This window comes from Leiobunum rupestre, chromosome 8 (genome assembly GCF_980474605.1).
Source record: "Leiobunum rupestre chromosome 8, qqLeiRupe1.1.hap1, whole genome shotgun sequence".
Classification (NCBI taxonomy): Eukaryota; Metazoa; Arthropoda; class Arachnida; order Opiliones; family Sclerosomatidae; genus Leiobunum; species Leiobunum rupestre.
The window spans coordinates 23,157,224-23,227,078 of NC_143391.1; the positions used below are offsets into that span (position 1 = coordinate 23,157,224).

The following is a 69,855-nucleotide window of genomic DNA, read 5'->3' on the forward strand; positions in this document are numbered from 1 at the left end:
ATGTGTCCTTTCCGTCTGTTTTAAATATTGTGACTACTATGGATATCCTTAATATTTTCTTTAATATTATTTTTTTAAATATTTATATTTGCCTCTTTTATAAAGGCTGTAATTTTGTTTAAAGTTATTTCTTTACAATTCATAGTATCATTATTTTTTTTTCATTTTTTAGGCTTTTTAAGTCTTTTAATAATAGTTGTGATTATTCAAAACCTGAAAATTTATTAGTTAATGGTTGTATATGTTATTTATATATTTATATTATTTTTAACTCTCCGAGGGGACTATGTCCATTTTGTGTTGTCAAAAACATTTTTGGTTCCCATGGCAAAACGATTGCCTATGGAGACATGTCGCTTTAGGGTTTTACAAGGTACATGAAGGTCTGCCAAACCCGCGAGTTTGAATAAAATCGGTGTGTTACACATCGGGTCGTCTCCTTGTCAGTTCCAGGTTAAGAAAGGCCAAATATATCGTATATTTGGCGGAAAGATACTATCACGAATTTACAGTAAATTGGCGGCTAGAATTTCGAATTTCGCCTGTTTACGGTTGAATTTCTAAGTATACCAGCACTCGTTATATAATTTTGGAAAGTACGTCTATTGCGTTATATTTGAAAGCGGTAGTTATTTAATTAACATAGATAAGATTTAAAAACAGTTGTAATATTTTATTTTTAATATTACAAGTGAGGCATACCTAAAACAATTTGATGATTGTTTAGCATAATAGTAAAATACGTTATAGCTTAAAAATAATAATATATTTTAAATACTTATTGATCACTTTGAAATTTAAGAAAAAGACATTTCTAAAATGGAATAATATAACACGCGTAGAAACCTTTATGAATTCCAGAGGGAATAGGCGAAATTTGAAACTCCAGCCGACGAATTACCAAAATTTCTAGTTAGTATCTTTCCATTAAATGACTAAATATTTTGCCTTTCCTAACCTGCAACTCAGTATAATATACGCTACCTCTTTAGTTATGAATAAATATTGGTTTTGCAAAAAAAAATATGTATTAATTATCGCCTTAAATACATTTAAAAAAATCCAATGGGAACCATTTACTAAATTTTGACCGTCCCTATTTCCAATTTTTCAAACGGTCATATGCGTTCCTGAAGTAATCCATGGTTTGAATTTGAAATATTTATGCAATAACTTAATTTTAAACTTTTGGTGCATAACTCGATATATATTTTGGAAATATCATAAGTCTATAATATTGTTCCATAAGTTTGTCACTGTGGGGAATATTTTACTGAGAGCTAGTTACGGAGTGACGTCTTCACAAGAAGAAAATCTCCGCCTAGAGAGGCGCTGTCAAAGTCATGTGACGCGTTAGAAAGCGCACGCAAAACGGCGACGAAGCCCGTATTGCAGCCTGTCTTGTGAATAGCTCTCCATAAGAATTTTGCATGTTAAGAATAGGAAGTGTCACACTTATGTAACAATATTATACACTTATGAAAATAGGTATTAATTCTACACCTGCTTTATTAGTATCGTTTACTCGTATAACCGAGTATCAATTTACTTTTTAATAATATCAGAAGTGTATAATATTTATACTATGAGTGAAGTATTAACTTCCCTATTCTGCTAAAGTTACTAGCTTGAAACATATAATTTCAAAGGCTCCCGTTGAGTTCTCAAAATGCTTTTGGGAAGAAAAAATTGTCAGGAATTTCTCTGATTGGGCATTGAGAGTTGCGAAATAATTTAAAAAATGCTTTTGTTTAAAACAAAATTAGCCATTTAAGACATTTAAATAATCAAAAACAAAAAAACTATTGCCTCCTATGAAGAGCTTGTTTTTTTCATCACCTCGTATTTCAGTAAAAAATTGGTCTTTTTCAATGAAATTCACTTAATTGTACTGTTTCGATAATTATCTAAAACCTTATTATTGCTGGTTTTCTTTTAGCATTTTACCGCCAAATTTCTTTAAAATTGAAAACGTTAATTGTTTTTTCGATTTTTCTGAAAATTTTAATGGAAAGCGTTTCTATATTAAAAATAATACCAAAATAAATTTCGCAAATCTTGTAGTTTTTGAGAAAAATGCCCAGTCAGAGCATTCCAGACACGTATAGTGCTGGAAGGGTATTCTGTAAAAATAAAAAATGACCAAAATATCTCGATTCGTCAAAAATGGCATAGCGGATGTGGAGAAGGGGCGGATATCGAAATATCAAACTATCGATTGTGTAAGTTCAACTTTAAGTAGTGGGAGTATATATCCGCTATTTTAGTCAAATCATAAACTAAATGCTTAAGCGGACGTAGAATACCGGTGTTTTTTTGGTTCCCAAGACTTAAAAGCATTTCATTAAAATCACTTACGTCAGTATTGCAGACCACTACGATTTTGAATTTGACCAATACTATCGATAGTGTGATATTTCGATAGCAACCTCTTCTGCACACGCGCATTGTCATTTTTTATTGATCATGATTTTTTTGTCATTTTTGATTTTTCCAGAATAGCGGAATTCACCATATAGCGAGTTTGTTAAACTATTACATGGATAGATTATTTATTAATAGTCTTTGTCGATAATTCAAAATAACGGTAAAAAATGCCGCCGTTCAGTTTAGTAAAATATTTTCGGCGGCGTAATCTTCGGCCATTTTCGGTATGGAGATACAGGCCGGGAGGCAGGCAAGGCTGCCAGATTTCGATAGACCGAAAACGGCCAACTCTCTCAAATGTTTTCGTTTTCAAAACGAATATTTTGCGGCGTAGCTATCGACTAAGACTATTACTACATATTGCTATGCAGTCTAATTTTAATATTTTACTTGGTTAGTAATAGTAAAACGTGCGGTAAATTTTGATCCGTGAAATAGTGTACACATACTAATAATAATCAAGGCAAAACCTTAGGCCCAAGTCCTCTAGCGACTGTTAATGCCTTTAAACTGGTGGCCGGGTTAAATTGCGCAGGATGGTGGTGGAAAGCCCTTCATGACACGCGAGCCAACAGCTCCCTACAGGCTACACTTACTATTACCGTCAATTTCAACAAGTTTTGATGGAAGGAGAAACCGAAGAAATTGAGGGAAAACCCCTTTTAAGAAAGTATAGGTTTAATTTTTCTAGCCTGGATGTATATATATTTTCCTGGTTATAAACTTTGGATAGTATCTAATAATATTTCATAGCCTAAGCGCACAATTTAGAGTGACACTATTAATATGGTCATTAATGTTATTATTTTAGGTACTTGGTTAAACGGTGGAGTTATATCTACACATCAAATAAAAAACAAATAAATAACTACACCATCATTTCGGTTTCAATATTTATACACGCATAAAACCTAATATCCATCTAAGATATATTTATGGTCATTTTGAAAGGTTTTGTTAAGTGCAATTACTTTACGAGTTTTTCTTGGAAATAACTAATTCATTAATGTTTGTTTTAAATTAAATATTGTTAAATTATTAGCATTTTTTTAGGTCTTCTGTATTACATAAATAAATAAATAAAAAATTTAATAAAGCTGTAGCTTTTATGTATTTTGTTTGGTTTTATTGTTGTTGTTGATAAAAACTATTATCACAGCTGCCAAGAATGAATTCAAGTACCTGAATTCATTTTAGCTGCTGCGTTTTTTTTTGCTTATATTTTACTGTCATGAACCTAAACGAATTTATAATTAATTGTTTCCGCTAGTATTTCCTTTTTGCTTCGTAAAGTATTTTCTTGTATAAGAGAGTTAATAAATATTCTAAAGTTATTTCGGGTCTTGTTTAGATATTGATTATCTTGCTTTTAGAAAATAATAAAAAGAACAACATGAATGTTGATTTTCTGAATTAACTTCAATTTACTCGGTTACCCAAATTTTGTTAAAATTTAACCACAATTGATAAATTTTACCCAAAATCCTTGATCAATTTTACCCTAATAGGCCAATTCATCTTTTTGGGTAAGTTTTGAAAATTTAATTTTTAAAATTTTTTAAAGTAAGTAATTACCCTGTGGAACCGAGAAAATCCCATGCTTTTTTAAATGGAGGTTTTTTGTTTGTTTTGAGAGATCAAAAACATTTTCGGTTGCCATAGAAAAACAAAAGGCCATTGCAACTTTTCCCTTTGCGAATTTTTATATTACTATAAGGTCTACCTAACCCCTGAATTTTAAAAAAAATCGGTGATAACCACATCGAGTAGTCTCCTTGTCAGTCGTTCATGGTTTTTAATGGTTACTTTACAAACATTTTATAACTTTTCTTCTGAACAATCGGTCATTTCTACAAAGTCATCTGACTGCTTCTAAAAGACGACTTATAATATTTTTGTGAATATGTTTAAATACACGTAAGTAATGTTTAAATTATATTAGTTTCAGTTGGTTCTAAGTTTCAAAATGAGTCATGGGATTTCAAACATGATCCTTAAGAATTTCCGCAAATGGAAAAATTTGAAATAATTCATAAGAAATTCTTTTAACTTACTTCTCATATATTATATATCTCGAATCGACTCAGAATAGATCTTAAAATATGCTTGAATTTCTCTTCAAAATAATATTTTGAACACGAACTCATTTAGTTTACTAAGAACGTACAAGCCTACTTTCCAGGTTCACTAGCATGATCTACTATCTACGCTCCTGTCTCAAACGGATATCCTCATTTCTAGAATTTCTATTTAAGAACGTCTAAACTTTCGAGAAAATGTGTATAGTTAAAGAAGAGTTTGCATTATCTTGTAATTTACTGAATTTAATTAATTTAGTTAATTATATGAATTATTTAAATATAGTTATGAGTTATTGCGTCAAGAAAAAATAATTTAAAACAAGTCCCTGACAGGTGGCGTTTCGTACGTTCTCAGTAACGTAAATAAGTTCTTATTTTAAAATAATTTGGATTGGAAACACCATGGGGGAAATAATTCTTCAAATTGTAACGTAAACTATAGTTAGTTAAAGAAAATTAGTATTGAGATATACTGACAGCCTGACACACTTTTCTTTACCTCAGTTGTAAAAAGAGCGTGATTTAATTCAAGTAAACTGTTGCAATGGGTAGATTCATTAAGTTTTCTTTTTGTTGTTTTTTTTTGTTTTGAACCCGCGAATCCAGATCGAGGGGTCCGACATTCGTACAAATCCCATAGAGAAAAATTATTTTAGAAATCTTGAAATCAACTTAAAAATCTTAGCCAAAATTAGTTCCGAAATATCGAAATCAGCCTAAAAAATCCGAAATCAATACAAAAATTATCTTCTGAAATCTCGAAGTCAACCTAACACCCAGAAATTGATACAAAAATCAGGCTCTGAAATCTCGAAATCAATTTAAAAATAAAATGCTCTGAAATCAGCTTAAAATATCAGACATCAATCTAATAATATGCTCTTAAATCTTGAAATCAGCTTAAAACAGAAATCAACTGGAAAATTGTGCCCTGATATCTCTAAATCAGCCTAAAAATCAGAAATAAATCCAAAAAATATGCTCTGCAATCGCGAAATCAGCCTAAAAACCAGAAATCAACACGAAATTCGTGCTCAGAAATCTTGTAATCAGCCTGCAAAATCAGAAATCAATACAAAAAATATGCTCTGAAATCTCGTAATCAGATTAAAAACCAGAAATCAGCACGAAAATCATGCTCTGAAATCTCGAAATAATAAAAATTTATTGGAATTTTCAAGATGTGTGGTACAGGACTAGAAGGCCAAGTTGCTACGCAACTTTTAGGCCGAGTTTTTGATGTACATTAGTTATAGAAAAAATAACAAAAAATAAATAGAACAAAATAAATAAAATAATAAATTGAATTATACAAACATTAATTGAAAATTTAGATAAAACACAGAGGAATTTAAAAACTATTGTATATAATTTACATTCGTATTATTTCAAAACATAGGCTTTAGCCTCTTTTTTAAAAAATGAGAGTTCATTACTGGTGGATATATTTAATTTGCAAATTTTTTCTGTCGCATTGCAGAATACTGATTTAAGTTTCGCAGTGGTTTGGGCAAATGGTACTTCGACTACATAATTGGTGCGTGAATATTGGTTCTTTGTGTTCTCGGGAGCTTTGATTTTCAATAGCTCTAACGCTACGTTTTTGAAGCCTAAATAACCAGAAATCATCACGAACATCATGCTTTGAAATCTCAAAATCAGTTTTTGAGTAAATATAGATCTAATGGGATTTTCACTTAAAAATAGATATTTTGGGACTATTTTCCAAAGCGAATTTATATAATTTTATTTGCTATGTTCAAATTAAATTAAAAAAATGAATCCCCCACTCTGGAATTTTCAATTCAAAATATTCATCATGAGGAAGAACATGATACTTCCGTATCAATCTGGCGAAAAAATCTGTTTCACTATTTGCTAAGCCCCTTTTAATTAAGGCGCTAATTAGTGGATTGTTTATCATCCATCGGCCCAATCAAGCAAGTTCATTGCTATTCTCACGCGGACGTATATGACGTCATATCGCCTTCGCTAAATCCATTTGATTTTATACTTGACTTAACTTTTAATTGGCAATTTTACAATCGGCGTTTATCTTTTTTAAGGCGGTTACGGCTCAACGTTGTACCTTTTTTCTCTCATTTAGAATGTACTTAACGCTTGTATTTCTGTATTTTTAATTGAACCAATTCTCACGTTGGGAAAGAGTCAAGAGAGAATGTCCACGTACAGCTATCGCTCTGGTATTGTTAAGCGCGTACTGCTGGTGTCAAGGCGACACCGTTCCGGTTCATCGAAGTCCTTCCCCCTCGAAAACATTCTCCATCTCTCGTTTTTCCTAAAAATAAAATCTTATTTTAATCCGTCTCGGTTCCAAATATAAAACCGCCTTAATCTAAAGATATGTATATTACAAAAAACAAAACAGCGTGACGTTTCGCCCTATTTCTATCAACCCCGGGAATCGACGACAGCTATTTATAATTTTTCATTATCAAAGATGATGTATAATTTGGGAGAATCCGTGATCCGTTGATACTCCCATTTTTAGAAGTGGAAGCTCGCGACTGCAGCGATAGCGAACTGCGAACTCTAGGAGCTGTTTTCTCCCCTTCAGAGGTCCGTGTGAAAATGGACCTTCCGCTCTTCGTTCATCCTGTCAAGAGCATCAGACTTATTGCTTATAGATAATAGCTTTCCATAATTCTTCCCGCGCGTCGATAGCCGCCTTTTTGTTGCCTTTTTCTCGCATTTCGAACGAGACTGTCCCGAACGGACCACCGACGTCTTATTCTCGTAGAACCAGAAGAAAACCTCTTATCAGGCTATTGAAAGAAATACAAATATTTTTGTAGTAGTCACGTAGGTCATACCGAGCCAAAGACTAAAAAGAATAAAAACAAAATTTAAGTAGTTTTCACGTGACGTTATTCGTATGTATGGTAAAATGCGAGTGTCATTCACGCTCTGTCCGCGAGCCACGGCTGACGGCCATCTTGATCAACGTTTCCACTATTAATAAAGTTTAGTCTTCAGATAGGTTTTATGGGAGGAAAGGATAATTTTTGTCTGCAATACTTCGGTGATGAGTACTTATTGAATTTCCTTAAAACGAATTTTAACAAAAATGAGCTAAACATAATTGAATTGAATCTCTCTTACCTATTGTGAAGTAATTAATTCACCTTGTGGCCAAATCTAATCGCAACTTTCTAACGGGCATCAATTGTTATTTGTTGCTTTTATTTCCAAAGCAGAAACTCGGTGGTCTCATGGCAAAACCTAGTAAACGCCAATTTTTAAAATTGCGGTGGCTAAGTAGTAAATTCAAATACATATATGAATTGTACTCCTACTGTAAAAATTTCAAACCACCAAAAATATTATAGCAATAAATTCCACCATAAGTGTATAATATTGTAAGATAAGTGTGACACTTCCTATTCTTAACACGCTAAACTTTTGCAGAGAGCTATTCACAAGACAGACTACATTACGGGCTTCGTCGCCGTTTTGCATCCGCTTGCTAACGTGTCACACGTAGCCTTTGATAGCGCCTCGCTAGGGGGAGATTTTCTTCTTGCGAAGTAATTTTACATTGCTATCTCTCAGAAAAATATTCCCCAAAGTGACAAACTTATGGAACAATATTACAGACTTATGATTCCACTTATTCTTACATAGGAAATAATGTTAATCAGAATAATGAAAGTGATAATATGTGAAATTTCAAAAATGGCGTTTACTAGGTTAAATAGGGCAGCCCAGCTAACCCTCTAACCCGATTACTTATTACAATTCAACGACATAATGTTACTTCGTATAAAGGATAAATCGGCATATGTGTAATGGGACGTCGCAATAAGCGGGTTGAGGTGCGGCGCAACTTCTTGTTTCTAGTTATTATCAGCCTTCCACGAGCCATAGCTTAACACGATACGGAATTTCGGTAGTCGGCGTCTAGTCGCGTGTCGCCCAAAAACCACCTGTGCTCGGAAATGGCAAAATTATGACGGGCTTCTCACTCCCGAGTAATATTAAACGCTGTTGGCGGCAATGGCTCTAGAAGCGAGTGGATGGAGATTGGCTCGTAGCAGGTGTCAGGCGGGCCGAAGAAAGCTAACGCGGCGTTCTTTTTCTGGCCCGGGACACTCCGCTTTTAAAACGGGACGTTTTATTAGGATAGCGGGACAATTTATATCATTCTGGCTGCAGGGATACAAGGCCAAGGATACATCCGCTTAAAAAAATAGGCAATTAACCGCGATTTAACATATGCGTGATCCCACGTCCAACCACTTTGATTTCGCCTCATTTCGAAATTGTACTTATAAACATAAAAGGGGGAGATATTTTGCCAACGCAGATGTTTAGTTTTAATGGACTCCTCGCTTGGCAAATGTCGCCTTTTCAACCGAGGGTAGTTTGGGCCGAGAGAGATCGACCAGCGTTCGGAAAATCAATAAGATGGAAAATGGGTTCTTTTCTTCGTATAGATTTTCGATTATACGTACCATAATAAATTGTTCAACTACGTCAATTTAGGTGAATTTTCGCGGTAAGAATGGGAAATTTTATCAGGTATTAAGAACAAAATGCGGTTGTTCCCATACTTTCCAATATCAACTCTCGCGTGTGAAACTCCAGGTCAACCCTGTAAATTGACTTTACCCCGAACACCAGAGCGTTGCGGGTTGGACTCCAACAGGAGCAACGTAACATTAGAAGAATAAAACTAGTTACAGTATTATTTAGCTTTTCTATTATTAAAATTTCAATTATTTTGAGGGAATTTTTCGATATTGGTTGGGTAGGTAGTCAACTCGCGTATATGTATATCTTCCATCCCTTACCAGGTTTTAAGTTGAGATAACATCTACCCGAAGAAGATTTCAAAATAATTTTCAACGTTTTTATTACCTTCCGCGTTTCATTTTTTTCTAGAAAATTGATTAATTTTTTAGTATTCGCAGAATCTTATATCTCGAAAGAGATAAACTTATTAGATTTAGCCCACAGCATTACGAATAGACATATAATGTAATATATAATCTCGATATAAAGATATTTAGTGGTTCGAATTTAAGAATCGCACGATTTGGCGGGCAAGGTCTCGACTCGACGAAAGAACATTTTTCTTCCCAGAAAGAAATCAAAAGGAACAAGGAGACCTTTTTTCCTTCTCGCCCCAAGTCATAACGGAGCCACTCTACAAAACTGGATTTTTCAAGGAACGGATCCCAGGGAGGACACCATGTACCAGTCCCGTAAAAATCGCGTCGGCTCGGATAAATTCGCTACTTTCTACCAGTTCATTTTGACCTTTGAAGGGGTCGTTTTTAGTCAGAAAAAGACGCTTAACATCTCATTATCTTTATTATAAACATTTCTCGGAACAAATTACGCTTGAATTCGAAAAAGAAAGAGAGAAGGAGAGTAAACAAGACGCTCAAATCAAATGTTCACGCGCTGCTGATCGCGTGGCCCCGCCTGATCATTGTATTCCATTGAAGTTGTTCTGGTTGCTTAGCTACCGTTTTAATCCCCCCTCAAGTCTTCCTTCCCCCCACGGCGCTTTGAGTCCTCCCTCTTTCCTTATTAATCCATGTGGGGCGCGAGCGGGGGGGATTCGAATGGGGGGGTCACGATAGATAGCATTAATATGCAAAAGTGACGTTGCCTGGTACAAAGGCGCGGGCGTGTTATCGTCGTGGCGTCATGCATGCGTGGTCGCGGCCAATAACGTTTCGAGTTTGAAGGCCCCCGTCGAAAGCGCCTCGAAGCGAACAAACTACGAAGCGAAAGACGGCGCGAACCGATCGCCAATAACCAGACGCCAAACGCGACATTTAACAATGGAATGGGGGTCGCCAGTCTGACGCCCCCCTCGATAGTAATCAGATCGGGCGGAGTTAAACAGCGCTACCTGCTATATTGATAGGAACGCGGGGGGAGGCAGTTCGATAGTCGCGTTGAAACGTATGGGATCCTTATTAGGGGATCTCTGGCAGGGGAGAAACACTTAACGAGTTGCCAAAAAGGCGAACAAGGCGGCATGAACTGGCCAGAAGCACCGTAGGGTCAGAGCGAGGTAGTCTCATTCGGTTTCGCCGCTCTCCTTAAGCATTTTTGTAGCCCGGATCGCTTTTTGAGGGGGGATCACGCCACCCCCTTTACCACCCCCGTTTTCAGACACTGTTTCATCAACTTCGGTTGTTTCACTCCCCCCATTTATTGATGACCCCAGATCCGTCTTTAGCCGCGCGTTCAATTTCGAGACTTCGATAGAGACGAAATAGTTCCTCTCATAGCCGAAAGAAGGCGACACTGCGCAGTTCGAAAGCCGCGATCTTCAACAGTGAACGATAAACGCTTTGACTTTGATATTTATCCAGTTCGGTTTTTGGGAACTGTGATTTTATTAAGACTTGTTTGTAAAAGATTTTGGAATCATTCCGATTAATATTGGTGAGTTGATATTTTATTAACGTTTAATGATTTTATTGATTTAAATACACCATTTTATCAGTATATTTTGAGTATATAGATACCAACAAATCCTCTAATTTAACCAAATAATAATAAGGATTGAAATCTCCTAATTTAACCAAATGATAAGGATTGAAATTCCATAAGTTACAGAATCATAAAGATTAAAATTATCTAATTTGCCTCAATCATTAATGTTAAAATTATCTAATTTACCCCAATTATTAATGTTAAAATTATCTAATTTACACCAATCATTAATGTTAAATTTCCACTAATTTACCCAAATCTTAAGCATTTAAATGACCTAACTTAAAAGGATTTAAATTTCCCAATTTAACTAAATAATAAGAATTTAAATTCCCTATTTTAACCAAATCATACGGATTAAAATTCCCTAATTTACAAAATCATTATGACTAAAATCCCCTAATTTACAAAATCATTATGACTAAAATCCCCTAATTTACAAAATCATACGGAATAAATTTCCAAAATTTACCAAATCATAATGTTTAAAATCCCCTAATTTACAAAATCATACGGATTAAAATCCCAAAATTTACAAAATTATATTGATCAAAATCCCCTAATTTACAAAATCATACAGATTAAAATCCCCTAATTTACAAAATCATACGGATTAAAATCCCCTAATTTACAAAATCATACTGATTAAAATCCCCTAATTTACAAAATCATACGGAATAAATTTCCAAAATTTACCAAATCATAATGTTTAAAATCCCCTAATTTAGAAAATCATACGGATTAAAATCCCAAAATTTACAAAATTATATTGATCAAAATCCCCTAATTTACAAAATCATACGGATTAAAATCCCCTAATTTACAAAATCATACGGATTAAAATCCCCTAATTTACAAAATCATACGGATTAAAATCCCATAATTTACAAAATCATACGGATTAAAATCCCATAATTTACAAAATCATACGGATTAAAATCCCCTAATTTACAAAATCATAAGGATTATAATCCCAGAATAAATAAATCATTATGATGGAAATCACCTAATTTACAATATCATAAGGATTAAAATTATATTTTAAAATAGCTTACGTCTAAGAAAAGAGTACCGATATTCAGTTTAATATATATAGTACCTACATGTATTTGAAAAATATCATTATTTAAATTAAGGCGATTAAACAAATAGCTTAGAACACGGTTAAACACTTTCTTGGTATGGTAATTACCACTTGAAAAGCGACTTCTTTGTAATAGTTCCTCCTCTCCTCTCCAGTTCATCTCGGCCACTTCCGAATTACCGATTAATCAAAGGCTTCGGACGTACGTAGTAGTGAAATTTGTCCCGAATCATGTATTTCTGTTCTTGGCTAAATCGATCATTCATCGGGCGGCGGTTTAAGCGCCTATAAATGTAAAGTAGCCGTTGAACGTCAGCTACGGGCATCTTTGGAAGCCAGTAATCGAGACGACGCCAACCGAAGCCTCAAATTATCGATAAAAATTATAATGAAAATCGTCAGCCTCCAGACGAGATACGTACCTAATATATTTAATGGCCGTTGTCATTGATAGATGAATATTAAATAGGGGTCCTATACCGCTACTTAAATTACCCACTCGAGAGGACACTCCGTACTCTTTACTCTGTACGCCTACTTTACCCGTATTATCTCTTTGGGCAGTAGTATCAGTTAACCGTCTATTCCGGTATTTATTACGAACTAACCGCGAGCTGTCGTGAACTCGTACGCGGATTTGACAGTTCAGTCGGTGAGTTTCAAAGATGAAAAAAAATGGATGGGGTCATTAATAATGCATTCGCCCTTAGGTTTCTCAGGCTAGCGTAAAAAAAACCTTATTAATAAACTAATTCTGACCCGATTTGATAAATTTCATTTTATAATTTCGCATTTAAGATTAAATATAGATATTACGAATACAAAATACGCGGAAACGAATACGGTGTCGCGTTACTTTGTTCCAATAATTGACGGTTTCCGACGCGTCTTAGTGATAGATTTCGCGCCTTTCCAATAATTTAGCGACAACTAATAATTAGTTTCGAATTCGCGACGCCTTTTAGAAACGTATTAACACCCAAACTGGCTAATTAAATTCGATAATTCATTCATTTATTTCAATTTATACATCGAACAATATTCGAGCATACGGTGAGCGTTGGGAATTTACGGAAAACGCCGAACTCGAACGAAGGAGAATTTCGAAAGCCGTTTACAATATAGAGTACAAAGGCAGTTTCGCGGTGGTTTTCCGAAACTCAAACGCTTTAAGAAATCGCTTTTCAAAATTTACCGCTCGCCTATTATACAAATAATGAAAAAAGAGAGACAAAATATTCTCGTAGGCCTCGGTTTCTATGGAGAAAAAAGTTAAAGAAAAAGCGTATTTAAAAGCTGATTACCTCCCGCCACTGAAGGAGGCAACTGCTACAATAATGAATGGTCGAAGATCCCCGCGGTTTATTTTATCAAAATTCGCGCGGTGTGTTCCCAAGAAGAAGCTCTTTCCATCGTGGCCGAAACAATCACCCGGGATTCTAAATTAAGGGGCCGGTGCCGCCGCCGAGTGGAAATCTGCTGCCTCTATCATTAAGCTTTAATTTTTCCTCTCTCATCACGCGCTATAAAAACTGCCTTCATCAAAATGACTGAATGAGCCCCTGTTTCATTTTTTTTAAGCTTTTAATTTTTTTTTGCATTGTTATAGCGGCTAGGGCTATTTTATTAAAAGCCCACTAACCTTGGTTTAGGTTGTACACTATGCCTAATAATTGTCCCACGCTAAACAAATGAACAAAGTAGAACATTTTAGTCGTTGAGAAGGTTGGGAAAATAGGGAGGGTACATTCTACGCGCCGACGATGGACGCGGTGTCGTCTGCTATTTCTATAATAGCCGTAGACTTCTGGCGCGGCGGTGTAGTCCAAACATTGTAAGCGTTGAAAGTCGGACACGGTGGAGGCAACAAAAGAATTTCCGCAACCGGTCTCCCTCGAACCCAAAATAGCGAATTTGGACCTTTTCAGAGCGACATTAGCCACCCGCTGCTTCCATAATTATATCAACTACTTTCGGGAGCTTTGTACAGATCCCTACCGTTTTTATTATTATTAGATTAAACATTTGATTGTTTATCAATTGAACGGACCTTTTTTCTCTCGTTTTGAGGCGACTAAAACTCATTTATGGGCTTTTATGGGCGATATTGAAATTGGCCGTATTATACAATTGATTGCGCTATCGCTTAAAAATCCTGTTTTCACGCTTTTGCTACTCGTACAAAGAATTTTTTCTCTTTTAAATTTAATAAGCGACTAAACGACAGTTAATGACCAGATCTATAATTTTTTATTAGTAAATTATACTTTTGTATTACAAATTTTAATTAATAGGATATTTAAAGGATAATGGCATGTTTTTTTCTAGTTTTAACTTTTTCCGTGGTCAAAATCCTCATTTGACCTTTGCTGGTATACGGGGTATTCGTCTGTCCCTACGGCCCTCGCTTCCCCGCGATGATTGCCGCCGTTGAATCAAGCTCGCCTTGTAGCACTTCCAAACGTGTAGTTATTAACTTTTCTTAGCCCAGTTCTTACACTTATCGAAAAATATATTGTTTTTGGCACGCTTAAGAAATGTACTATTTTTAATGCTAAAACTATACGATAATAGAGTTTAAGCCATCTACGTTATGAACGGAATAAAATTTATTAATCGTACAGTTTCATAAATATTTTAATCTGAAAATTGAAAAAAAAAAATGGTTCGATAATTTTTACAAAACCCTCGATTCTGGTAATTTTCCCAAAATTTTAAAGTCTGGCAATTTTAGAAAATCCTCTGATCTTATACTTTTTCCAAACTTTTAAAGTCTGAGAATTTTACAAAACGCTCGATTCTGGTAATTTTCCCAAAATTTTTGAGTTTGATAATTTTACAATACCTACGATTAAAAAAAAATTATAATTTTTAAATCCGATTATTTTAGAAAACCTTACTTTAGGTCTAGTAATTTAATAATTTACTAATCTAAACCTTTAACAAATTTTCGAGCTCTATAATTTCTAAAACTATCCATTAGCTGATAGATTTCAACGCACAGACACGCCAAGAAAGAGGTACGAACTGCTCTGAAATTTTAACGTTTGTATGGAACCCACTTAGATATGAAAATAGGCTTATTTATAAGTGATAATTTTAATACAACTTTAAGGAAATAGCGTGAAGGTCGTAGTCTTTAATTTCATTTAATAATACTCGGGATTACACAATAATCGTTGTGCCAATAAAATTGTTAGCTATTTACGTGAGCCCGGGGTTATAAAATGGATTTTAATTGCAGCGTATCGTCAAGAAGAAATCATTAAATGGAAACATTAGTTTTGGTGAGTCTCCAAACGTAAAATATTCCCAATTTCGAACCTGGAAAATCCGCGTTAAACCACCTCTCGAGTGACACTTTCAATATTTAATATAATATTTATATAACAAAACTATAACCATATTTGCTCGCCTAAAATATTAATGAATTATCAAACGAGGAAAAATAAGCTTACCCCGCGGGCTCGGGCGCTTTTCCTCGAGCAGAGACTGCCATCTATGGGTGGAAATTGAAGGTAGGAAAGTTTCGTTCCCACTAAGCTTCAACTTGGCTAAGTTTGTACCGCGCCAAATTTGAACTTTAAGGGTTCCGTTTAATATTTTCCAAATATTTTTAGTTTTTTTTATACATCATTTAGAGTAGTCCAACATAAATTAATTTCAATTTACCCAATTTAAGTATGCAATCGGAATAATTTTACCGCTAACCAGTTCGAAATTGAATATTTGAATCACAACACGTACAATTTTGTACGTAAGGTGTAATTAATTTTAACGGGGCCATTTTGTAGATAAATCAAAAAGCGAGTTTGAACACTCTTTAACTTAAATATCAGTCTTTATACCTTCATTTTATTTTCCCGAAATTTCAAAGCGAATAGGAAATGAGGACCGTCGTTTGGGTAATGAAATAGTGACGAATTTTGACCCCGCATCAGCGCGGTGACGGCGGACACTGGAACAAAGGTTTCGTGTCAATCACCGGTAGAAAATAACCGCGAAACCTATCCACTTTTCCGTATATACAAAAAAAACGTTACGAACCCCGGAATCGAGTAAAAATATATGGTATATCAGCAGCTGCCACTAGAGGCGCCTATCTAAAGCAAGTAGTCAATGAAAGATGAATTTAGGAGGATGACGGTCCGGGAAAGAACGAAAAAAGAGGAACGAATATAGTGGAAAATGATTGCAGTCTTTGGTCGTTCCTGATGTGGGCGGTTTTCCGCTTGCTCATGAGTAGTTTGCGCACTCCCGCACCATCAAAAAAACAGAGTGCAGACGCGCTGATGGGCATTTTCACCAAATCCATACTCAGCTCGCAAAGCACTCTTGTTAAGCTGTTATATTTTGACTCTCGGGTTTTTCTCAAGAACGGTTCAGATAATGTATTTATCTCATATTAACTCATTTCGAAGGTGTTTACTCATAGTTTACTCATATCTTAAATTGAGTGATCTCAAATTCGATCAACATCGAATTGATTACGGCTAAAGATCTCTCACGCTCAGCACAAAATAATTATTATAGGTTTCGCTCGACTCAACAAACAGCTCATTAAATATGGCAAATTAATTATAGTTCTTTAAAAATGAACTTATTTTATCATATTATCTATTTCAACAAAAAAGTAATCGTAGAACCTCCAAAATAATATAAAATTCTGGAAAATCAAGGTTCGCTCACTTTCAGAAAAACGGATACACTGAAAAAAGATTAAGGGGGAAGACTACAGTGACCATTGTCTACTTTCGCGCTATTTCAAGCTGAACTCTTTTAATTTTGAATTTTAAATTATAAAATAATATTTAAGTGTAGAACAGCCTCTTGTTTAGTGCTTAAAATAATTTTGACAATTTTAAATTTAAAAGTAATTAAGTTATTACGTTTTAATTCGGACCCCCGGAGCTAAACAAGCTGGGCAAGCGCTCAAACTACCCTTTAGTTAGGATCTTATATCTCGTTAACTATTAATATAAGAAGTATCAAAATTATTTTAAGCACTGGAGGAAGGTTCAGCCTAATAAGACAAATATAATTCAATTATGTAATTGTTAAAACAGAAACGTTCAGCTTGAACGAAAAAGAGGCTTTTACTGTATTCTGCCCCCTTAAGGCCCATCTTTGACCCCATTTTTTCGGAAAATTTACGATATCTGCTCATTTAACCAACTAAAATTTGGATTATCAAGCTCATTAATAGATTAATGCAACTCCGCTCTTATCCTCTCAAATGTTTGGAATTTCTCGCTCATTCCGACCAGCTCTAAATTGAGCGGAACGAGCGCATCACCGAGCAGACGTCTGCCAAATAACAATCCTACTGTATCGCGTAACAAACCAGGTTGATACTCCAGACCGGACTATCGCTAAAGTCGATTTGTCTCGCGGTATAGTTGTAGTTGAAAAAAAAGATTAAACCAGTCAGGTGAATGTTGTTATTTCATATCGTCGGCTCTTTACAACCCCCGCCGAAACTTGAAACAGATATTATTAGGGTTTCTGTTGAGCGACGCTATATACCTAAATTTACCAGGTGCGTTTACCAAAGGGCAAAGAAGCTAAAAAAAATAATACCTCAAACATGTACGGATGCGCTTTGCAACTTGATTTAAAATTTGTTGATTATACGCGATAAACTAGCGTATATTTAAAAAAAAATGTTTTGACTATATTGCGGGTTATATAGCTTCGAATTTTTTTCCAGTTAAAGGTGATCACGAACGCGGGAAGCCACTGCAGATTAATTGCTCTTTCTTCGAACCTCCCACGCTGTCTCTCAGCGGCGGAGTTAAAGAGCGTAACTCTTCTTGGCCGCTGAAGAAAAATGCTTTTTCGAGAGTCTCTCTCTGTTAAGCGCTATCGGGCCACTTCGATCTTTCAGGTGGCGAGGAATAATTACAAATTCCATTTTATATAATATGAAAAAAGGAAATCCCGAATGGCAATTGAGGGGATTATATACGGAAGAAGAAGCGGCGTTTGATCGCGAAGGCTCAATCTGCCAGGGGTCATTCTTAGAGGTCAAGATTCATTTCTCGGTGGTCTTTCCGAACGCGAATGGCACGGGTGTTTCATGTTTTTTTTCCAGTTCCTTTTTGCTCTGATTGTAGCGCGAGTGTCTTTCGTAAGGAGGAACGCGGGGGATGGAATGGATTTAAATGTTTCCAAAGTCGCGGGCAGCGCGAATAGTTATTTAATAAGAGAGGGGAGACTTAGTTTAAAAAGCTATAAAGACGCCACCTGGTGTTTTTGGCTGGAAAATTGTATCATGTTGGCTTTTGTTGTATCGCGAGGGTGAAAATTGGGGTTGGTGTAACGCTATTTATTTTTTGTATCTCGCCTGGGAATGTTTACATTATACTTGGCTACCGCGCCGGGGTTCCGCCGAACGTTACGAAAGATGGTCCGCACGGTTTAGTACCGTCTTGATTTGCCGGAGACGTTTAGGACTTAAACTAAATATTAGAAACGGTGCTCTCGTGAAAGGCGCTTTCCAATTAAGCGTCTCCCATTCTCATTACCAGAAGTTTTCCTCTTTCGTATCCAATTTGGTGGTCTGGTCAGAATGTCTTCTGGGAGGGAGAAGGGGGGTAAGAATCCGCGGCGGGAATCCCGTGACCCGTCGGGGTCAGAGTCGGAGCGCAAATAGGTCGCGATGAATTAAGCATTAAGAGCCTGGCACCTCGCAGCCAGGAACAAAACGAATACGAACGTGGAATGTTTTCGGAGGCGCAAACATCGTGCCGAGTTTTCTCTCCGCCAGGAATATATAGAAAGAAAAGGGACCGGAATCGAATCTCGCCAGTTATACGTTCGGGATGCGCGTATAGACCGTACCTATAGCTGGCGTATATAAGAGCGCGTGTTTGTGTATACGAAGGGAAAGAACGGCGAATGCTCACGACTAACCTGTAAGACACGGAGTTGTGGGTGGATTTGGCGGGGGTGGATTCGTGCATCGGCGAGATGGCGACCTTTCGCGCTCACTGAGAGAGAGCAGGTGTAAGCGGAGGCAAGATGATCACCGCGCCGGTTAATCGAATTAACGGAGCCAGTTCCGCACGCACGAATTCCCCATTGAAGGCCGCTAAAGAGCGCTCCGAAACCCCCCATTCCGTCTCTGCCTATTCACCTATTACCCGACGGAGAGACGCGGCTGGCAGACCCGTTTACTTATGTATATACATAGGAATCTTACGCGGAGTCCCGTATTCCGACTTCTTGTTTACAAGCGAAGGCCCTCTTCCTCGCGTACACCGTTTATTCAGCCGGGAAATACCTGATGATTAAATGAAAATGAGAATACATTTCTCAGTCGACGGACTGCGACCTTTTTATGCCTATTAGATGGCCATTTGCCCGAATTTTTCAAATTTAACTTTGAAGAAAAAATGGAAAGAAGACGGTGCTGCGTTTGGATAAAGGACGGGGGGAGGAGAGCAACAGCCGGCCTTTTGGAGAAATTAGTCGCTTCAGAGTTCTTTAGTCACGATTGGTTTTTTTCAAAGCAATTCATCGATACGCGATTGCTACGCGCGGGATGGCCAAAGGTCTCGTCAAGAAAGCGGCTGCCCCCCCCCTCCTTCTCCCGCCTTCTTCAGCGCTTATAAATTTAGCCGGTGAAAAAGCAAAATAAGTTAAAAATCACTGGGAATGCACGTTTCCAGGTTTCATTTGCCTTTTTAAAAGGTTTTTCTCCTTTTCCCATAAACTCGAGTAAATAATTCCAACATTATGCTAATTTATTATAAGTATACATTTGCGGATTCAGCTTATATTCACTCTTTGCCTCCAAATCCGTATTCGGATAAGATTGTTTAATACTCCAATTTTATTTCATTATTGACGTTTAATTTAAAGGGTTAGGGGTTTTGGCTGGCTTAAACCACACAGGTTTAAACCAAGTGATTTTTTTATAAAAACCAAAAACCAATAGTTTTTATAATAATTTGGTTTCAAAATGTTTGTACATTTTCTCACCAAAATGATTGCTTACATTTCTAAACAATGTACAAGGTGACCACATTTCCTATATTTTCAATACCTTCCTATTCACCCCTTAGGTTTTCTCATGTAGTATGTAATATAGTCGTGTACCCCTCTTTCATCCTATATTTTACTTACTTGTATCTACTGTTTCTCGATAAGAATCCTTAATTTTACTTATGGTTTATCCTATATTTTCCTTTAATTCACTTTAAAATTAGCTATTTTTTCAATAACATTTTTGAGGCATTTTCCTGGTCACCCTGCATTTATACAAAATCAAAAATTAAACTAAAACTAAAACTTTGTTCTGGTCACGTGAGACTTGTAATAATACTCTTATTAATTTTTAATGGATTTGTAATATGAATGCACGGTGAAACCAAAGCAAAATATGGATTAAGAGTCAAATAAAGCAGTTTTTAATAAAAACCTGATTTAAACCCAAAAAACCTGGTTTAAACCAAATAAACCGGTTTTTTGGGTTTTTATGAAAAAAACCGGATTTTTTCCAACACATTTTTTTAATTAATTGAATATTTAAAAAGAAATTAAATTATAGGAAATATCTTTCGCATCACGGATATGATACTTGGCCCCCTGGGTGATAAAGCGTATCGAACTAGAAAACATCAATTTATTCAAATATCCTCACCAATTTGGAGCATTAATATTACAAAAAAATATCTTATTACGAATGGATTTACGTCAAAAACTTCATCTTTGCTATTCCCAGACAAATAAAAATGCAAAAATGTTTATATAATTTGGGGCTCGCTTCTGGCTATTTTATCAGACGCCTTGTAAAGTGACGCTCAAAGACGGAGGCAAAAAAATTAAAGCGCGCTGCGTTACGTTTCTCCAAGCGCAAAATTGGAGGCATGAAAATAATTTTCTTTTTCGGTGAAATAAATTTTTCGTGTAATTAATTTCATTAAGCGAGGAAGATTTAATATAAAAAGGCAGAACCTCTTTTTTTATTAATTTTATTTCTTATCATGCCTTGGCTGCTTTTGATATCATTAATTTCCCGCAGCGTAGCATTAATCACGTCTTTAAGAATTATAGTTCCTTTTATACGCGCTAGGAAGGCCCTTAACGTATTCCGGCGTAGAATGGCCTTTTGTGAGCGAAGATTCTTACAAAGCGGCGCGTCTCCCCCCCCCCCCCTTTAATTTATATTGTTTCGCCGATACATTTAGTCTCTTTCTTATCGTTATAAATAGTAGACTAACACGCGATTTTTGTATCGGTATTACGTTACCCAACTCGGTTAAATGACACTTGATATTTGATTCGAAAATAATTTTAATCCGATTACTAATATATATATTTTTTGTAAATATAATTACGAATCAAAATTTTTAAACAAAAATACATCATGAATCAAACGTAGAATAGTTACTCCGTGATACGTTAACGTCAATAATTACTCACGCGATAGTAGCGCTTTACATTTTGCCAAATTGTAGTTAGTCTTTTGTTACGCATTCGATAAGTTTTGGGGAGTTTTTTCAACGGTGGGCCTTAAATCACATGAACAGGGCGGCGGGGTGAGCCAACAAAGCGCTTCAAATCAGAGATGATTTATTACCGCGCAATAACACGCTATTAAATCAAGAGCTCGCCGCCGTTTCTCGATTCTGTTTGTATCGAGAAAGATTGCCTTTGCTTACACGCTCATTTCTCGAGTGAATTCCCAGCAGCCTTGTATACAACACTCTCCCCTCGGACAAATAATCCTCAATTCCCTCCTCGTTGCTTCCGTTAGCGTCTACTTTACCCGTTAAATAGTTCCCAACGACGCTGTCGACAGACGTTTACGACCGATATAGAACTAACTATTCCGATTCAAAAGAAAATATCGAAAGCCGCTCTTTTAACTTTGTAGTCCATTTCGGTTTGCAGCGAAACCAATACCCTCACGAACCGTCTACCGTTATTTCTCTACGTCCGGGGGTTTCGGGGGGTAGCGTATGGTATCATGAGGTATTCTTTTTTTAATTCGAAAATTTACCTCGCAATAAGCCTGAATAAATTCGGGTTTATAGTAATATCAGTTCATAGTTTTGACCATGGTGGCCATTTTGAGAGGGGGGGTTCGTCTGAAATTACCCTATAGGTATTTACGCGGTTACGTGATCATATTTGTAGTGCAAGGATAACGTCACCCACCTTTCACTCCCGAAAAAGCTCCGCCTGTGATCTACGACCACTATTTTGGACAAATTTCTGATGGCCGTTTAAACAATACTTGTTCCCCCGTTATCCGAATATTCCAAACTTAATATCATGATAAAAGCGCGCGATTTGGGGACCTTGGAAGTTTAATTCGAACGGAGCGGCGGCTACGGTAATTAATTACTATTGTGGCGCTATCAAGCGGCTTTTTTTTGGGGATTTTTGAATGAGCGGCCTTATTGATTATTGCCATTCGTTGCGCGGATAAACGCATTATTGCTCATCAATAATCCCAGCGCGGGCCTTCAACGAATTTTTATATAAATCGAAGCGGCGAATGCCTTTGATTGGGAAAATCCGGATTCCTTATTATAAAGTACTCCATTGGAAAGTTTTTAGTTATGGCGGCCATGGTTGAAAGGGGTATAATTACGTCACGTGCAAGTTATCCATACTTATAGTACAAACTGTCCGTGCATAATCTATAACTACGACTACACTACTAAAAGATGATGACGTCACGTGAAAGGTTTCCGGAGTTTTTAATTAACGGTTTTCTCGAATAATATTTAATTCAATTTTAATTTTAAACCACTACTATCTAAAACAGTGACGGATTGTTCTCTAGAAAATGCGGAGTACATGTAATACAAACAGGCTGTGCATAATCCAACTACGTCTACACTCCTACACATTTACTCCACGCATTTATTTATCGCGGGGCTAACTCGTTTAATATTAAAGTAATTCAAAGTACAGAAAAAACCACCATGTTGAACAATTGAAACAACAGTAAAAATGATACGGAATTCCACAGACTTAAAATATCGCGTATTACTCGAGTTACTTGTAAACACATTTTTATTTCAAATGCAATAAAGTATCAAACTCTAAACTTATTACGTTTCTCATTATATCATCCCTTTTGAATAATATGTTTGCCTTTAGTCGGTTTTAATTCATAACGCGAAATCTCATTGTTTATACGAAATTTTTGTGTCAAGCGTATATTATTTCTGAGCTTTTTCGTGACAACCCCGAAGCGACGGCAAAAGTGGGTGACAAAAACACATGTCGCGTTTTCACGCAGCCAAACACAACCATTAATTTTTTGAATTAGTTATCTCTTAAACAAGGGAATAACCGAGGGGAGGAGGAGGGGTTGAATAATAAAAAGCGCGTGTTTACCAATGTCTCGGAGAAGGCTGCGAGAGCGTGAAACGTAATTTAATAAAACGTTGAACGGTCGTCGGCAGGAACAGGTAGGTTGGCGAAAACGAATCGTACTTTGGAAAGTTTTTCGGTATAATGAGCGGTCGGGCCGCGACCAGTCTTACATCGATCCCTCCCACCAGTTTGTCCAAGTTCGCCTGATCAAACAAATATTAGCGAAACGAGAAAGAGCGCGGGTACGACGGGGGTCGAGGGAATGGCCAAACACGAACGCCCCGTATCCATGGCAACGCAAACTTTATCGGCCCCTCTTTCCTCCTGGTTCCGTCACGTGAGTGATTCAATTATCTCTTCCACTTCCACCCACGTCCCGCACTTTTCATTGGACCTTTCATCGGACATTAAAGGTTGTGTCCGACTACACACGCGATCGACACGGACCCGAACCTTTTCTCTCTCTTACGTAGAACATTAACGCGAGCGTTGTCATAGCAACCACGTACTAGTTTTCTCCTTCTTGTCAACATACCTGTTACCGCTTCGAAGCGAATAGTTTCGGGGCTTAATGGACGGGGAAAATGGAATTAGACAAAATTAGGAAATGTTAATCGAGTAGAGGAGGAATAAACGAAATAATTAAAAATTTAACGAAATAGTTTCCACGATAGAGCGCTACGAAACTTTTTCGTTCGGATTTAATAGGAATGGAATAAATTAAGTCAGGTAGCCTATGCTCTTTTTACTTCACCGCTACGCCACGGGGGCGCAAGAGGGGGCGGGGGGGGGGGGGCTCGGAGTCATCTTCAACACGCGCATATAATTAGATATCCGAGAAGCGCCCGAGATCTACCCGAAGATTTTTATTATTATATAATTTTTCCCCTACAGACATGAGGCTTATATTACGGACTGTATTATAGTTATTCAACAGGTACGGTATAATAGGATCGTAAGCGGAGCTTCATCACGTGGCGCCCCCCCGTGGCACTTATTAAAAGACGCGAGTTGCCCGCGAACCAAATTGATCTCGCATTCCTAAAAGCTAGTTTCGTAGCGAGCGTTAATGTAGCTTTTTGTCACCGTGCAACCCGGGGCATTTCAAACTGTTCTCGCCCTGGGCCAAGCTGTACGACCTTTTTTCTTCTCGTTATACTCCCTCCCCCTTCTCGGGCTGGCCCCGGGCCCAGAAGCTCGGGACCTGTCGAGGGTGCGTTGGAAATTGTGATCCCTGATCACCAAACTTACAATTACGAATCATTAAAATGCCTCCGTCCGACCCTATCTAACTTTTCCCCTCCATCTCCTTTCGGGGTTTGGCTACGGGCTACCGTTACCCCCTCTCCCCGTTCGCGTTAGTCTCCCCGCAGACACTCTCGAACGTATCCTTCTCGCCATCCACCAGCGATTCGTTCCGTGCCTCGGGCGAGGTACGATTTTAGACGTCACGAAGTTTCGAGGGCCGTCTGACTCGATAAGCGTCGAAAAGCGCGCTCCTTCATTTAACATTTATTCCTTTTTTCAATGTTTCTACGCGAATAGTAAGTCCCCCCCTCACCGCCATCTCGTCTTTCTTCTCTCCGAAATCTCATTAGATATATTTGGAAGACATGGGTGCTGCGAAGGGAGGACAGTAATAGCTTTCCGAATTTTCAGCATATTCCACAGAATTATAAACACTAATGATGCCAATTTACCCGTTAGGCTTAATAGTTTAATAGGGGACTTTTCCTCAAGTTCGAAATGTAACTTAAAATGCTATTTAGTTTATAATGGTGTTAAATTTAATTTTTTCAAAGCCAAACTTCGCTAAATATTTTTCAAGGGCAAATATTGAATTATTATTAAAATTGTGATTAAACTTTTATTATTTAAAATTGTTATTAAACTATTACTATTTGAAATTGTTATTAAACTTTTATTATTTAAAAATGTGATTAAATTATTATTATTAAAATTGTTATTAAACTATTATTATTTAAAATTGTTATTAAACTATTACTATTACTATTAAAATTGTTATTAAACTATTATTATTTAAAATTGTTAATAAAATATTACTATTAAAATTGTTATTAAAATATTACTATTAAAATTGTTATTAAAATATTATTATTAAAATTGTTATTAAAATATTATTATTGAAATTATTATTAAAATATTATTTTTAAATAGTTATTAATATATTATTATTAAAATTGTTATTTAAATATTACTATTGAAATTGTTATTAAAATATTATTATTAAAATTGTTATTTAAATATGACTATTGAAATTGTTATTAAAATATTATTTTTAAATAGTTATTAAAATATTATTTTTAAATAGTTATTAAAATATTATTTTTAAATAGTTATTAAAATATTATTTTTAAATAGTTATTAAAATATTATTTTTAAATAGTTATTAAAATATTATTTTTAAATAGTTATTAAAATATTATTTTTAAATAGTTATTAAAATATTATTTTTGAATAGTTATTAAAATATTATTTTTAAATAGTAATTAAAATATTATTTTTAAATAGTTATTAAAATGTTACTATTAAGATTGTTATTAAGATATTATTATTAAAAAATTTTAAATTTCCTCATAATATCATTACTTAAATTATGAATTCTTTAGAAATTCGACTTGAATTATAATAAGAATGCGCCAAAAACATGTTTACTAGTTCTATATTTAAACAAAATTATAACACTGGTGGTGTTCTTCACCCTGAGCACCGATGAGCTACAGGGTAGAACGCTTCTACAGGCGCATTCGGCCTACTGGCCTATTTACCAAAAAATCGCGAAAGAACATGGATCCGACGCTATACACATAATTCCTAGAAGTTGCCAAAATCAAATTCGTCTTGAAAAATAAAGACACGCCAAAAGTTAGAAGCTAATCGTACAAAGTAAAAATTATTTGGCACCTATCAAATATTTGTGTATTTTCCCCGTCTGATATTACATATCTTTTGAAGAGGACACCTATGGCTATTGAGGTTTCTTAATTTTTTTTATAGATATATCGGGGGTATTATGAAAGTCTAAAAGACGAGGCGGGGGGGGGGGGCGAAAAAGAGAGAGATGGTATTTTTTATCGAAGGGAGGGGGAAAGGGGGGTTGTAAAAGAGACGACTCTATAATTACCCGTAACAGTAGCCGAGCAGGGTTAAGCTTGCTAAAGGGTAGGCAACCATTAGCGAAGACGCGCGGTTTTTGCTTACCCGAACCTATAATGGGGCGGAGGGCCAAACCAAGCTAGATTAAAACCGGTTTCTTCAGAAACTGAAAATTCGCTCCTCGGGCCTTTTTCGCCCTTTATCAAACCGATCAATTTTTTATTCACTTTTGCTTCTATGGAGAAAAAAAGTCTGTAATACGCGTAGTTAGTTGCGTGCCCCTACATCGCGACTCGATCCCTTATTTCCACTATTTCACTCCCGTATAACAATGTTAGACAAAAATAATCGAGATTACAACGGGACTGTTAATTCTATTTTAGAAATAATAATTTATTAACGTTCTAATGTAAGATTTTAATCTATAATTATTTAGCTATATTTGGGTGGGTACGAAATTTACGATGTAACGTATTGTATCAACTTGATCCAAATGCGGACCGTAAAGAATATGATTAAACGAAGGAGTAATTTAATGTTTTCCGACATTGGAACATTAATTCGACCATTATTTTAATTTAACAATTACCGGGTTACGGAACGAGAATCTTTTGTCGCGAAGCCGCCTCGTTTGTTTCATTAATTTCGATATTTTGCCTTCCGCTTTACTTAGCAATTATGTAATTTGCAACGCGAGGGGTAAACTCCCTTCTCGGAGCGTTGTAGGTCAGCGCGCTGGGCCTCGTTGTATGATCCTGTAATTTAATTCGCCTTTATTACAGACCACGAGCGTATCTCGAACAGTACCAGATTCGTGTACGCGAACCGCGAATAATACCACGAAGGGTATATAAGTTAAAAAAATCTACACGACAATTAGTCGGAACTAGTTTTAATAATCATCGAGATCCAATTTAGACGGTATTTCCTTTTAGCGCGGCGATGAAACGACTTTTGTACGTTATAGGTGCTTCATTACTCGAGTTTCTGGTTTTTTAACCTCACCCTCCTCCATTTAGCCCCGAAGGGTTGATGCCACGACCAGACCCAAACTATAATTGTCTATCAAAACAAAGAATCTATATCAGCCTTTGAAGTCTTAAGGGGGGTCATCCCCTCAGATTTCTCGTTACGGGTTGTAATCGTTCAATGCGAACGAGACACGCCACGCTTTATACTATATTGTGTTGGTCGTGCGAGAATAAAGAATAAATAGAAGTCGTTGGTAAAAAAACACGCAATTTGACCCGGGGCGCAATTCTATCGCTCCTGTTTAAAATAGATGGTCTGAGCGAAAAAATATCCAGGTTTTCAAAAACGTACGTTTCGACCCTCCCCCCTCAACGCTCCCCCCCTCGTTCCCGCGAGTCGTCTGCTTAAATTTTATAACGCGAAAATAATCTTCGCGAAAAGATAGGAAAAATATGTCGCGGAGTCGAAGCTTAAAGATTATATTAATGTATATCTCCGAAAAAGAAGAGAGGGGGGGGGGGCACTAATGACTCGCGTTCTCCGCGAAAGATGGACAGAGCGTCCCGTAGATCAACTGGGCGAGAAAAGCTCCGATACCCGAAGACGCCTAACCTCACTTGACACTTTTAGCAAAGGCGAGCGACGCGTATACTGAGATATGGTTCGATTTTCATGCCGTAATTCTTATAAATGTATCTAGCTATACCTTTAGGTTTTTGCCTCTATCCCCCGGGGGTTTTTTTTTGTACATTTCGACTCTCTTTAGTCGGTGGATTTGACTTTCCTTAGCCCCTGGACACAGGCTGCCAGCGGAGAGATTTTTTGCCTCTCTACATCAGTTCCACTCCCGAAATCGTTAGCGATTTCTATACCAGACCGATAACTTTTAGATAAGAGAGTAGCAATTGGCCAACTACTTAACGTATAGTGTTGCCTTTTTTTCGGGTTGTTCTCTTAACGTTACTAAGTTGCGATGGTCAATTATCGCCGAGAAACCGTACGCGAAGGTGAGATGGAAAAAAAGTGCCCAAGAATTTTAACGCTTCGAAATTTATGCGTTTCGAATTTTGCGGTTGGAGACTGAACGTCGGGGGGGGTTTGATGGAAACTGTCCAGAGTTTTATGATGTAGCAACTCCGATTATTTTAGCGTAGGGTAAACTTAGGTCGTCTTTTAGCAGAATTACCAAAGGGTATATCTCGCGAGTAGAAGTATCGTTGGCTTCAGGCTGGCGCGTTCAGCGTGGGATCTTTGTCACGTTTGAGGCTTGGGGGAATTCCGTAATATACGACCTTAAGCCTGTTTGCTGGCTACTCGCGTGAAAATAATTATCCTCGCGACGCTATAATTCACGCTGTTAACCTATCCCCTTCTTCTATAATGCCACCTTATTCAACGACTCCTAATTTAGGTTTATAAGCCTTATACCGGTTCCAGCTTAGATATAGTGTTAAAGAGTAAACAATTTGGGAGACGCTTTAAACCCGTTTGCCAGTTAAGGCTTTAAAACGTGTCAAGAGTCTACGAATTTACACTCGGCGAAACTACTAGTGTTGTTAATTTTCCGTAAAAATAAAATGCGGAAAAAATTCCGCAATTCGGAAAAATAAAAAAATAAAATTACTTTTTAAGGGTTTTTAATTTTTTATCGATGTAAATTTGTAAAATGTCTAATATCAGTAAACCTACTAAAAAACCTTAATAGTGTTACATTGTTAATCAGCTTAAACTAGTCTAGAGATTTAGTTTTACTTTTAGATTAGAAAAAATGAGGCGAAAATGCCGCTTTATTTAAATTTGCAAACAATATATTAGACTAATCATGGAATGAAAACTTTTTTTATTTTTTTCGGAAAAATACGGAACATTTCCGGAAAAAAGGCCTCGGTCATTTTCCGGAAAATTTTCCGAGCGGGAAATTTTCCGACTTACACTAAATATTCACATTGCAAATTTTTACATTTAATCCCGATTGAATGTTAAGGTTCTTTTTAGGAATAATACGCCAAATAAAGATACATTTTAAATATTAAAACGTGTTTTATGTCTCGAAACGGTTATTTTTATCAAAATTATTCTATAGCCCCTGGTAGTATGCTTAACGCGGAACAGGCGTGTACGACCCTTCAATCAATCGTACAGGCGTTTGGCCTATTTTCTTTTAGCAATCTTTAAGCTTCATTATTTCAAATGGAAAATGTATCGACTTTTAATATTTACACGAAATAAAAAAAGCATTACGAAGAGTGTCCCGCGCTACGAAGCCGTATTTGTTCGAGCCAGCTGAGTTCGCGTATATGACAACAAAAAGGGGGTCATATCTTCAGCACGCTCCGTTGTTAGCGTCGAGGTCGCGCCTCCCCCCCCCCCTCCTCCGTCGCCCCACCATAAGTATCGATTAAAATCGTAGAAAAGAAATAATACCTGGAAAGAGGGGGTTTTCATTAGGGAACATTCCGGAGGGGGGGGGGGGGAGCGGTTGGGCTCCTCCTTCGTATTTGACGTCAGGTGCAATATTAGCCAACGATGAAGCGGGGATCACGCCCGAAATCTATGTTCGCGGTAACGTTTGATAAGTTATATGCTAATTCCTCAGACGAGTTTCCTTCTCGACGCGTTCGTAAATACGCAGCCAGGGTCGTAGGCCAATTAAACAGCCAACGAATACTCGCCCCACTGGAAAAAGAAGCGAATGATAAACCCCCTTCTCAGCCTCCCGAAATGAATTCCGATAAAGGCCTTAGGTGCATCATTTCTTCTACGGAAATTAACTCTATTCAATTTTTGCTTTCGGTATATTTGATTTTTTTCATTTAATTTTTTTGTCCGTAATTTTTTTGAGCGTCGTCTCGACAGCATCTATCTATAAACGTCACGCGTTCGGCAAATACAAGAGATTTGTTTCCTCGACAGTCCTCTACAATGAAATAGGTGTGAAAAAGATAGGGGCAAATTATCGGTCTAACAATGAAAACCCAGCCACGTTACTTAATTAATATGAAGAATGCGTAGCTACGTGTGCACGGTCCGTATAATTGTCCTTTTTTCTCTATACATCTCTCTGTCTCTCTTCACTCGCTTTCGGCGATTATAAATACGCTCGATCCCCTAGGTCAGTCGATAGCCCGTCCGAAAGTGGCTAAACGGGTTCAGTCTGCGGTTTTAAAAAGTGGGAATTTAAAGCGATATTTGAACTAGTAACGGTCGAGACGTTCTCCGTATTTTTTTAATTTGGTCGCGTCGACGTTATAATATAGTCAGGCTCGATCTTTTGTGATTCTTGAAAATGAATGGCGAAATAATTAGGCGTCGGTGAAAGCGCCTACGCGTACGCCCTCTACCCGCGTTTAACGTCATTTCAGGTTCAACGAGTCGCTATTTGTTTTTATCCGAACTTTCAGAATTTAAATTAATTTATAAAAAGAGCCCCGTACGGCCGTGTGGACCGTTTCAGGGTACGAACCAAATATTCGGGCGCTCGCGGGAGCGTATAAGTAGAATAGATATAATGGGGGAATACGTAGCCCGTCCGTAACGCGCGGTTGGCCGATTTTGACCCCCGCGGCTCGCCTCGGTTTTGTCTCGGGATGATCGAAACAAAAAACACCTCCGCGTGGGAAAGCCCGTACAAAGGAGCCCGCGATTTCCGTCTCGTGGGAATATTTTTAAGCCTCCGTTAAATAAATATACTTCGATAAATAAGCAACCTCGCGCCTATTAAGAAATAACGTATTTTATAACCCATTCCCTGGTGGGGATGAATAGAACAATTTTGCGGATTGAATCGAAATTCGTGCATTATCGCGAATAAAAGGGGGCGAAATGAACGGTTAAATCTAATCCCATTTATTCTTCACTACGAGAACGTAAATTGCTTTGCCCTGTTCGAGCATTATTGCTCAGTTCGTGAATTTTCCATGATATTTTGTATATGGCGAACCAGCTTTTATTTTTTCTTAACTCGAAATGTAGTGCGTGTGTGATTGAGGCGGGAGATGGATTATGGCACTGATTATTCAATGGGAAAAAATGTTTCTTAAGGCGGAAAATAGCGTTGGGGTAATCTTTTCACGCATTTTAATACACACTGCGAGTGAAGCGCGTTTTTTCTCTCTCTTTTCGAATTATCGGGGTATGTTTTGGGGAGAAAAAGAAATAAATTTAGTGGCGTGGTTTTTCCGCAGCGTGCGTGGAGCCAGCGCCGACTCCTCCGCTTTCTCGAATTTGACAGATCGAGCGATGCTTGTCCATATTATTCCCGGCGAGGAGAGTGAAAAGGGCATTCTCATATTTTGCCTCGTTCCCAGGAGCAGCGTGTGTTTAAAATCAAAGCGGTAGCACGCTTTTTTGGGGAAGAGAATCTCCTGGAAACCGCAAACATAGCGAGCCAATTGGGCCCTTATACGTGAGCGCTCATTGAAAAAAAGAGAAAATGGTTTGGCCGACGATTTTTAAAACTTCTAAGAAAGGGGCAAAAAAAAGCTAACGTCTTGAAAAGGAATAATTTTTTGTTTCTTTTATTTTTTCTCTTTCTATTCGATTCCATCTTCCGCGCGTATACAAAAATGGGCATCGCTCTCCTCCGCAAAACAGCCTTTGTGGCGGGGGTATTCCGACTTGCGCTTATAATACGCCTATATTGGATGGATGCTCGGAGGAGAGAGAGAGATGCGGAAGGCTATATCCTCAATTCGCGCGTCGTATATTGTTCGACCCTCGCTAGAATAACTAGCAATTACCCAACAACCGGCCGGAGCTACTGACGGCGAATGGACCGAATAACGAGACTCGGCTTTCTCTATACTGCCGGTTCCGATCCAACACGGATAGAATCGAGAGTCGTCGACTGTACCCGCCTTCCCCCGCTTCTGCCAAACCGCGAAGAAGATGCTTAAAGAATAGCGTCAAGAATCATTCGGCGTTGAATTTGTATTCGCCGAATATACTATAAATCATAAAATGATTTTTTTGCCTAATGGAAGACATCCGACACAAAGACGAGGTACCGTATTAAACTATAGCGGGCTGGCCAAGGATTTGTGGAAGCAGCCCCTTCTTACACTGGCCAGAGAGACGCTCTTTTATTCGGTTTATACCACGAACGAAACTCGCCTTTCATGATTTCTCTCTTTCTTTAAACAAGTCGAACATAATAGGTCACGGTAGTTCCCTTCTCGCCTTCCTTCTATAGAGAGAAGCAATTTGAACGTAATATATTTTATTCTTCCCCACCAATTCGTATAATTGGCCCTATACAGGAATATTTTCTACCACGGCTTCAATATAGGTAAATACTCCTCTATACCTTTCGCATTTTTTTCCGATCAGGGATTAAACTAAACGCGGTTACCCTTGAAATCGAGCACACGCGTTCACGCTTTTACATTCGTCGTAAGCCTACGTTTCGCCTATACGGTGAATAGTATAGACAATCGGCCTCTATTCGAATGTTATTCTCAGTTTTCGCGTCGTTGTCGTTTTGAAGTGGGTGTCGCCGACGTTTCGACGCAAACAGGTAAATACCCAGTTTGACTCCCACCGCGAGTTTAAATTTGTTAAGAACGAAATACGTTCGCGCTAAAAGGAAATTAAACTAAAACGATAAGGACCAATGTTCCCTTTTTTTATTTAAAAGGGGATTTTTTTTTCGTATTCGAAGATATATCCTCGAAACTGGATAACTTAGAAGGGGAGGGGGAAATGATATCGACTGTAAATTGAGACGAGTATCGAGACTTCTATCCGAAGGAGAGGCGAAGGTGGAGCCGCAGACTGTACCGTTAGTTCGCGATTGAATTAACAGTCGACGAATTCCAGTTTGAAACGTAAATAAACGAAACCGCGTACGAACTAAGTCGTCGAGTAACCATTTCCATCGTGTCTCGAACGATAAAAAAAGTTATCTAACGCGAAAAGACGTAGGTAGGGGGTGAAAAGTGTGTAATACCCACCAAGCACCATTTTGATTCGATATCGCGGTCTCTAAATCGGACGGGTACCAGAAGCGCGAACGCGTCTCGCGCGAGTTCAACCAGAAAACTGTCTTCGGTTTAAATCTCTTATTAAGAGCCCGCGAGGTTTTATTTTTTCTATTCCCCATTTCTAGCTAATGTGGCGAAGTAATCATTAGGCTTATTGTCCGATTCCCCGTCTTTCATCTACTCTTTACTCGGGTATCCATCTTTACCGTATTCGGTCAAGCGTGTAGTAGACGCGACTATGGAGCCCGAGTCGAACCGCATTCTTCCTTAATTGGTGACTACGATTAGCGAAAATCGGCGACCTATCCATTCAACCCCCCTCGCGCCGCCGCCGCCGCCTCCCGAGGAACCTAGTTGCCGTCCCCCCGCCGTTATCCTAATAACTCCGCGCCTGCAAAAGTGGGAAGAGAGAGAGAGAGATAGAACTGAGAGAGAGGAGAGACTGAGTGTGGAGAGTTATGTAGAGAAAGGTGGAAGATCAACAAGTTGACGAGCGAGTCGAACGCGCCCGCTCTTTGCCTTCCCTGTTTTCTTCAAGAAGCTAGAACCTCTTCCCCGCGCGAAGGTGTACGCCGAGACTGTCCGAAAGGCGCTAGTTAAATGCCACTTTTCGGCGTCTGTCGTAGCGAGGACCCCCCTTTCCGCGTCTAGCGTCGTCGCCAGATCAGCCCCCCGAATGCGAAATATTTTGGGCCGAAATAATCAATGGCTGATGAAAGGGTTTTTATTCTTTTCATGATCAAGTAAGTTTCATTTATTTCGTCCCGTTCATTCTCTCTCCGTTCGTTATCGCGGCACTCGTGAAAAATGAAACGCTCGTTTCGATTTTAATCGGTTAATTTGCTCTAATTATATCGAGAATACAATGAAAGCCGCCAATTTGTATCTGGAGCCCGTAAAAAAGGCGTATAGAGCCTACGTTTTCGTAATAATGGTTAAGCTTGATTTAATTACGATAGAAGTAAGTTTTTGAAATGAAGTATATTTTATATTTCTTTAATAGGTGATCGTTTTGAATATTGGAAATTGAGCCGTGGCACTTTGTACGAGAGTATGCGGAGTTTCTGAAGTTTAAGAAGGAGTCGAAGAAAAGGGGAAGCTCGTACGGCAATTCTCATTTTGGAATCAGCTTGAGTTCGGTTTTCATGGACTTGACAGTGCCCAAACGCCCCGCCGCGCCACCGTCTCCGGACCGGCTCTCGACGGGCAGTGGACTCTCGGTCTGCAGTCCGAGCACCTCGGTCAGTCCCGAGCCTCGATCGCCGTCGCTCTCCGGCGGATCGTCGAGCCATCAGCATCCGGCTCCCCCTCGGCGGCCCAGCCCGCTGCAGCTGCCGTTCTCCGGCTCCGCTTCTCCGGCCGGCACCTCGCTCCCCAGCATGGTGCATTTCCCGAACACGGCCGTCTCCGCTCCATCCTCCGTCTCACCTCACCGGCCCGAGCTGAGTCCGGCCGCCGCCGTCGCCGCCAACCTCTTGCGATCCGCCGACGGAGCTACACCATGCAACATCCCCGCCGCTCTGCTATCCGGTGAGTACTCCATTTCCATACATTCGTCGGTCGATCTCAAAATTCAATTTGCGCGCTCTTTAGGGTAAAAAGTAAGCGAATAAGCCACGCAATACATCATAATGTAGAGACAGTGTCGCACCCAAAAACTTTATTTGGAAATTGGTAAATTTACCTTTTTTTAACCGGTATAATTTCATATTATGTACCACTAATAATTGAAGCCCAGGTACTGATAAATATTTAAAACTATCCTCTGTGTATACTCTTTCTGGGTAAATTGAAATAACTAGTCATAGAAAATATTGAACAGAGACGGAGCTCTTATATGTAATTACGGAAATTAATGTTTTTTTTATTAATACTGTCTTTATTAATTAATTGAATCGTGCTAAAAATAGGGGATAAATCTGGCATTCCTCTGTTGCGTAAATGACTCCTCCTTAATTGTAAGTACTTGTAATACAAACTGTATTTTAGTACTACGTTAACGAGAATATATATGTTTGTAAGTATATACATACAAATAAGAAGTATGCGCAAATAAGCAAAAATAAATATTTCATAAAAGTATTTTTACGATGTATTTTTAAGGCAGCTTACAATGAAAGGGTTTCTAGACTATCTAAGCTATACATATCTTGAAATGATCTGAAAATTTCTTTACGTTACATGAAAAATATATGTATGATTATATTTCATTTAATAGAATATAGTAATCAGATACGGAAACCAACGAAAGTAATAGAATAGTTTTAATAAGCTATTTTAAATTACTGGAGATTTTGAAAAATAAAACTAAATCTCACAATTATTAAAAACAAAATTGGTAATCAGGTGTACGAACCGTTGACAAATGACGAACCCCTTTATTGATCTTTTAGTTACTTAGCTTCTAATTTAATTTACAAAAGTTTCAAATATCTAACAAACGCAGTACCGCATTCTCTTCAGTGAGGGGTTGTTTGAAGCGCACCATGTCCTTCACAGCCTGATCAAAGGCATTCCTGTAAATCAACGTACCTCGATTGTTGATTTTTTGTAACTTTGCCAGAATTCCAAAAATGTATATATTTGTCATTCCAATATCGCGTGCCAACGTACGTTTCATAACCTCCAACCAGGGCGGCAGGGACATCCCTTCAACGCCTATATACTTGGTCATCTCGTCGTGGTATAAATTATCTCGTATAATGAAGCTCCCCTTACGAAAATGATGGATCAAATTTGATTTCAAAATTAAATGGATCCAATTCGACCTTGATCGATAATCACAATCCATATTGAGTTATATTTAACTCAATTTTAATGTTTGAAATTGAACTTTATACTATTGTGATCAAATTATTTTTTCCAAACTGGATTCAAACTGACAAGAAGACATCCCGAAGTGTAACCCACCGATTTTGTTCAAACTCGGGGGATTGGTAGACCTTCGTGTAACTTGAAAAATCCTAAAAGGGAATTTATTCAATGGGCAACCCTTTTGCCATGACAACGAAAAATGTTTTTGACAACAAATTTAAATTTTCCCCTTGAAAATAACATGGGATTCTGACCGATTCCTAGGGCTCCCCCCTGTGAAAAATTTTAACAAATTTCTAAATTTCTAAAATGCCAAAAATAGATAAAATAGATAAAAATTGACAAAAAAAAACATCGAAACTGATCAAATTTTGATCAATTTGAGGTCAAAATCCCGTGTTATTTTCAATGGGAAAGTTTAATATTTTGTGTTGCCATGTCAAAACGGTTGCCCATTGAATAAATTCCCTTTAGGATTTTTCATGATACATGAAGGTCTACCAATCCCCCGAGTTTGAACAAAATCGGTGGGTTACACTTCGGGATGTCTCCTTGTGAGTGTGTCTTACTTCCAGTTGGATAAAGTCTTTTTCTAAAGGATCATAATTCCAAGTACTGGATGGTCTACTCGATTTTTAATAATATATGCAAATACTCAAAGTACCACTTTAGTTATTCGTCGCAATGCCCTTCTACAACTCGAAGTTGCAGTCTTTTAAACATTTCGGTTTATCATGTCAACTGAAGAAAATGAATTTTTCATTGAATTGAAATGATGTTGGGCTAAATAAACCCAATCGTAGATAAGCAAGTTTCAATATAGTTTGCTACATTAATATTTAACCATAGGCGACTATGGTGTAACTTGATAAATCGTGGAATTGAACATGTTGATGACGTTATAGGCTTATAGCTACCTCAATGATATCGAATTCTAGGACGTTGCTTTGATATTGAAAGTAACATTTTCAATCCCATAATACATTGCAGGCAAGTTCTTTTAAAGACTGTAAGTGTAAATGGCAGTGCAAATATATTTAAATTCCCTATATCGAGAGGGTCCATAGTGCCTACCACTTATACGAAACTTGGAGCTCCAGGAGCTGGTTGATTGCTCTGAATCTTTTATAATATTTTGTAAAGCAGCTCCTTTAATAATTAGTACAGCAGCTCCTTCAAATTTTTTTTATAGCAGCCCCTTTAATAATTTGTGTAGCAACTCCTTTGATAATTTACAAATCAGCTATTTTAAAAATTTGTGCAGCAGCTCCTTTAATAATTTGTGTAGCAGCTCCTTTTATAATTTGTATAGCATGCAGACGCGTTAATAATTTATGTAGCAGCTCCTTTAATAATTTGTATAGCCACTCCTTTAATAATTTGTGTAGCAGCCCCTTTAATAATTTGGGTAGCAGCCCATTTAATAATTTGTGTAGCAGCTTCTTTAATAATTTGTGTAGCAGCTCCTTTTATAATTTGTATAGCATGCAGACGCGTTAATAATTTATGTAGCAGCTCCTTTAATAATTTGTATAGCCACTCCTTTAATAATTTGTGTAGCAGCCCCTTTAATAATTTGGGTAGCAGCCCATTTAATAATTTGTGTAGCAGCTTCTTTAATAATTTGTGTAGCAGCTCCTTTTATAATTTGTATAGCATGCAGACGCGTTAATAATTTGTGTAGCATCTCCTTTAATAATTTGCGTAGCATCTCCTTTAATAATTTGCGTAGCAGCTCCTTTAATAATTAGTGTAGCAGCCCCTTAAATAATTTGTGTAGCAGCCGCTTATATAATTTGTGTAGCAGTTCCTTTAATAATTTGCGTAGCAGCCCCTTATATAATTTGTGTAGCAGCTCCTTTAATAATTGGTGTAGCAGCCCCTTTAATAATTTGTGTAGCAGCCCCTTGAATAATTTGCGAAGCATACCTTTAATAATTTGTGTAGAATACCTTTAATAATTTGTGTAGAATACCTTTAATAATTAGTGTAGCAGCTCCTTTAATAATTAGTGTAGCAGCTCTTTTAATAATTAGTGTAGCAGCTCCTTTAATAATTAGCGTAGCAGCTCCTTTAATAATTAATGTAGCAGCTCCTTAAATAATTTGTGTAGCAGCCCCTTTAATAATTTGCGAAGCATACCTTTAATAATTTGTGTAGAATACCTTTAATAATTTGTGTAGCAGCCCCTTTAATTATAATTTTTGTAGCAGCCTATCGACTTTAAAGCTCTAAGTGTATAAGCGAGTTGGATGCTTAACAAATGTGTTTGTGTATCACTGAGTTGAAAACTATACCGTGTTTGATATTGATGCGAACAGCTTCGGTTGTAGCATGTTTTCCTCGATATTCGCGACGAAACGAATGTTCACGCGCATTATCCATTTCATTCCAAGGTTGAAAACGATTATCTCACGAATGCTTGAAACCCGACATACACGATTGTTAGGATATTGCGCGAGTAGCTCAAACCCGCGCCTGCGCCCCAAAAATTAACCTTGAATGACACGAATAACCTACAACTAGCCGCGCCTATTGCAAAGCGTATCGTGTTGCTCGCTCTTTAGACGATGTCACGTCACGTACGTTTGAGCGTTGTGCCACAGATGGTCTTTTCGCTTCATCATCGTGAAAATCATATATTTTGCGAAACTGCAGCCCGCGACAAGGTTATGTCTCTCGTACCTTTTAGCGAACTTCTATTTCACATTAGAATGCGCTTCCGAAATTACTTTGTCAAAGCGCTTTCTATACGACCAAAAGTAGATACTAATACGAGAGTGTCACGTTTGTAGTTTATTTACTTATGAAAGCGTTTTAAAAACCATTTCCCATTTTTGACAGTCTAGAATACGCCACGCAGTCTTTCTTCGTAACTGCTTTGGAAAATGCGAATTATATTGCGTTACATTATCCACCCACGCCGTACGAGTGGTTGGTCATTTTCGCTCGACGCTACACGCCTGAGTGGATTTGATAGGTAGACTATTATTACGCTTTGCGCTTCGGAAGGGATAATAAGAGTAGCTACGTAGCCCCCCCCCCCCTTTGCCTGATATCGGGTAAACAGGCTACAGGGTATCCTCGTGCTGCCTTAGCACCCCTATTTGGGAAAAAATTCCCAGATTGTTACATCGACGCCAATTTTACGTACAGGTCTGAACAAATATTGAAATGACGCCGTGGACGAATTTCAATTTCTTATAATAGGCAGATCTACCCACGCCCATCGTCCGCGACGTATAAATATTCCTTCTTTCTCGGCTACCAAGATAATTACGCCGATGTTCGAGTTTCGCCGCCATAAAATTGAAATTCCCTCGTGGTGCTTGTAAAGAGAACTACGCCTCCAGAGACATCACGGACGACTATACCCTCTCTTCCCACCTTAGTCTGAACTATTAGTTGACCATCAATTTTCTTTACGATACGTAAAGCGGGATGAAAAATGAAGTTGGTGTTTTAAAGACCCTATTTTCGGGGCTACCGGCGCGCGCGTTGTCTACGGCCAGTCCGGTAATGGTCGAGATGTGTGCTGAACCTGTCGCGATCGAGGGGTGCGGATGAGGGGCTTGATGACCTCGGTGGCACCTACCCCCCTGATACTTTAGGTCTACATACACCACCCAGTCATTAACGAGTTTACGAAACGGAATAATTTCCGCGGTAAGTCGTTCTTCGTAGAAGACGCGTAACCCAGTGCGCAAAAAACCCAAAAGAATAATAATAAAACGCTCTCTCTACTGATTAAAAATATCGTCGTACGCGGCGTAGTGCGGCGCCTGGTCGCTCGGAGCTTTCTCTCGGAATCTGGCTTCGCCGCGGGGCCGATCGAGCTTTCGAACCTCAAAGTTCAACACGCGATGGTCGCGCATAAGAGGAGGAATATCATTTCTTCGTTTTCGGTAATTGGTATCGCGGCGACTGCGCGGGGGTATCGAGAGAAAGGGGACCCCCTCCTTTTCTGCCTCTGAGCTACAGATATTCATTCGCCAACAATTATTATGCACGCAAAACGATATAATCTTCTAAACGCGACGATATTCTACCTCTTAAGAGACCGAGAAAAGAGGGGGAAGCAGCCATCTCTAATTCACCGGGGGTGCGCTGGCGTCGGGGTGCACGGCGACGGACGGGGGTTGATGCTTTCGCCTAAACTAGCAATTACCGACGAATATAGTTCCTAACGGAGACTAGACTGGTTAAGGGGATACGTCTCCCGTTGCCACCTCAATGTACGCTTATTGAAAGCCGGACTCGGAGGCTAAGGATGCCCGGGACCCTCGCCGGCTTCGGGGACGCGTTAAGTCGCGAGGGACCTTCGGTTTGTGACGGAGTCGTATTAGTAGCCGAGGTTGGTGCGACGTTGGGGTGGTGCCGCCTCTTTGGAACGGTGCCTTATAGCCGAATCGGAGATGGTGCCATTTAATAATGGTGAACTTCGGTAGCCGCGTTTAAACGAATAATATTCGGCGACTAATGATGGTAGCTCTATAATTCAAAGCGATACACTTCATGCATATTTATAAATTATCGAAGGCGAAAAAAAGAAGCGAAATGATCATAAATTCCCGGGTTAAAATTCCCCCATTTGTATTCGTTTGGTTTCGGAATTATTGCCAAAAGTTCATTACAATGAGATCCACGTTTAGCTTCTAGGCTTGCGTTTCATTTTTCCCGAATACTTTCTCCGAGGCTATCATTTGAATTAAAGGGTTAATTCCGAGTATTTTATCATCTCTTTAATATGTTTAGCTAATTGCGAGAGAAAAAGCCACCGGGAATCTCGGTGGTTTGCAGTACAGCGTGGGATACTCGGGTTACTTCATTTACATTTTCAATTTGCGTCCGACACGTAAAAGTATTCGTTACTACCTAACTATAAATACGAGCAAAATGCTCCAAGGTCAAATGCGCCACTCCTCTGGTCCATCTTGTTTAGCAGGATTTTTTTTCAATTAAGAGTAGGCGTATGCTCACTCTGCTCAGTGCTGTAACTCGCAGCAAGAACCGATTTACGTAAGTGAGAACTTCGAACCTGCGCAGTTTTTATTTCCATGTAGTTTTGCCACTCTTATTTATTTTTGTAAGAGTCGGATGTCGTCATCTATTGAACGAAAACGAAAGTATTAATAATGGCAACTTTGACAAATACCAGATTTTCTTTTTTTCTAACTACTTCTAAATAACAGTACCTTTTTTTATACTATTAATGATTAAAATTACATTATATATAAACCTAATAAACAACAAAGTAATACGAATTAAATGTAATTAATATTACAAAATATAACAATGATTATGAATAATGTGTCGTATTCCTATTAATAATAATCAGACCTAATATCCAGATGGAGCCTGAAATGGGGTGGGGTGGCGGTGTAACCCTTCGACTTCAATCTTCAAATTCAAAAGGGGCTCCAAAACCTTATTCTTAATTACGTTTAAATGGAGGGGGCACCAAATGCAATATTTAAACTGTACCCCTCTTTATCAAAAACGTTCCTAAGCACCTGACACCAGTTGCAAGCGCAGGTTCTTCTTTGCCTAAATTAGTTGCATCTTAAGACAAATTTATAAATGACTGCATCCATAACTATATTTATATTTCTTCTTCTTTTTCAGGGAATTTGAATCAGTTGTACTTGAACTCCCACCTGCACGGTGGCGAGGCTGGTCTGGCACTTCCCGGGTCGGTAGGGGCCAACCGAGGGATGTCCGCCGAGATGGCTCCTTTCAATTTGAGGCCCTACGATTTCGCCAGACATTTTTTGAGTTCTCAGAGCGCCGTCAGCAAACTATTAGGTAAGTTCTAGCGTAAGTAATACACCAACGAAACCCCGCTTAGCCCCTAATCGCGAATATATTTTCCATATCTCCCCTCGATACCGATAATTACACTCGTTTATTAAATACTCGAGGCGAAAAATAATTCGGCGGTGTATCACCGGCAACCTTATTAATCCCTCTCATCTCGAAAATCGCTGTAGTACATATTTGCCTTATTAAAGGCCCCGGAAATTTAATTGATTTCCAATCAAGTGTTCAATCACGATTTTAATCCTCTTCGATCGTGCTAGGCTAGTCAATTTCTGCCCCTTCCATTTCACCCCCGTTTTTCTAATAATACGATGTGAGAAATGAAGCTCGAGTAATTAGGGTTATCCTATCGGGAAACGCTTTTTTCCACCTATAATTTGAAAGTATTTTTTCCACCAAGAGCCCAGGAGCGATGCCAATGGTTTTCACAATCTAAGAAAGTATAAAGATAAAGGAAAGAAAAAGCCCCGAAGTTGCTTTAACACAAATCGATTTAATTTTCGCCTTTACTTCGCAGTGTGAAACAAAAAAGGCCGCTATTAATGTTTCGAGCGGTTTTTCTGGTCGACGATAATAAGTCGAAACGTGTCGTAAGAACCTTATCGAATTCTCGTTAAGTCCTCATCTTACCGGTTCGACGTTTTCCGAAACTACTTAAAAGTTATCCTCCGTTGCCGCTGCCCCCGCGCTCGTACCGATAAGTTACGGAATCGCGTTCGACGTCGCTCGCGACGACCATGGCGCGCGATGAGATACAACTACTTACGCAATTGAAATTAAGAAAAAAATCGAGGTTAGTGTGCTTAAATCTTTGACGAAAAAATCAAACGTAAAAAGAGCGAATTAAAGGTGGGGGGAGACGGTCTCTAGACTTACAAAAAAAGTTTCAATTAAGGATTTCTGGAGAATTTAAATGAATTATGTGAGGCAGGTGAAGTCGTTTTATCCCAGCGGCGGATGTGAGGTTTCCAATATTTTTTAGCTCTCTTTTTAATTCGCCAATAAGAAACGTGTACTTTTCAAAAACAAGTCTATCTCTTATATTAAACTTAAACGATAAGCCATTTTATATTGTCCAAAACTCCGGTTATATTAAATCGCGATTTAGCCAGAGCACGCGTAGTACGACGTTAGAAATAATGTAAAAACTATGGCTGAAAAAAAAGTTAGTGGGTTGTATAATTTATTAACTAATTTTCGGGTTAAAATTTATGGCCTTTTTTATACGCTGGAACATGTTTTGTTTTCGGAATTAAGATGTCTTAATTAGCGAGAGTTGACTCTTTTTTTTCGCTCTCTTTATAAATTGAGCCTCGGGCTTCTTTGGACTTTAATTTAACGATAAAAAAACCAAAGCTAATGGCTAATCACAGTTTTAACGCGCTCCGGCAATTTGGCCAAACATCTCTTTCGGAGGCTATTTTTGCACCAGTTCTATACGGCAGCGATGGTGGGATGGAGATCGGGAGGAGGAGCCGCCCTCGGAGATTTATGGCCAAACGAGCGGCATTTTTTTACACTACCATCCTCTTCTTTTGACTCTATCATAATAAAGATATGTACCGCGGTCCTGGCTCGCGTATCGGTTGAAAGACGGGGTTGTACCGCGCAGACTGGGCCTACTTACCACCTTCCGCTTGAAGTGTCCGGCGCCGTTCGACGGGGCTTAGACGGGTACCCGTCGATTGAAACATCAACTATGGCTAAAAAAGAAATAGATCTTGGTGGTTTTGGCCCCGAGTCTGATCTCCGCTAGCCGAGAACGGTGGGCATCGCTCGGGTACGTGTATACGGCGGGGTATTTGTCGCTCGCAATCGGGGTCTGATCGTGGCTCAATGGCCATAAATTTCCTTTTAACAGTTTTATAATCACCCCCGGCTTAAGCGTAATACGTTTATTATCGGAAAATAAGGCGCGCTCAAAGAGCGAGCAGCGAAAACGTTTTCGGCGTATAATAAACTCTTTAATTAAGTCGTGGATCTACGCTTAAGGAGATTTTGATTTAGATATTATTGGAGGCTCACGTCAGCCGCAATATCCGCGCCGTCGCTGCAGACTTTAGTCGGCGTTTTCTGGTCATAAAGGCGACGCAGCCCCCGTTTTGGGCTACCAAATTTATAACGAAACCCAGCTGTAGCCACCGGGAGAGTATGGAATATAGAAAATGGAGGGGTAGCCGGTAATAAGGGGGTACGATCGCCGAGCCCCGCTTCGAAACCGTAAATTGACGATTTTTCAAACCTGTTTGGATTTTGCGCCTTTTTTGGATCGCGGTAAGAAAAAAAAATAAAATTCGTCTGTTTATTATGGCCGGTCGAGGGTAATCCATTTACCCGAGCCTGTTTGAAGAAGTCAAGACGACGTATCATTATCAACAACACTTCGAGATCCTCGACCCCCCTCTCGCGCTTCGTAGATCCTTATTTCTTCTTAAGAGCCAACTTTAGCCATCTACGCCAATTAGTTTAAATTAATTTTGAGGTCAAGTAATGAATTTTCCTCGCTCAAAAGTACCCACTCGATAATTTATAATTGCTTCGCCGTAATTTGAGCTACTTTTAAAAAGATTATCGTCGTTTTTTAGTCGACACTTATAAATCTCGTTGAACTTAGAAAATTGTTGTAGAAAAAACATTAACCCTTTCGATATAGGTAATCGTATCGTAATTAAGATCAATCTGGTACGACCACTCGCAGACTTTACCGTCGTTTCGACGTGGCGTCCACCGTCGTCTGTAATCTAATTTTTGACGCTGTTTGGTCGCCGTATTAATGATCTCTTCGCGAGTTCGACTCGTTTAATTGCGAAGCCGCGGACTGATGAAAGTCTATCAAATTAGAGAAACGCAACAACCGTAATTATCGGGCAAAACTCGATTGCTGAGGTGAACAATTTTTCGCTTCCTAATGTTTGGATAGCAAACGAGGTGAGAGAGGGTCCTCTGCGCGGCTAATGAGGTGAAGGCGCGATGTTTTTGGGGGCGCCCATCCACGTCCCTTTGTTTTACCCGTAATTAGTTTATTACCTAGTTGAGACTTTCAAAACAAACCCCCTCCCTTAGTTTTCTTTCCCTTCGATGGGAGTTTAAAGACTTCGTGATTGCCAAATCCCTCTCCAACCGAGCCACGGAGAATGATTAGCGGGGAAAACACTATAACGCCATCCAAAAATAGTCTCCAATCTTCTTTTCTGTGTTTTGTTCAGTGGGAGGAATAAATATTCCTATTATTATGACGTCGGTGTCCTCTAGGAACGGTTTGATCCCGCGTTAATTACCATTAGATGGCGCTCGGTGTCATTTATTTCAAATGAGTATCATTTATTTCCGCGTGGGCCCCTAATGTTTCTTATGCAAATAAATCGACAAAAACAACAGTTTTGATTGCGTCAACTTTTAAACGCGTAAATTCGCCATTGTCAACGATTAAACGCTTTCTAAAGAGACTATTTGATCGGATAGGCGCCATTAAGAAATACCCTCGCTTAAATATCGGACCAGCCCACCTTTTATCTCGTTTCATTTTTGATGGTGGGACGGCCCGAGATCGCCTTCGTAAAGTCGGAGGTCATTAAGTATATATTTTTTTTTATTTTCTTAATTGTAGACCTACGCAGAGCCGGTATGGCCGGACACAAGATGGACCCCGAACGAAATTATCCTCACGGTCTATCTAGTCCAGCCACGGCGGGACGCTTCTATCAAGAAGGTCATCACACGAATTCTTTAAGGCCAGGGGTGATTGGTGGAAGTAAACCCAAGGTCGCGACACCGGTCGTAGTCGCCAAGATCGAGCAGTACAAACGAGAAAATCCCACCATTTTCGCCTGGGAAATCAGAGAGAGGCTCATCTCCGAAGGTAACACGATTTTACTTTTCTATTTTATTTTGGATTGGTATGACTGTTCGTATTAAAGTTGGGTGAAATAGGTTTTGGCACGTCTTCTTCCAGTATTTTTTTAATAATAATAATAATAATAATAATTATTATTATTATAATAATAATACCCAAGGCACCACCATAGGCCTAAGTCATCAAGCGACTTTTAAAGCCATTAATTCAGGTGGCCGGGCTACAATGCGTAGGAGGGTGGTGGCAATCCCTTCATGCCACGTGAGCCAACAGCTCCCTACACTAACTATTACCGTTAACCTCAGCAAGTTTTTATGGAAGGGAAAACCCCTTAAACAAGTAGGGAGATAACTTGCAAACTCAACGCGGAATGAGCTGTTCCGAGTTTTCACCCAGTGCCACAAGCTGGGATCAAACCCGACTCCTCTTGCTGCGAGGCGAAAGTGCTAACCACTCCACCACCACACTTAAGGCCTTAGACACCGACACTCCTTCCAGTATAAAAGTCCAGGAAATAGGATGATGGCTTATTTATTAGTATTTTCCGTGTGTCGCGTAAATATCCGAAACCATCGTGACAATTTCGTCAGTCGGTGGTAACGCCACCTTGGTGCGTGGGGCGCGAACCAATTAGTGGAAGAGTTTCTGGCTGTCATATTTTCTCGAGTCGACTGGCCGTTTAACCTACATAAATAATTCTCGCGCGCGGGGGCCCCGGGGCGCGCCATCCCGATCATTATTCCACACTACGCGGGGCACATCAATGAGGGGGCATCCCAATTTGGGAGAGGTTTTCATATCAGAAGAGGCGCGGAGAAAGCGTTTTCCGATCGGCCATCATTTGCCGCTACCGAGCGAGTTCTTCACTCCTACGTGACCTGGGTGCCAGTGAAACACTCGCGGCGCCTACAATCGTCTCCGGGATCTCTCGTCACTGGCGCGATAGCCTTTCGAAGGCAGCGCCCACTAACGTTTTACGGTCAAGCGAAAGTGGCGTCGTCGTAGAACAATGTTATAGAACAGATTTCACCGGAGGCGCCAATGGGCGATTTACGACTCGTAAGAATCGAGGTAGAAAGCGAAATGGTCTTTATTCGTGGAAGAGGGGGCTTCCACTGACTTTTGGGTAGTGAACCGATCCTCTTTCAAATTACTTGACAAGTTTTGTCAGAAACTGATAGGGCGAATAACGCTTTATCTGAGGGTTTCGCGGTCATTGTCTTATCATCGTACATAAAGCTTCTGTTATGGATGCCTTTAGGAGTGCTGTATTAAGTTGTATTTTAGGTGGGCCTCTCGGTACACTATAGAATCTATTACCTGTGCGTGAATGAAAACATATTAATCTCGTAGTCTAAAGCAGGGTTTATAGATGTGACGGATAATTAACGCAAGCATTTAATTTGTTCAAAACTGCGTATAACTGCCTTAATTTCAAATCAATTCCCATTATAAGATTAGGAATTAAATAAAATTACAGATTAGGATGAAAGCCTACAGTACATTTAACCTGAATTTCTAAATACATTTAGGCTTTTTATTCAAAATTAACCGAATGATTTCACTCATTCCAGGTGTCTGTACGAACAACACCGCTCCCAGCGTCAGTTCTATCAACCGAATTCTCAGGAATCGAGCCGCCGAAAGAGCCGCCGCCGAATTTGCGAGGGCTGCCGGGTATGGCATCTACCACCCATACGCCGCCGCCGCTGCCGCGGCTTTCCCGTGGAGCGCGGCGGCAGTCGCCCAAGCCGCCGCGGCAGCCGCCTCGACGCCTCACCTCTGGTCACCATTCGCCGGCTCTCCAGTACCTCAAACTGGAAACGGGTCTTCTCCGGCCAGCTCCGTCTCCGGAGGCAACAACATTGGCAACTCCGTCCATCCCGAAGCGGGACACGGACATCACCTGCACCTCTCGTCGCTGGCGCATCTACGGGACGATAGACTTATAGGTAAGATTATATCGAGGCTGGCTTTCTTCGGACTCGGACCGGGTACCAATTTCTCGAGATCGTGAACGTAATGAATATGATTTAGGCGCGTGGGTTGGTCCCTGGTCCTTTTAAAACGGGCCATGGATCCTTTGTCGCGTCGCGGAAGGCGAGAATCAAGTCCGCCACCCATCAGCGTTACTGCCTTCTCGTGATATGCCTTTTCTCTCTATCTTTTTCATTGGAATTGATTTTTAAATTGAAAAACCACGGTGGTTCCTCAATAGGATCTCTCACTATACGTGTAATGCCAAAGCGTATATCAGCGTGTGTGGAACGGTGCGCCCCGAGGCTCGATTTCTTAATAGGTGGTCTCGATTCGATTGGACTTCTCGAATTCAATTCGCTACCGTGTTGGCTTTCGCGTGTGCAGATTTCTATCTACAGATATTCCTACGTATCGGAATTAATAGAATGAAAAGAAGAAACCCGACCGTCCCTTTGATCGCGGTTCAAATTATTTTATGGCGAAAATTATACAGTGGCGCTGCCCTTAATTTCAAAAGAAGTGTATTTGATTTGAAGCGCGCATTTGGGTTAGTTCGTGACCGCGTTGGATTTATCCCTTTTTTCCGATATTTTTTACCGTTAATCCGTTAAAATACGACCGATTGGAGTCGTAAATAAAACCTTAAGAAATACCGAGGGGTTATTTGACACGTAATTTCAGCTTTTCTCTCCCGTATTACCGCTTTAGGCGGGTTTACGCAAATACAATAAATTTATTTTATGTCCCAATTCGGTAATTTTCGGTCTTAATTGCTTAATAATACGCGTAACTCGACAACGGCACTACTTGTCCGTTTATTAGTTATAAATTACTTTCACTTCCATCTGGATGTCAAATCACATCAGGCACGAATACCTCATCATTGAGCCGCTTTTCAAAATCACAAGTCCAAATGTTCTTATATAGTTTCGGCGTGGAAGGTTTATCACAAATCAATTTGAATCGGTTTGTAAACGCGTCGTACCAGGGATGGGTTTGTTGTTCGCGTGAAAATGCGACGTAACGAATCGCTCCGGGGTTTCTAAGCGTTTTAAGATGAGGTGTTACGTCCGCCGATTCGATATCATTTGGAGACAAAATTAGTCGATGATCTCGAAAGCGTCGGAGCCGCTCACGCTCAATTGAGCCTATTTACGAGGTGATGGAACGGGGATACTCATTCGCTTGGTTACATTTGCCTTCTATCCGATAATAAACACCGTAGAACGGGGTAATTGCCAAGCGACGTAGAATATATATATATCCAGAAGATATCGGAGTTTTGAAGTGATAAGCGTCGGGCCATTTTTGTGGCAAAGACGCAAAGTGGCACGCATGAGCATCCAATCGGTAATGACAGGGTTGACGGACAAAATGACGAGATGAAATTGGCGATTGCCCCGGGGCCAACCTTATATTCCACTATTTTGGTTCTTCTGGAAAACGTCTCACCTACTCGCCTACCGTAATTGATACCCCTTTCAGTACCAAGCAGACTGTACCTTCGACCGACGTATTTGTCAATAACCAGTTGTCCCTTCGGAGTCGCGTCGGACAAGGATTATACGTACCGCGAAGAAAGGAGGACCTGCCAGCTATACGCTTGGATAAGTTTCTGGCGGGAAGAAATTGAAGTCTAGTTTTATGTCGCGTTCAACTGACTAATTTATAGGCTCGGAGCTGCTCATCACCCGAGGCGATTATTTTTCGGCTCTTACAGCTATTTGACCACGCTTTCAACAAGTCTTAGCCCTTCCTCGGATAAAGTACGATACATTTGGCGGGAGACTCGCGGGGATTACGAGAAAACGAAAAAAATAATAGCGCAAAAAAGCGAAACTGGAGAAAAGGCTATCCATTAAGGGGGCTTTTAATATATACGTTTTTTCCTATAAATCTCTGGGCATAAAACTCGTTTTCTCGAGTTTAATCGAAATAAAAGGGCGAAAAAATAGATCTTCTTCTTTCTCGGCGTATAGAGTTCCCCCTTCGACAATAATAATAAAATGAGAACCCGACCAGGGGGGACCGCGGAATTCGACGGTTTTTTTTTATTCTGGCAATCTTCACTTAAATTACGAACAAGTTAATGGGGGCTCGTCTGATACGTAAGATTTAGACGAGGAAAAAAGTTAGCAAAGCGAAGGGGGAGGGGGGGGGGCGACCTCGGCGCGAAATTATTTCGGCTCTGAGGGCCTACACGACGATCCCCTTTAGCGGAGAAGATATAATTTGAACCGCGACACGGCATCAAAACCTTATCGAAAGCGGTTTCAAACCCAGATTTAATGGATTAATAAATACTGTCGTTGGAATACTCGCCGCTGGAAACCTACCTTCCAGTAATTATATCCGCGAACTAAGATAAAAAAGGGAGAGAGAAAAGATATTTTCGCCATTTCCCAGATTGATATTTTTTGCCCAAATCGATTTTAAGGAATCGGCGAAGGACATTATCCCAGGGCTACTCGTGTTTCTTTCAACCTCCTTACCATACCACTTATATATTATACGTTATTTTAATTATAAATTCTTCGTGTTTTTTATAATTCTTTCAGGAGATAAAGATTCGGACGAAGGCGCCTCTTCGGACAGCGGCGATCGTCCCAAGTTTCGTCGCAACCGGACCACGTTCAGCCCCGAGCAGTTGGAAGTTCTGGAGGAGGAATTCGAGAAGACGCATTACCCCTGCGTCAGTACCCGAGAAAGACTGGCCTCCAAGACAAATCTCTCCGAAGCCAGGGTCCAGGTGAGATACGAGTCAGTTTTCAATCTATTTTTTTCAAACCAAATCAATCGGGCTTTTCACTCCGTGCACGATGCTTTTGGTGTTGGTTAAGAATTTGGGTTTACACCTTAGCGCACACGCGCGTGATTTCAATTTAACCACCGCCTTTTCCCACTTCTCACTTAGTGGTAAAGGCCCGAACTTAGCCGGGGTCCAGTGGCGGAGATTAGTCTTTTTCATTATTTCCCAATCGTATGGGCGTCGAAGCGGAAACTCCTTTCGTTCGTGTTGGACATTTTGTAAAGTCGATAAAATAAGAGTATATATAGGTATAAGAATGCGGGGTGTGTAGGGTTCGAGGTAATGGATCTCTATCTCGAACGTTCTAACGGGCCAACTATTTAGAAGCGTCCAAGCATTGATTTTGTTCGGGCTTCTACCGCCTTATTTATCTTCTTCCAGAACAAACCCTCCCTCCTCCCCTTTTTACTTCGCGAAATCCGACATTAAAAGCCCTTCAATATTGTAAAGAGAGGTCGTTTATTCGGGAAACGAACGTCGCTAAATTACTCTTTCGTTCTTGGACGACATTAGTGTCCAGTTTCGATCGTTACCTCCCACGTATTTTAAGTTCGAGATCGTACCGTACGGGCGCCCAATGCGGTTCCGGTTTTTACGGCGCCGTTGTTGCCCGGGACCCGAGGCTAAGGGTAGGCGCGTTCCCCTTAAGAGTTTTTATTTGTAGTCGGATCACCATAGCAACGCGATGGTCACCTACGCTTTGAGTCTGCGCGATTTTCGGCGTCCTCTATTAAGGGAACCGGTGAGCGATTGTCTGGATTACACAAAAGCAATTCGTGGGCGGATCCAACGACGCCGTCCCCCACCCCCCCCCCCCCCTGTCGAATTCGCGCGACCAGCCTGGACGGCGGGAAAATGGAGAGGAAATTATATTGGTCTATGGCATGTCTTTTTATGAAAGGAAAAATGTCCGCGAAAAGAAGGGAAAGAAAATTGGCAGTCCGGGACGGACAATAGGCGGCCAAGAGCAGTGGCTGCGTTCAATAAACACGACTTCGTTATTGCGTCAGCGCTCTCTGGCGGCGTTCCCCTGGCCATTATTACGCCTCGCTATCACGCAGCCTCTTAACATTTATCGAGAAAACCTTTGGCTTCCTGGACCCCGCGTTCAAAAGAAAAGATCGCCTCACACCCACTAAATAAACGAGCTTGAACGGACCGACGATCGATATCCGAACGAACGGTCGCCTAGTTGCTAGGTGACTGACCAAACAAGGGCAACCTCCGGGTCACGATTTCTTACATACGTTTTCTTTATTTTGCAAAGTAAACTTTTGGTTGGCATGCGGTGTCTTTTTTGCTTCTTACATTCGTTTGGTATGACTGGTCTCATTTCGCGTAGTTGAGGTTTCGCCGTAGCTTTGTCTCTCCTTTTTTTTCTAAGTGACCTCTTAGCTAGGTTATTTTCATCTGGTTTATCGTTTCATCGGTAATGGTTTCATCAGCCTTCATCCGGGTCGTTCGGTTCTCGCACCTCACTAGCACCGCACTCCCGATTCACTATCCGTTTTAGCCAAGTTATCATAGCGTGCACATGGTCATCCTCCACCAATCAATTGTGATTGTTTGATATACAGGTGTGGTTTTCTAACAGACGAGCAAAGTGGAGACGCCATCAGAGGATGAATCTCTTGAAGCCCTTGGACGATCGAGGAGACTCTCACCTCCACAGCGTCCGGCAGCTCGACTGCCCTTCGCCGGACGGCCGCAGTTCCAGCCCTATCTCCCCTATTCCGGCTTCTTTGCAACTCCTGCACCAACACCATCGGCAGCAGCACCCGGCCGAACCGGCTCATTCTAGTCACCAGTCACCGCCCAAGCCACGGGAGTCCTCCTTCCCCAAGATGGGCGGTGAGAATTCGGCCTTCTCGCCGGCCAGACCGTCGTCGGCCGCCACCACCAACGCTTCCGACACGGAATAATCATCGGCTTATATCATTTAAACAATTTAAACGAACAAAGATGCCGGTTAATCTTTCGCGAAGCTTCGATCCTCGTTTCGATCCTAGCTTAGCGGAGAGAAGCGTTTTTTCTCTCGAAACGACAACCTCTTTTTCGATCTGTTTAGTAAGAAACTCGAAAACCCTCGCTAATCGTTCAACGTCTCGTCCGTGATAGTTTTACCCCTGACCACCACTCAGACACGGTGGTGTCCTTTCCCTCCAAAAAACAACTTATAAAATATTTTAATTTATCATTTGTTTTTCATTGTTTTTTACGAAGTGACTGTATCTCGAAGTATAGGAGCTTATCGAGATGAAACTAATCGGTGGTCTCGCAAAATGTAATTAGTCTACTCGTGGCGAGTATTAATTAACGATGGGAACGGAAGAATACCCCTTCCACGGAGACCACCTCGCGCGTAAATAAACGAAGCAACGAGGCTCGACTTCATTAGTTATCTTTATGATTAACGATCAAAACGGGAACATAGTCAGCGCATCTCCGGAGCAGCGCGTAATTAGTTTATAGATTGTATACGAGACGCTCTCGCGCGATGGCCGTGGCTCGGGGGCCAGGCACGTAGAACGACGCTACTCGTTCCAAAGTGTTAACAGAGTTCTTGAAATTTACTCGGAGGCGTAATCTGCCCGAAGAATCCGCTTTAAACTAGAGCCTCGTTACCGGTAATTTCTTAACGTACATTCTCGAAAGGCGTTCGAGCTTTTCCGGACGCTACTAAATGATGAGCGGTTCTATTTAGCAAAAATTTCAGGCCGATATATCCACGTACGCGTCGGTCGAACCAGTAAATGAAAAAAAATCCTCGAACGAAAAAGAGCCTTATCGTTAATCCGTCCAACTTGTATATAATTATAAACTGTTTTGCGCGTTTTGAAATAATGTTATTTATATATACGTTTTGTTGTACAATATATCGCAAGCACGCGCGTGTTGAAAACAAATTAGGCTCTGTGGTACCGGTTTCTTCGCTTGATATTACCTTTCTCCGATAATTTTCACTTTGGGCCTAATCGAAAGCAACGGCTTATAAATGGGCATTTTAAATGATTTTTTTGTCTAAGCTGTTACTGCTGGAATAATCATTGACTGTAAAAGACCACAAATAAATTGTATGGTTTTGAAAGCGTTTTGAAGTGTACAAATTTGACGATCCCTTTGTTCCTGTTCCTATATGTATACTATAAACATTGTTCTAGAGAACTTTTCTTAAACGCGCTTTTAAAAAAAAACGATTTGTTAATTTGGTAGTGAAGAAGGGTCATCGATGTAGCTGCTGGTTCTCTAGTCAAAAACCCGTGGCCCCTTTTTAGAATGTGCGCATTCCAAGTTTTTTTCGTCTGTTCATTTCTTTTATAAACTGTTATTCCACCGCGTGTTATACGATGATATGGCCACCGTCCAAAAAAGAAAAAAAAACATTGTAGGCATTTCTCGATATAGAATTAATTTTAATTAATTGAAATGACGCCGGCATTAATTTTACTCGCATTATCACGCCGCGGCGTCATCGACCATTTTCCATTCAAGTTCATTTAATTGTATTTTTGTATTATACGATTTAAGTAATGTAAGGATTTTTTCAATTTTGTTTATCCTCCCTCTGTCTCGACCAAATAAAAATGGTTTTGCAATATTTCTTTCACGGTGTCGTTTATTTTGGTAAAGGTTGAATGTCTATGACGTTTGCGCAGGTGGTGCTTTTTTGACGGGTACATTACGAAAAACATTTTAAGTTAAACGTCATGAAGTCGCTTTTGGGAAAGAATTTAGCCTGACTTTTTACGTTGAAAACAACGCTGACGCGATAAAGTCACTCCGAGTTAACCATTTGTCAACCTTATTGTGAGACGGATAAATATGAAAATTAATTCTAATCGCAATTTTTGTCACAACGCGGACGCAAAGAAATCCGTGAAAAAATTGACTTTGACTAGCTTGATAAATTGAAGTTGGCGTAAAATCTCTTACGAGTCATCTTCCGCTCGAGCAAAGAGCGGCAAACGTCGGATTGGGACTGTCTTTTCCCCCGAATATTATTCATTCAATTTCCCAATAGACAAAGGCACAGTTGGTTGAACACGTTTCTCGGCGTGTTTATTTTGCCTTATTACTCAAGGCGACAAAACATAATAGTTTTACATATTCGGAATGAAAGGTCTTTGTTGTTCATTTTTCACGAGCTTAGGAATTTTTTCAACACGAACGTTTCGTGTAGAAGGGTCGTTACTTAAGATTAGATCGGCGGTAAAGAGCGTTACCCGAGCTTCGGTGTCAGGGACAACGAAAACGCTTCCGTTCTTTTAGGGTTGATCCCCGAGCTTGGCCACGCAAGAACAATCTCGCTTTGAGGTTAGCTTTTAAAACGAGGAGGATGATAGCTTTGGGGTTATCCTTCATCCTAACGCGGCGGCCCTCTTTGTGGCTGACTGATCTTTGTTTATGGATTTAGGCGCGGAAAATCACACCGCGGCTGGAAATACTTTTTCTATTCAAACGGTTTTTTCAGACTGGGGTGTAACGGCATATCGGGGAGGCGTTTTACCCCAAATTATTATACGCTGTTTTTCTCTCGTCAATTTTCTTTGATCCGTGTTTATCGATGCTTACCCGACCAAGTGAATTGCGCTTTTCGCAAACAATCGTTTTCCAAACAGGATCGTTATCCCCCAAATCGGTCAGACAATAATCTAAATTACGGGCTTTATTACGCGCTTCGCTACTCTACTAAGATGACTGGTTACGCGAGAGTGTAGTTGGATCAGGTTAGAGACATTTAAACATACCGCAGTTTTTTTTTATTATAGCCTTTTGAATTTATTTCTTTACAATATAAATTACATCACAAACTCGAAAAACCAAAAAAGTGCGTACCCTTATAAGACCTAAAAGTGTGACAATCCCGTGTCATATTTATGTAATTTTACTTTCAATTTTTGGGCGGTTTCTTGGTTAAAAAACACTCGACTTTAAAACGAGATTTTTGTTATTTTTGAATCAAAAGAGACAGTGCGACTGCCTCGTGGAAAAGAGACCTCGATAGAAATAAACTTAAGTCGCTACTACTATGGAAAGCTAAACGACCGTCGTAGGCGTAAGCTTTTAATTTCACGTAAATTTCATTTCTAGTGAAGCGTGTATAGGGCATTCTTCCGCGGGACAGCCGCAATTGCCACTACACACGCTTAGGCACTCGTGACTATAGGCATTAGGAAACAATTTGCCCCTTTTTTTCGTCGCGGAAAAATGGAAATAGAAAAATGAATAAGCCATCTGTGAATTTTTAACTTTTTCGACGAATGGCAATTTGTTTAACATAAAAAGGTTGGGAGGCTGTAATAAAGAATCGATTTAAATAGCGAACCCGTCGTTTGTTTCCGGTTATTAGTCTTTCACGCGATTGACCCACTGCGTCGAAGTAGGCGATTCAGCGTTGAGGGGTACCGCTGCGCTGGTAATCTGACTATATTCGTGGAAGGACTGGGATTTGACGCGATGAGCTAACCCTCGTTGATTTTTAATTAAATAACGTAACGGATGAGGTTATTGAAGTTGGGAGGGGGACGCGTAGATGAATACGAAACCCGCTCTTTTGGGTTTTTTGTTAATAGTCGTCCCTTTTGTTCGTCAGTAGGGCGTTGGAATCGTCTTCCGGTCTATGACACGATTTCCCTAATACCTTTTTTTCATCATCTGTACTTTGTAAAAATTGTAATGTGTCCTAATAATGATACGGCTATTGGAGAGCGCCTAAACACACAAGCGGAGAGTCGAGTCGGCGGACAATTGATCGCGTATTCGTAAAACTGGAACCGCGCGCTCGCCAAAGAAAAATCCGTAAAAAGTAATCGCCCCGGCACTAGAATTACATACAGGTGTACATACGGAACAATGAGAAAAAAGGCATTCTTGGCGGCCTGGCTACCGTATTATTTTCCAAAACGTAACTCGGGTAGTCTTCCGAGAGGAATTAAATTCAAAGCGAGCGTTCTATAGAAAATGGGAGATAGATAGTTGGGGGGAGGGGGGGGATTGAGCTATACAGGATGTTGTAATGTACTGTCGCGTACAGGCCCTCGCGTCTTGTCTTCTTCTTTGTCGCCCTTTTCCTAATAACAGCGCTCAGCCCAGTATTATTTTATTGCTTTTCTCATAAAGAAAGGTTTCGTCGGTTGACCATGGTTGCGCCACCTACGCAAACGCGGGTTTTCGTTTCCTTTACTCGCTTTGATTCGCCTTTTTTGTTCGCTTCCGTTTTCGAGCCAAAACGTCGACTTTTCTTTCGCCCTCGCAGGGGGGAGCTGTTTAAGATTTGACGGGTGTGTACCCCCGCGCGCGCGTTTTGGCCACGAGCGCGACCCGGTCGACCATCGCCACGGAAAATTGCCTTCGAATTGGTTACGCCATCGCGGTACGCGTAATGAATGAAGTATTCGGCGGCTTTTTGCTCTGGCGCGCCAAAGGATATTACACGTTAGCTTACCCCTCGAGAATCGCCGCCCAATCGCCGCTTTTTCCCTATTATACTCCATCATCTCGAAGAGAGAAGAACCCTCGTTCTTTTATGTAGCTTCGATCCTTTTTTCTAACCGAGTTTCTTACGAGGAAATGACCGTTTATGTCCCAATCTTACTCAGTCTTGATTGTATGTTTTTCCGACGTTTTTTTTGGCCGGATATGTAACCCGTCATAATATGGTGATTTCGTTCTAGCTATAGGCAACCTGGGGTCATAGCGAGCGGGTCATTACTTGTACAGCCACACTCGAACCTTTTTACAGATTTACGTTGGTTATATTACTTTTGGTTGTCTACAAAGGCCATCTCTTCAAAAGTAGCCGAGATAATTTTAAACCAACGAGAGTGTCCCTAGGTATTGTTTTTAAAATAGATTTCAGTGCCATCTCTTGAAACGTAACGTAACTACTCGGATTCACTTCCATTATAACCTTAACTATGAGACCGTTTCAAATTTTAACAAAATATTTTAGAGGGACAGGGGAGACGCCAGGAGGTTTTTCTCGATTGTGGGTACCCTGTTCCTGAATTGTGGGGCCTCCTATATATGGACTTAAAAATTAAATTTTGTAAACTTTTATGTATAAATAGACTTAAGGAGGTCCCCCTCAAGTGGATTTGTGGGCCCCTAAATGAAAGCAAACGTAGGCTATAGCCTGTCTCGGCTACCCCTAAAGCCGCCCCTGTAGAGGGAATTAAATAAATTAATTAAGGGATATGTAAATTAATGTTTTAACTATACAACTCTCATTGGTAAGCATAATACAGGGTGTTTCAGAAGGTTATGCAAAAATATTAAGGAGTTGTAGGGGGTAAGTTGAGAAGTATGCCTGTTTTTCCCCATTTTTTTACGATGAGTTAAAAGAGCGCCAAAGAGTTTCAAAGTGTGGCCTACTAGCCCCTGGAAGTAGGCTGCAACAAGCACGGAGATGCGCCGGTTCGGGTACCTTCCCTGGTAGAGACGTTGAGCAGCCAAAGCATTGCCATCCGCTGTCCATACTTGAAACGAATATCCGCCAGTTCTTCCGAAGTAAACTCCATTTTGAAAGTGATGAGAAATCGGTGTTCATCACGACTTACACTGGTTACCTCGATTGGTTTACAAAATCCTTTTTCACCCCTCACACGAACCCAAACCTTAATATTCGCATTTCCCTGCTGCGTGGTTTTGCGCTTGTTGCAGCCTACTTCCAGGGGCTAGTAGGCCACACTTTGAAGCTCTTTGGCGCACTTTCACTCATCGTAGGAAAATGGGACAAAAACAGGCATACTTCTCAATTCACCCCCTACAACTCCCTATAATTTTTGCATGACCTTTTGAAACACCCTGTATATTTGACTAAGGAACACAGACATTTCAGGAATTATAACCTTAAGATTAGGGAATAATTGACGCAACGGATATTAGGAAACAAGTACAATAATTTAATTGTTGATTTTTGTGACAAAATTATCAAAATTGTTACAACTATGAAGATATTTTTACGATACAATAGAGGAACTCATCGCTCTAGCAAAAAAAAAAGGAAGAAATCGCGACATTGTAGTTCATTTCGAAAAAACTTGTTGTCACTCTATAGATTTTTTTCCATCTTGCGTTACCGTCAGAACTACCCTTCTTGATTTGAATACCGTGGCTCGCGTGGCATGAAGGGCTTGCCACCTCATTCCTACGCATTGTAACCCGGTCACCTGTTTAAAGGTGTTATAAGTCGCTAGATGACTTGGGCCTAAGCTGGTGCCTTGAGTATTAGCCTAGCTGATTATTATTATTATTATAATCTAAGAACGAGTACGTACAGTAAGCCTTCTAAGATTCTTGGTCCATGAATGGTAGAGTCAAACATTTACTCTAAGCACGATAATCTTGCTACGGCATAATAAGAATGGTTACGAACGCTCTTTCTATTCCAGAGTCTGTTTAAAGAGATCCCACCTATTCTAATTGAAGATAAATTTGCCTCGAACTGATAACATTTGTATTGGTAACTATCCGCGAAAGAGGCAAATGACAAGGTTCGTCAGACTGGGAGACGAAATACTGCAAGGAAGACGCGATAAATCGAAGCGCTTTTCAACAGATAGTCTTAATTGGAAGTCTTTTTCGGAAAGGTGCGCGCTATGTACCCCATCCGCGGTTCTTTCGAATGACACGTCCGCTTTTATCTGTCTGCGCAAGCTGACAAGCAGATATTTTCTCTCATTTCGCGACGTACACGTCCTTCCAAACACCAAACTTTTCAACTTGAATTATTGCCATCGTGGGCTCAATTTTGAGTGTGATTTCGAAGACGCGTATATTTTTCGTAGACCTTTTTAAGGCCCCAGTTTTTGGTTCCAAAACGAACTTAATTAAGAAATCTGGGAATCGTTTTGCCGAATTTAATCTCGCGCAAAGAATGGCCCTATAGCCGGTACTTTTAAGAGAAGTCGCTGGTAGGGTATAGTTTGCGCCAATCGTTTAGACGAACGTAATCAAAGAATAACCTCAAGGTCCTGTTCGAATGAATTTGAGAGAAAAAGAAGAAATCGAACTCTGATTTTTGTCGTAGAACACGCGATCTTCAAAATTAATTAAACGGCTGAGCGGCTTTTATTTATCTCTCTTTGCTGAACAAAATCGCTTCGGGCTGCGCAATTTATAGGAGTTACGTGTTACGTATTTCTGTAATTTTAATCGTGCGCGATTTTGGGATGCAGATATGACCCTATTCAAAAATTGGTAAACCTTTTTGGCTGTTTCAAATTTATTTCTTTCGTTCAAAAATTCTACTTTTATTTTTTTACCACGATTTTCCGTTCACATTTTTATTACTATTTCATATTCTGATTTTTATTACTATTTCATATTCTGATTTTTATTACTATTTCATATTCTGATTTTTATTACTATTTCATATTCTGATTTTTATTACTATTTCATATTCTGATTTTTATTACTATTTCATATTCTGATTTTTATTACTATTTCATATTCTGATTTTTATTACTATTTCATATTCTGATTTTTATCACTATTTTCCGTTCGTATTTTTATGACTATTTTCCGTTGATAGCTTTATCACTATTTTCCATTCTCTTTTTATCACTATTTTCGTTCATTTTTTTATCACTATTTTCGTTCATATTTTTATCACTATTTTCCATTCTCTTTTTATCACTATTTTCCGATCACATTTTTATCACTATTTTCCATTCGTATTTTTATTACTATTTTCCGTTGATATTTTTATCACTATTTTCCGTTCGTATTTTATGACTATTTTCCGTTGATAGTTTTATCACTATTTTCCGTTCGTATTTTTATGACTATTTTCCGTTGATATTTTTATCACTATTTTCCGTTCGTATTTTTATGACTATTTTCCGTTGATATTTTTATGACTATTTTCCGTTGATATTTTTATCACTATTTTCCGTTCGTATTTTTATGACTATTTTCCGTTGATAGTTTTATCACTATTTTTCATTCTCTTATTATCACTATTTACCGTTCAGATTTTTATCACCATTTTCCATTCTCTTTTTATCACTATTTTCGTTCATATTTTTATCACTATTTTCTATTCTCTTTTTATCACTATTTTCGTTCATATTTTTATCACTATTTTACATTCTCGTTTTATCACTATTTTCCGTTCACATTTTTATCACTATTTTCCATTCTCTTTTTATCACTATTTTCCGTTCACATTTTTATCACTATTTTCCGTTCGTATTTTTATTACTATTTTCCGTTGATATTTTTATCACTATTTTCCGTTCGTATTTTTATGACTATTTTCCGTTGATATTTTTATGACTATTTTCCGTTGATATTTTTATCACTATTTTCCGTTCGTATTTTTATGACTATTTTCCGTTGATAGTTTTATCACTATTTTCCATTCTCTTTTTATCACTATTTTCGTTCATATTTTTATCACTATTTTCCATTCTCTTTTTATCACTATTTTCGTTCATATTTTTATCACTATTTTACATTCTCGTTTTATCACTATTTTCCGTTCACATTTTTATCACTATTTTCCATTCTCTTTTTATCACTATTTTCCGCGAGAGGCTGATCACTCCGCGTAATCGGTGTACAGAGTCGTACCTTTGACTGTACTAATGGGATTACGCGTAATCTTTGAAGTCCCTGCCTTTGGCAGTGCTAATCTAAGCGTAATCCGGTGTACAGACTTTCTAAGAGTGGTTAGCCCCTCGATTTTCCGTTCACATTTTTATCACTATTTTCCATTCTTTTTTTATCACTATTTTCCGTTCATATTTTTATCACTATTTTCCATTCTCTTTTTATCATTATTTTCCGTTCTCTTTTTATCATTATTTTCTGTTCTCATTTTTTCCAGTTTTCTCTTTTATTATTTTTATTTCGTTCACATTTTTATAATTTATCCTATTTCTATCACACTTCTTACATCCATATTTTTATCACTATTTTCTGTTCATATTTTTATCACTATTTTTTGTTATTATTTCGATCACTATTTTCTATTCGTATTTCGATCACTATTTTCTGTTCGTATTTCGATCACTATTTTCTGTTCGTATTTCGATCACTATTTTTTGTTCATATTTCGATCACTATTTACTGTTCGTATTTCGATCATTATTTTCTGTTCCTATTTCGATCACTATTTTCTGTTCATATTTCGGTCACTATTTTTTGTTCGTATTTCGATCACTATTTTTTGTTCGTATTTCGATCACTATTTTCTGTTCGTATTTCGGTCACTATTTTCTGTTCAAATATCGATCACTATTTTCGGGTCAAATTTCGATCACTATTTTCGGTTCACATTTTTTCCAGTTTTCTCTTTTATTATTTTTATTTCGTTCACATTTTTATAATTTATCCTATTTCTATCACACTTCTTACATCCATATTTTTATCACTATTTTCTGTTCATATTTTTATCACTATTTTTTGTTATTATTTCGATCACTATTTTCTATTCGTATGTCGATCACTATTTTCTGTTCGTATTTCGATCACTATTTTCTGTTCGTATTTCGATCACTATTTTCTGTTCATATTTCGATCACTATTTACTGTTCGTATTTCGATCACTATTTTCTGTTCCTATTTCGATCACTATTTTCTGTTCATATTTCGGTCACTATTTTTTGTTCGTATTTCGATCACTATTTTCTGTTCATATTTCGATCACTATTTACTGTTCGTATTTCGATCACTATTTTCTGTTCCTATTTCGATCACTATTTTCTGTTCGTATTTCGATCACTATTTTCTGTTCATATTTCGATCACTATTTACTGTTCGTATTTCGATCACTATTTTCTGTTCCTATTTCGATCACTATTTTCTGTTCATATTTCGGTCACTATTTTTTGTTCGTATTTCGATCACTATTTTTTGTTCGTATTTCGATCACTATTTTCTGTTCAAATATCGATCACTATTTTCGGGTCAAATTTCGATCACTATTTTCGGTTCACATTTTTATATCTATTTTATTTCATGTTTTTAAATTGCTCTTTCATCTAATTTTTCTGTTCATACTTTCATAGTATCATAGCTACTTCTTGTTTTTTGTAACAATATTCTGCTCATATTTTCATCAATATTTTCAATTCTCTTTTTTATCACTATTTTATGTTCATATTTTAATCATTATTTTCGGTTCCATTTGTTTCATTACTTAAATGTAACTATGTAACTAATCCTATATCTCTGTCTAAAGTTCTAAATCTTTGAGAATGTTTATCTGGGGAAACAGGGCTGACTGAGGTCCAAAGATTTCCTTGGAATCTATCCCTTATAGTACGTGCCACGTGACTCTGACTCGAGAGCGATAAGGGCTACTGGAGAGTGGAAATCCTTATTTTCGGAGCTAGGCATCGATCGTTAATTATATCGAAATCTCATAAAATGCGAGGTACCTGGCCACTCTCTTAAAAATGCGCCACTACCTTTATAGAAACCAAAAACAGCAGAAACCTGTTCGTGTTTATCGCGATTAAAGATTAGTCGGGTAATTCGCCTTCATTTGAAGTTATTTGGTTTCTTCAAAGCGCCGCCGCCTCTAGGAAGGAGGCGGGTTCAAATTAGGGGTCGAGACGGCAAAAAAAGCTAAAGCTCGCGTCGGAGCAGCTTGGACTGTGACACTAATCTTGACTAAAACGACGGTTCGTCCTTCCCCGACATTCCTCCGAAGACGAGATCTCGCCTCGGGAAAAGGCTGCGTCCGATTTTTTCGTCTTCCACTTTCGCATTATCTACTTTAGGCTGCCTCACGCATTCTGAACATAATTCGGAGTCTCTGGTTGTCATTAGACGGGTTAGCCCCGCTCTAGGAAACGCCTAGGGGAAACGTGTAGACCTAGCTTCAATTTGGCGCGGACTGTTTACCCTACACGTTCGCCATAGGCGTTTCTACGGTGGATTTAACCTGTCTATAGAGATTCCAAATCCATTACGACGTGACGGAAAGTTGACGTGGATTTATGAGTAGCCGCGTCTTTCGACTCTCGGTCGCTCCATTAGCCGCCTAAATCCGCGAAATTCAAGCTTTAAGTCGACAAGCCGAGTCTGTGTAATGAATTTCTTCCATCATTAATTCTTAATCCTTCCTTTAAATTTACGAAATGGGATAAAGGCACCGTGTTTGCTTTTACCCTAAAAGGCTACAATGTACAAGCGTGCCGAAACGCGGGTTACGCTTGTTTCGGGTAGCGTAAGAGCGTAGATAATTAACTAGTTTCTATTCGAGTCTTTAAACTTATTTTGAATATTTTGCTCGCTCTGGAATCCAATTATTTATTCTACTAATAATTATCTTTTTTCTCGGAGTCGTTTCTCCGCGTTTCAACGTTGAAATTTGAACATCGATAAACTCACGAGAATGAACTCTTAAGAAAGGTGCGGTCACTCCTTAGATACGTTTCAAACCCTCCGGACCCCACGACTCGGGTTCCTCATCTGACGGAACGACGGAAGCCTAGAGGATGGTACCGATTACGCCAGCGAGCCATTGTCTTATCTTCCAGCTAACGCGCAATTTGGCGAGAATTGATAGGAGGGGCATTCCTCTAAAGGGAGCGGTACTCGCGACTACGTTCGATTTCGTATACGACGTAACTTAGTGGCGGATCCCCGGAATTTGGCAGCCCTAAATCGGGAGTGATTTCGGCATGAGCCGCGCTATCTTCTCGATTCCAGACACGTAGAGGCATCTAACTACTCCGGGGGTAATTCCAGGAGCGCTTTAACGTTTTTCTGCAGAAAAGGGCGACTCCTAATTAAAGGCAACGCCGTAAAGGCCACTTTCTAATGACCAAAAAAGACACTGCGCCCATGCGCGAGGGTAGCCATTCGAACATTCCTCACGGCTAAAGCCGAGGATTTATGAAGAAGAGATCTCGGTGTAGGCCTTGATAATCGCCGGTCATTGCGACCCCTCCGCCGCGTTAGGATTATAATTAGCCGTAGCAGCCAACGGAATATTTGTCCCTCTGTCAGAGTTAAATTCTTGCCAGTTTTTCGAGTCGATTTATCACGGCTGCAATTACGTAAACGATACGATTCAAAGGAGGGTCATTATTTTAACAAGAAAATAGAAAGGCGTCTCTCTCGCATTTTTCTTTCGGCCGATCGAGCGCCGAAACGCTGTTTATTTTTTGATCATTCCGACGCGCTCAAACGGGTTTCGACGAAGTTAGCGCACCGACAAATCGATTTCTCCAAAAGCGAGCCATTTCACTCTAAAATGGTTGAATTCCGTAGGTGTTCTTTTTGGATTAAGAACTTTATGGTCTGTACTTCACTAGTGTCGCTAGAATAATTTTTATTGGGGGGGGGGGAGACTGTAGCCCCTCCCCAAATTCAAAATTACTCCCCCAAAAAACTAATAGTAGGTCCTTTAAAATAACTAATACTAAAGCCCAGTTCACACTATACAATTAATTAGGCCACTTAACTGTATAAAACCAATTTTAAGGAAGAAAATTGTATAGTGTGAACAGAAAAAGTGGGAACAATTGTTACAATTTTTCTGTTCACACTATACAATTTTCTTTCTAAAAATTAGTTGGATACAGTTAAGTGACCCAAATAATTGTCTAATGTGAACTGGGCTTTACTTTCTTGCTTTGTAGAAGAACAAGTCAAATCTGCGACAAGTTAGACTGCAAAAAAAATCGTATAAAATGGTTTAATAGTATAAGTTAACATAGACTTCAAAGATTTAAAAAATACCTTTCTAAAACCAGTGTTAATTATGATATCACTTATATTGAACACGTTAGTCCTTTGAATAAATTCCTAGCTAAAACTGGCAACTTTTTCGCTCACTCGAACTAAAGGAAAATTCGTTTCGTAACCGAGAGGCAGATCACTTTATTACAGCGTGTCCAAACAATCAAGATTAAAATTTTAGTGATTTAATAATTTTTATCTTTTATCAGATTTAATCACACGAGGGAGTCCAAATAATAAAACGAGAAAAAGTACCAACTTTGATAGGTTTCCAAAGATGGCACCCCCCACCACCATGAAATTGTTTGCCCACATTAGCCGCCCTCCACCCAAATGGAAATCCTAACGACGCCAATTCGTTAAAGTAGTTGATCAGGGGGTGATGGAAAATATCCTGGTTTTAAGATAGTTTTGATCATTCTCAGCCAATCTATATGCGAGGTAGAGGAGTGGTTAGCTTTTTTGCCAAGCAGCAAGTGGAATCGGGTTCGATCCCAGATTGTGGCCCTGGGTGAAAACTCGGAACCACTCCTGCGTTGAGTTGGCAAGTTCTCTCCCCACTGGTTAAAGGGGTTTCCCCCGACATCTTTGGTTATCCCTTTCGATAAAAACTTGTAGAGGTTAAGGGTAATAGTAAGTGTAGGGAGCTGTTGTCTCGCACGGCATGAACGCTTTGTAACCCCCTTACCGGAATTAATGGCATTAGCCTAGCTGATTATTACTATAAGTCTACTTTGACACTTCATTTTTATTAGCATTGCTTCCGGTCAAATTCGGGGGATAGAGAGTAGTATTTGTTTTTCTAACTGACCCCCAAGTTTACCCTAGTTTCTAATCGGATGCGCACTCACAAGGAGACATCCCGAAGTGTAACCCACCGATTTTGTTCAAACTCGGGGGATTGGTAGACCTTTATGTATCATGAAAAATCCTAAAGGGAATTTATTCAATGGGCAACCGTTTTGCCATGGCAACGAAAAATGTTAATCACAACACAAAATATTAAATTTTACCATTGAAAATAACATAGGATTTTGACCTCAAATTGATCAACAGTTGATCAATTTTGATGTTTTTTTTGTCAATTTTTATCTATTTTTTCTATTTTTGGCATTTTAGAAATTTAGAAATTTGTTAAATCGGTCAGAATCCCATGTTATTTTCAATGGGAAAATTTCCATTTGTTGTTGTCAAAAACATTTTTGGTTGTCATGGCAAAACGGTTGCCTATGGAGCCATTTCCCTTTAGGGTTTTTCCGGGTTTTTCAAGTTACATGAAGGTTAACCAATCCCCCGAGTTTGAACAAAATCGGTGTGTTACACTTCGGGATGTCTCCTTGTCAGTGAGTATATTTGGATCGCTTAGCCGCTAATGGAGTCATTTTTGAGTGAGATCGGTCCATCTACCCACTCAAATTTCGTACGCCAGTATGTGGCGTACTATCGCGTAAGCGAGGTACGGCGAGAAGTCCTTGGTGGCGTTCGTAATGGAACCGTCTTCAAATTGCCTCCGGATTTGATTATCTAAATTTGGCCGCTTTCGTAGACACGTAGGAGATATTTACGGCCATTTAGTTTCAATGGGACGATTGGAAACCATAAACGGGGTGTTTATCTTAAACGCGCAGCCTGATTCGGATACGCGAGACCGAAAAAACTTAATAAGGGCCCACTTTTTTTTTATGTCCAAGAAGTATAATTACCGGGATTGGATTTTGGCGAACATCCGAAGCCCGAAGGCTCCGTGTCTCATCTATGGCCGCTTTCGTAAGAAACGTTAAATTTACTCGCTAGATAATTAATAAGGGGTCACGGGCCAACTCGGAAAGTTTTCGTTACCCGGCGTCGTCTACGTGCATTTTTCGCCGCGCGTTCGTACACTCGTTCCTCGATTTAATAACAAAGTCCGCTGATGCCCGCTGGATAAATTAGCTCACGATTCTTGAATTAAGTCGTTATTTTTCTATTACTCGAATACTCGCTCTGGCTTTCTCTCTAACGGATTTCTTCCGTTCTAATTAATGTTTTTTCTTTTCTTATAATCCCAGTTTTCCTAAGGCTAACATCTTGCTGCTTTTAATATCTAGCCGTAGCGTAATTACCATTAACTGTTGAAAGGCGATACTTATAGTCAAATCGTGGATTAATAGACGGGATGACTTAAGGCGTGAATTGGGTAAAATCTGTACTTTGTATCGTGATTTTCCTTCGTTGAACTTTCTAAGCGAGCGGAAGTTAATAGGAGGAGAAAGTCTTGGACTTAAGACCAGTTAGCGTGGCGACTGGCGAGATATTAGCATACGTCTTTCGCACGTATTTACATGGATTTTATCTAAACATCTACTCCGCGGTAAAAAGTAGTTAGCTTCTTTTTGAAACTTTAAAAAAGTAATCGAAACTTGTACGTGTTTATAGAATTGCATTCTACCATTTTTACGCATTAGATCTTTATTAATAATTTTAATTGGCATTATCTAATAGCAAGAACCCATAGACGTACTAAGAACACGTAATCATAGCTTTAGCCCGTCGTGGAGCCTCCTAATCTATATTTTCAAAATAAGTCCCGCCTTTTTATATTTTCCGCCTGTAGTAACTTAAGTAACCACAAAAAAAGCGGTTTAAGAACTAATTAAACTAACTAAAAACCTACTTAAAAACTACTTAAAACCAACTCTAATTTCGCTTAATGGACGACACTTAGAGCCAACTTAGAGCCAATTTGAAACCAACTTAAAAATAATATGTAATTTTCTGTATATGTAAGGGTTCGCGCCTTCTTCTTAGAAGTAACAATAGTGGGAGAAGACTCAATAGCTACGCCTCTGTAAAAAATCGATTAGGAGGCGATCCAGCAAAATTTCCTTTTCTCTGTTCTTGGTATGTCTATGGGTTCTTGCTAATAGGTATCAGATTCCTACACAGAAGACTGTAGAAAAACGCAGTTTTTTAAGAAAAGGGAGCGAGTTTATAGCAATTCTAATGGCTCTTTGAGTCATGTGTTCTCAAGCTCATTAAAAAAAACGTGTTCACCGCAGTTGTAGCTAGGATACGCTATTAGTTCAAGACTTTCTTAATATATTTTCTTTTGATACAAGCATCCATAAAATACTCAACAAATTAAAAACTTGGATTTCAATTTAAACATTATTGGGTCAAGTGTGAAGCACATTGCAAAAGAAATAAAATTAATCATTTTAAATTTATAATAAAACTTAAAAATTCAACCATTTTGAGGCACGTTTCCCGCTTCTTTTTGATATTTAAATTATTTTTATTTTATATTTCATAAATTTTATTGTGATTTTAAATCTTTTTTAACTCTTCGTCAGGGGTATCAACCCCCCCCCCCCCTGGATTTTCAGTTGGTAATATGTTTTTTTACAAATATTTCCCAGATTTAAGAAAATGCATTTATAAAAATAAATGCAAATAAAACCAAATGTTTTATACTGGGTGTTTCAAAAGGTTATGCCAAAATTTTAAAGAGTTGTATTGGATTAATTGCGAAAAATTCCTGTTTTTTCCCCATTTTCCTACGATGAGGCCTACTAGCCTCTGGAAGTAGGCTGCAACAAGCGCAAAACCAAGCAGCAGGGAATTTAAATAGTGTTTCAGTTTACTTTTTTACGCTGGTTACCTCGATTTTTTTACAAAGACCTTTTTTACCTATCACACGACCCCAAACCTTAATGTTCGCGTTTCCCTGCTGCCTGGTTTTGCGCTTGTTGCAGCCTACTTCCAGTTGCTAGTAGGGCACATTTTGAAGCTCTCTGGCGCTCTTTTAACTCATCGTAGGAAAATGGGAAAAGAACAGGCATACTTCTCAACTCACCCCCTACAACTATTTCAAATTTTTGCATAACCTTTAAAAACACCATGTATATTTATATTATCTAGACTTTTGGCCCAAAATACACTGCTCCTCATTATTAATTTAGTCCTGTTTCGATTTGCAATTTCTATACACCTGAAGCGTTAAACCTAATTATAGTGGGGGGTGGGGTGGGGGTGGCATAATGGCTGGTCTGAACTGCTATCACGAAATTCCGCAACCCTTTCTACTCTTTGTCTAAATTTTTTTTATTTGAAACAGAGTGTACCGCGGTGTGGTTTGTGTTTAACCGACCAAAAACTTCGATCGTTAGTTTCGAGTTACAATGGTGTTTCTTCGCGATTCTTCCTAATTGGAAAAAGCTCAATCATTTCGGTTAACTCGGTGAGCGCAATTATTTCAATTAGATCCAAAAAGGAAATAACAATCTCGGAGGAAACCCTTTTGTCTCTCTAGCGTCGGCTTCGCGTTGAAAAATGACGCGCGCACTCCGTTGGCTTTCGTGGAGATGTAGGAAACGAATTAGCCCAGCTCAAAACGTTCGAAATCTTTTTCGGCT

At 39.1% G+C, this 69,855-nt stretch overlaps 1 protein-coding gene across 3 annotated transcripts; it reads left to right on the forward strand.

Moving 5' to 3' along the window:
* The first annotated feature begins 10,555 nt into the window (after positions 1-10,555).
* Positions 10,556-54,297, forward strand: LOC149932793 (paired box protein Pax-6-like). Of its 3 annotated transcripts, none has more exons than XM_090156596.1 (7): positions 10,556-10,937; positions 34,486-35,012; positions 41,922-42,101; positions 45,724-45,975; positions 47,544-47,921; positions 50,508-50,698; positions 52,336-54,297. In XM_090156596.1, the coding sequence occupies exons 2-7, from the start codon at positions 34,628-34,630 to the stop codon at positions 52,678-52,680; spliced, it is 1,731 nt and encodes a 576-aa protein (XP_090012722.1). In that variant the 5' UTR covers positions 10,556-10,937; positions 34,486-34,627; the 3' UTR covers positions 52,681-54,297. The 3 variants fall into 3 exon arrangements, with proteins under 3 accessions (XP_090012722.1, XP_090012723.1, XP_090012724.1); XM_090156597.1 differs by having other exon boundaries at positions 50,511-50,698; XM_090156598.1 differs by having other exon boundaries at positions 52,353-52,646.
* Positions 54,298-69,855: the final 15,558 nt, after the last annotated feature.

Excerpts from the sequence above, each read along its gene's own strand:
- LOC149932793 (XM_090156596.1), top strand. The coding sequence starts at position 34,628 with ATGGACTTGACAGTGCCCAAACGCCCCGCCGCGCCACCGTCTCCGGAC. Across the intron at positions 35,013-41,921 it reads CCCCGCCGCTCTGCTATCCG|GGAATTTGAATCAGTTGTAC; the intron begins GTGAGTACTCCA and ends CTTCTTTTTCAG. Across the intron at positions 50,699-52,335 it reads TCTCCGAAGCCAGGGTCCAG|GTGTGGTTTTCTAACAGACG; the intron begins GTGAGATACGAG and ends TTTGATATACAG.